General features: G+C 43.0%; 2 protein-coding genes across 6 annotated transcripts; one reads left to right on the top strand and one right to left on the bottom strand.

The window, feature by feature from the left end:
• Nucleotides 1-8,646: 8,646 nt before the first annotated feature.
• LOC118759805 (guanine nucleotide-binding protein G(I)/G(S)/G(O) subunit gamma-5-like) lies at nucleotides 8,647-8,992 on the bottom strand. The gene has a single exon (XM_058655526.1). The coding sequence runs from the start codon at nucleotides 8,943-8,945 to the stop codon at nucleotides 8,739-8,741; it is 207 nt and encodes a 68-aa protein (XP_058511509.1). The 5' UTR covers nucleotides 8,946-8,992; the 3' UTR covers nucleotides 8,647-8,738.
• A 13,337-nt stretch (nucleotides 8,993-22,329) lies between these two features.
• Nucleotides 22,330-58,636, top strand: PPM1A (protein phosphatase, Mg2+/Mn2+ dependent 1A). 5 transcript variants are annotated; one of them, XR_009244243.1, is made up of 7 exons: nucleotides 22,333-22,662; nucleotides 48,085-48,938; nucleotides 50,657-50,774; nucleotides 54,718-54,826; nucleotides 56,740-56,797; nucleotides 56,875-56,966; nucleotides 57,767-57,869. XR_009244243.1 is itself a non-coding variant. In XM_058655131.1 (6 exons), the coding sequence occupies exons 1-6, from the start codon at nucleotides 22,455-22,457 to the stop codon at nucleotides 57,957-57,959; spliced, it is 1,569 nt and encodes a 522-aa protein (XP_058511114.1). In that variant the 5' UTR covers nucleotides 22,330-22,454; the 3' UTR covers nucleotides 57,960-58,636. The 5 variants fall into 5 exon arrangements, 4 of the variants coding, with proteins under 4 accessions (XP_058511114.1, XP_004597694.3, XP_058511116.1 ...); XM_058655131.1 differs by lacking the exon at nucleotides 56,875-56,966 and having other exon boundaries at nucleotides 22,330-22,662; nucleotides 57,738-58,636; XM_004597637.3 differs by lacking the exon at nucleotides 56,875-56,966 and having other exon boundaries at nucleotides 57,767-57,935.
• The last annotated feature ends 12,549 nt before the right edge of the window (nucleotides 58,637-71,185 follow it).

Here is a 71,185-nt window from a genome sequence, read left to right as displayed (position 1 = left end):
AGGCCAGTGCTTCAACTCCCTAAATGAAGTTACTGGAAAAATCAGGAGGGCAAATTGAAGCATAAAGGGTTGTCACAGAGTTCACATTCTTCCGAATAACAGAGCTTACAAAATAGACAAACATAAATGGTCCTGACAGAAAGCCACTCCAAGGAAGAAGTCACCCAAAGACATCATCAGTCCATTCACGGGACGATCACAGATTACCAATAGGGCTGTGTAAAATGTCTGTCTTCTCCAGTAAACAAATGAATGCAAATTAAAGCAAGACAAAGATATAGTTTGCCAGTCAAACTGGCAGTGGGTGGACTTCCCCACGTTGCACGTCTTGGCAGAAGGCAGGGTTCAGCTCCGTCTAGTAGAGGCACAGACACCATTCCTATTCCCGGGCTCTGCACGCTGGAGTGACAGCCCAAGATCATGTGTCAGTGCCTGCTCGTGTGGAGAGGCTGGGAGAGAGCAGAGCTCCTCCTGGCAGCAGTCAGCTTCCAGGAGCTCTGAGAGCAAGGCTGCCACCACAGTGTCCGGTGTCCAGTGTCCCATATGCAGGCCCAGTGCCAGCAGGGTAGGCCAGTGTTGAGCCTCAGCAGTCGCAGCAGAGCAATTCTGGCTGACCAGGGTCTGCCTCAGTCCTTGGCTGAGCCTGGATAGCTGTGTTTCTGCCCCTTTTCTGAGCCTCAGGCTCTAGCTTGCTTTGCAGACAAACCTATGGGCTGCTTAGCACCTTGTGATAAATTCCTGCCTATTGTCTGATGCTTGACTGATGCAGCAACAGAGGGGGCGGTGCACAGAACTCTGCAACCTATTAATTTTGTTTCTGAGGACATATCATAATTAAATAGCTAGGAATGTGTATGTTTAAGTACAAAGATATTCTAAGCCCTGTTAGGAATAACAAAACGTGAATGTTCTTAGAAAATTGGTTAGATGGATTATGATGTAAGATCTTACATAGCGATTCATAATTATGTTAGCTAGATATTTAAACACACCTGAAAATACCTCCGATACTTACAGTATCATCTGGCCTGGTGGCTAAATGCCAGCTGAGATGCCCGCATCCTGCTCTAGAATGCCTCTAGACTCTCAGCTCTGCTGCTGATCCTTTTCCCACCGGTGCACTTTGGGCAGCAAGCAGGGAAGGTTCACAGGGAGTCGCTACTACCCTTGAGGGAGACATGGACTGAGTTCCTAGCTGGTGGAGAGTGAACCAGAGAATACGAGTGCTTGATTTCTATTCTTTTTCTCTTCCTCAAATAAATTTATTTTTAAAAAAATGTCTTCAGGGCTAGAGTTGTGGTACATCAGATGAAACTGCTGCTTGCATCTCTGCAATCAGAGTCCTGGTTCAAATCCTGGCTGCTCTGCTTCTGGTCCGGTCTCCTACTCATGTGCCCGGAAAGCTGGGGCCCTGTCAACTACATGGAAGACCAAGATTGAAGGCCTGGCTCCTGGCTTCAGCCTGGCCCAGCAGATGAAATATTTCTCTCTTTCATATTCTGCCTTTCAACTAAATAAACAAACAAATACATTTTTATAAAATGTCTCAAAAGCATAACCCAGTGTTAATGATTGCTTTCTTTTGGATGTGGGAGTATGGGGGCTAGTTACTTCATAGTTATTACATATCTTCCAAGCCTCCGCAACAAACAGGTATTTTTCTTACTTGTATCAAAAAAAGCTAACGAAAGATGTATTTTTTTAAAAAATTATCTGCAATTGTCAAGTGGATTAACTGGGTTTGCTAACATAACGGTAATTTGAAATTTGTTGGGAGGTGGAGTTAAAGATCTTGGCACCAAAAATGTCGAAATCCACGTGTGAGTTTTTCATCATAGACATTTTTCTGAGCTTCGAGTGGCAAAGTAAGAAAAATGTTTACCAAATTTCTGAGGAGGTCTAACCTTCACCACTACTCAAAGAACTGTCTCAATCAAATTGCGGCTTGACCCGAGGAGATCTGGTTGGCAGGTGTTGGGTCGGGTGATCAAGTCCTCGGTGGGTGCCTGTGCCCCTGATCAAAGTGCCCGCGTTGGAGTCCTGCCTCTGCACTCCAGCTTCCTGCTGAAATACACCTTGGATGGCAGCAGGTGAAGCTAAAGTGGTCGGATTCCTGACAGCCACGTGGGAGACCTGGGCTGAGTTCCAGCTCCCAGTTTGGGCTTGGTCCAACCCAGACCTTCGCAGGCATTTGTGGAAGAGGTCAGCAAATAGGAGCTCTCTTGTTCACCCTCTTCTCTCTCTCTCTCTATCTCTCTCTCTCAAAACAAAATCAAGCAGAAACAAGCAACGTAGATTAGAATTCATTTTGCCCTTTCACAGCAGGAAATTTAAACCTGGGGAAGGAGCGGAAGATGAGTCAGTAGTTAGATGGAGAGACCCACACACGGATCCTGGAGAGGCACAAATTCTTAAAATCCTGGGAGGATGCTAATACATCCTCCTGCTCCCCTGAGCACATTAATTGTCTTTGCCATATGATGCTGTTAATAACCTTTCTGGCAGTTTAAGCCATTTGTAGCTTATGAAGTACTTGTGCTTCCTGTATATTATTATGAGGCTCATTTTGCTGGAGAGAAAATTAAGCCCTAGAGAATTGAAATGATTCGTGGGACGTCTCACGTGTACTATATAGCTGCACTGGGCCTACAAACCAGTTTTTGTGCTCCTCTGACCATCCCTGGAGGTGGCAGAGCAAAGTCACTGAAAGCTCCGACCTTGGCAACAAAGCTCGCTTGGCACTCTGCCTGAATACTTACAGACAGTGCGTTTGGAGAAGCCAGACCAGGAGTTGATAACACAAGACTCTCAAACAATAAAATAATATGAACCAGTAATGTGCAGCACATACAGTAAGGGTGTCTGTGGGTTTCATTTCTGACCCATACATATGCAAATATAAGCATATATATGCTTAGGAGGGATCTTTTAGAAAGTTTGTGGAAGTGCATATTATGAAAAAAAAAACTGCATGGATTTCAAAACTTTTTACACCAAAGCAGTTTTTATTTTTCCACAGATTTTTTTGTCCAACTATTCTCATACATTTACATGTAAAGTGGAGCAATTTTCTCTCTTTTCCACTCTTCTACCACCACTTCCATGACAAGTGTGTGTTGTGCGTTGGTCTGCGTTAGGTCATTTCGTCTTCACTTTGATGCTCATGCTGGGAGGCGGCTGATGATGAATCAAGTAGTTGCAGCCCTGCACGCCATGGAGGAGACCCAGATCGAAATCCAGGCTCTTGACTTTGACCTGGCTTAGTCTACTGTAGGCATTTGAGGAGTGAGCCAGTAGATGGAAGATGTCTCTCTCTCTGTGTCACTGTCTCCCTATATTTCACATAAGTAAATAATAACACATCAATCAGTTCAAAAAGAAAAACTCTATGCTAAATTGTAAGAGCTATTGTGTGAGATCCTGTTTATCTTGTCCTTGCCTATCTCCTAACCTTAGTGCACAGTAAGAATTGAATAAATACTCGTGATCACTGACTAGACAAATGGGTAAGAATCAAATACATTCCAGAAAGACCTTAGAAATGTTATGGGGTCTGGAGAAGTGATTAAGTTGCCACTTATGAACACCCACATTCCATTTTGGAGTTCCTGGGTCTGAATCCTGCCTCCACTTTCAATCCACCTTCTTCTTAATGAGCATGCTGGGAAAGCAGCAGAGGCGAGCTAAGAGTTTGCTGTGCCCAGATATTGAGATCCCCATAAATCACCAAGAGTCTGAAGTCGATTCAAGTGCACGAGGGTGATTTATTCAAGCTCAGCACATCCGGGCGAGCCTGGGTTCTTGGTTGAGAGCAGACAGCTGGCCCGGACCAACACCCCTTACCAGAGTGTAGCCCCAAACAGCACAATCATAGGGTTTTTCTAGGGGCAGTCCACATTAGCTTGAAAAGGGGCAATTCACAATAGCTTGCAAGGTGAGGGGAAATACCACACATTCCCTACCTATCTCAGCTGGACAGCCTACGCCTCCAGCAACTAACCTAAGCACCTACTTAATTACTTGGAGCCACCTCTGAGATAACCAGACAGGTGAGCCTTGATTCACAAGAATTGGGACCCTTCTGTGCCAAAGGTCACGTAGGCTGTTTTGCCTGCAAGCTCACACAGTTTCTTAGTAGCAGTGAGCTGTGAACAAATGGTTGGGATTTTGATCCTGAGGTTCTTCAAGTTCTTGGGGCACAGCCACCCACATTGGTGACATAGATTGAATTTTAGGTTCCTGGCTAGAGTCTGGATGTTGTGGGCATTTCGGGGGAAATAAACAGAATATTTTTGCCTTTCAAACAAAACTTTTAAATTTTTATCTGCTTATGTATCTTGCACATAGAACCAGCTACATAATTTTCTAGGTCCAGGGCAAAATGAAAATGCTGAGCTTTTAAAATTGTTGAGGCACCTGCTGGGACAGCATGAGGCGAGGACTTTGAGGAGGACAACCCCACCACACTTGCAATCCATTCGTTGGGCCGGGAGCCGGTCCACAGGTAGACAAGGATGAGCACCACTGAGGGCTTTGAGGCTGGCAGAGCTGGTACCACAGGCTCTGCCAAGCCAGGATGCCACACCCAACAGAGCACAAGAGCCTTTACTGCGGGAGGGCCACTAATGGCTCTTGGCCACTAAAGCCTGTTTTTTTATGTCCTGTTGGCCCAGATCTCCAGTCTCAAGGGTTAGGGCCCAAGGGTGTGTGTGGTCTGGCCTTGGTGCATACATTCAATGATTGGGCCATCTCCACTGCTGGCTCCTATGCAAAGAAGCCAACAACTGCTCAGAGCGATGATGTCAGTGCAGGGGACACATGTTTGACACTGATGGGAAATCCTCCATTAGATGACAGAGAGATTTCTGAACCTGGGAAAGGCAAGCCCTACATTCCTAATCAGCAGGAAATAACTACTGTGATGTGATGAATCTGCAGCCTTCAGCAACCCCTAGGACTAAGGATCAGAAATCTCCAAGGGGGAAACCTCTGACTCAACCATATATCAATAAAATGAACCACTCCCAACCCCCAGGAACCTAGTGGTGGAATCATGTGGCCACGCATTTCATGACATGTAAGTGACATAGGACGGAGGGTGGAGACACTTCTCTCTCTCCTATCTTTTCCTTTTTGGCACCCCCTCCCCGTTCCTCAACATGGTCTACATGTGTCTGTGGACTCCTCCTCATCCTTGAAATAAACTTACTAAAAAAAAACTTTGTTGTTCTTTCTTTATTCATTTCCACTGCAGTATTTATTACTTCCTTCTTCCTATTTAAATATTTATAGCCATAAGTCTCCCTCTTTTTTTAGCTATCTTATAAATTTTAGTGGGTTGCGGTTTTTGTTTTCAGTGATATCAAAGTTTCCAGTTTCCCTTGGAGTTCATTATTTAAATCATTGGTTTAAATACACTGGCATGCATTGTTTAATTACCACATATTTGAAACAGTTTCGTATTTCCTTCTGTTGCTAAAGCTCACTGCACTGTGATTTAGAAAACCTCCTCTGGATGATCTTCTTTTGCCTAACGTATGGTCTATCCTGGAGAACACCCCATGTGCCCTGAGAAGGTGTTGGGCAGAGTGTTCTGTAGATGTATGTTGAATCCACTTGGTTTGCAGTGCTGTTGAAAGTTCTAACTACTATTTTTGAGTTTTCTGTTTCTCCTTTATATTTTGTCTGGTTTTGCTTCATGTCTTTTTGTTTTTTGTTGTGTTTTGGGCTTTTGTTGTTGTTGCTTCGTGTATTTTAGGGATTTGTTGCTAAGAACACGTAGGTTTATGATTACTGTATTTTCCTGCTGATGGACCCTTCTAGCATCATCCCTAGTACCGATTTTTACTGTAAAGTTTGTTTTGTCTTATTCAAGCATTGCTCCTCCAGATTTCAATTCCTTAAGGATTTCATCGTATACCTTTATTTTCAAGGTTTTTTTATGTCATTGAATCTCAGGTGTATCTCTTGTTGGCATAATATAATTGGATCGTATTGAAATTTTTACCCATTGTGCCAGTCTCTATCTTACTGAAATGTTTAATCTTTTTACATTTAATATATTTACTGGAAAGGCAGAATTTATGTCTACTATTTTTCAGCTTGTTTCATATATATCTTCTGTATTTTTTGTTATTATTTCTCAATTCTTCCATTACCGCCTTTAATGCTAAATAGATATTTTCTACTGTACCATCTTAATCCTATTATCATTTCACTTACTATGGATTATTTGTGGTGTTTTCTTAGAATTTAGCTAGGGGCTAAAATTAAAATATTAATTTATAGCAATCTAAGCCATATCAATACCAATTCCTTTTCAATTTCATATGAAAATTGTTTTTCTGTAATTTCATTCTCTCCTTTGCTTATTGTTTTATAAGTTATATCAAATATACTGTGTGCTTATGTTCACAAGGTTTATAGTTACTGCATTATGCTGTCATCTTTTGAATCAACTGGAAGACAAAAGTTATAAGCAAAAAATATATTAATGCATCTGCAGTTACCCTTATATTTTCTTTTTTAAGAGATTATTTATTTTGAAGGCAGAATTGCGGGGAAAGAGAAACAGAGATTCTCTATATGCTGGTTCATTCCCTAAGAGGCTGCATTGGTTGGGTCTGGGCTAGACTGAAGCCAGGAGCTAGGAGCTTCTTCTGAGTCACCCACACAGCTGTCAGGGCCCAAGGACTTGGGCCACCCTCCACTGCCATCCTAGGTGTATTGGCATGGAGCTGGACAGGGAGCAGAGCAGCTGGTACTTGAACCAGCACCCATATGGGATGTGAGCATTGCAGACAGCAATTTAACCCACTTTGCCACTGCATTGGTCTCATACATGTTCTTTAGTTGTAGGCCCCGGTCTCCTAAGGGTTAACTCCACAGTTTAGCTTGTTTCTAAAGGGTAACAGGATGGGCAATCTTGGCCTGATACATTTAGCCTCTGGCTTGACTGCAAGTTTCCTCTTCCTTCCTTCCCCTTTTTTAAGATGCCCCCAGGGGAGCTTAGGAGTTGCTTGAGCACTGGGAAAATACTGGGAGGAACTGGGCAGACTATAAAAGAGGCAGGCTAACCTCAAATAAATGGCATTCTCTTTACAAGAATGACCCACTGCATGTTGTCTTTTTTGTAACCCTAGTCCCTCCGCTCGGCTCGGGGTACGGGGTGACACGGGCGTTGCCGACATTTAGTGTTTTTTTTTTGTTTTGTTTAAGGCAAATGAGCTCCTCCAGTATTGCTCATAGGACAGGTTTGATAGCAACAAATTTTCAGGTATCTTTTGTTTTTAATCTGAAATTGTTTTAATATTCCTTCAATGTCAGGTATAGAATTGCTGGACATAGAACTTTTGATTGATAGTATTTCTTTCTGCACTTTGAATATGCTATCCCACTGCCTGCTGGCTTGCAGGTCTCTGGTGAGAAGTCAGCAGTTGATTTTGTTGACAATTCCCGCGCATGATGTGTAAGATTTCTTCTTTGTTTTTGGCTTTCAATAGTTTGTGTTGGATCTAGGTATTAATTTCTTCGATTTTCCCCCTAGTTATAAAGTGTTCGTATTATTGTTTATAATATTATATATTATTTAATACTAGCTTTTCAAATCAAATATGGAAGTTTATAAAAAAAGATTTATTTTATTGGAAAGGCAGATGTGCAGAGAGGAGGAGAGACAGAGAGGAAGATCTACCATCCACTGACTCACTCCCCAAGTGGCCGCAACTGCTGCAGTTGAGCCGATCCAAAGCCAGGAGGCTGGAGCTCTTCTGGGTCTCCCATGCGGGTGCAGGGTCCCAATGCATTGGGCCGTCCTCAACTGATTTCCCAGGTCAAAACCAGGGAGCTGGATGGGAAGTGGAGCTGCCGGGACCAGAACCGGTGGCCACATGGGATTCTGGTGAGTTCAAGCGAGGACCTTAACCATTACACTATTGCGCTGGGCCCATTATGGAAATTTTAGACTATAATTTTTCTATTTGCCCTTTACAAACATCTTGGTAGACTTGATGGTACTCTACAGGTCTTTGACACTCCATTGTTTTATGTGTGTGTGTGTGTGTGTGTGTTTCTTCTTCTTTCTGTTCCTTAGCCTGGGTAATATCAGTTGACCTATCTTCAACTTCATTGATTCTTTTTTTTTTCTTACTTTTATATTAAGTATTTTATTTGCTGCTGCCAGTGTATATAAAATAATTACCGTTGTGAAATAGAAATTTATGAAAACAGAGAGGTAGATGTTAAGGACTGATCAATGTAGAAGTTTGTGTATTATGGCACATGTGTTAAGGGAAGCTTTTTTTTTTGTTTTTAAGATTTGTATTTTTATTACAAAGTCAGATATACAGAGAGAGGAGGAGAGACAGAAAGGAGGATATTCTGTCCAATGATTCACTCCCCAAGTGAGCCACAACAGGCCGGTGCGCGCCAATCCGATGCCGGGAACCAGGAACCTCTTCCAGGTCTCCTACATGGGTGCAGGGTCGCAAAGCTTTGGGCCGTCCTCGACTGCTTTCCCAGGCCACAAGCAGGGAGCTGGATGGGAAGTGGAGCTGCCGGGATTAGAACCGGCGCCCATATGGGATCCCGGGGCATTCAAGGCGAGGACTTTAGCCACTAGGCCACGCTGCCGGGCCCCAAGGGAAGCTTTTTGTACAGACTTCAAATTTAGCCCTTTTGAATGAATATTCACCGGTTAATGAGAAGTGGTTCAGGAACCCTCTGATAGATTTGTTTGACTACAGAAAGGAGCAGACTTTCTGGGGTCTGAAGGGATTTGTACTTGAAGATGCTCCAGTCAGCAGGGGATCATGTTGAGCATTCTGGAGACAAAACTGTTTCAAGTCTGCAGCTGCCTGGTACACCTTCCCGCGGTTGAGGCCGGCCTCCAGCCAGAGCTGCTGAACCACTTTCTTCATAGCGGCGACGCTGGAGGAACCAGACATGGCACACGCGACGCGGGGGGCCGGTTTGTCGGTTGCGGGTCAGCAGGTCCAGACTCCAACTTCATTGATTCTTTCTTTTGCCTGCTCAGATCTGGAAGACTGATGAAACCCTTCTAGCTAATTTTACGCTCGTTATTGCAGACTTTTCAATTCCTGGATTTCAACTTAACACTTATTTGTAGATACTATTTTTTTTTTTTTTACTAATATTGGTTAGACAATCTCATGCTGTGATGTCAGGGAATATCTTCAATTATTTTTCATTAGCATACCCCAGGAAAAAGGCTGTTTATGCTGAGCAAGCTCTAAGCCAGGTAGCATAATGGCACTGTGGAGAATGAGGTCATCAGGGATTGCGCAGGCAGGTCAAATCGTGACAATTCTCTGAAAACAAGGTTGGGGAGGTCTCCAGCACCATTCTGCCCTTCCAGTGATGGCTGAGCTCCTGGTTCTCACTGGGATTTCAAGACACTGCTCTATAAGGTCACCAGAGCTAGGGAGGGGAATACAGAATAAGGACACGTTAACACATTACAAAGCTCACTGTTCTTACCAAGATCCAATCATTTTCTTGAAGAAATGTTCCTGGAATAAGCACAAGCATTCAATAAATTAGTAGAGTTCTGAAAAACATGATTCTGATCATTTTACCAATACCCCCATGCTTCTCTGGCGGATGGGGATTTTTAAGCACCCAGTCCATCATCTTCACGGTTGTCTTGTGACATCTAAAACTTAAAACTTTTTTTTTAAGATTTATTATTATTATTATTGGAAAGCCGGATATACAGAGAGGAGGAGAGACAGAGAGGAAGATCTTCCGTCCGATGATTCACTCCCCAAGTGAGCCGCTACGGGCCGGTGCGTGCCAATCCGAAGCCGGGAACCAGGCACCTCTTCCAGGTCTCCCATGCAGGTTCAGGGTCCCAAAGCTTTGGGTCGTCCTCGACTGCTTTCCCAGGCCACAAGCAGGGAGCTGGATGGGAAGTGGAGCTGCCGGGATTAGAACCGGCGCCCATATGGGATCCCGGGGCCTTCAAGGCGAGGACTTTAGTCGCTAGGCCACGCTGCCGGGCCCTAAAACTTAAAACTGATGCTAAGCCCAGAAGTTAAGACATCCTTGTGTCATGTCTGAGCGCCCGAGTTTGAGTCCAGGGTCTTGCTTCTGATTCCAGCTTCCTACTATTGCAAACCCAGGAAGCAGTGGTAATGGCTCCAGTGACTGAGTTCCCACACTTGGCTTTTGCCTGGCCCAGTCAAAACTAGTACAAGCATTTGGGGAATAAGCCAGAAGAAAGGAGCTTTTTTTTTGGTCTGCTTCTCAAGTAAATGAATAAATAAAACCCAATCTTGGAATTTCTATGGTATCACTTTATCATTTCTGTATTAGTCGGTTACACAACCACACCTGTTCTCAAGGGAAATGGACATAGATTCCAACTCTCTGTGGGGAAACGGTAAAAGAGCATCTGGGACCAGAAACATTGTTGAGGCCATTGTAGAAAATACAATCTGCCACAGTTTTCTTTCACTTTCCCACATGCAAAATGGCCTAACTTTATCCTGAGAACAATCCAGTTGAAATGGAGAATTTTGTCACTTAGATCGCACATCCAGGCACAGATGAGCTTTTTGGAGGTATATTTCCTTGAGTATAGCTGTCGAGTAGCTTTCGGGCTTTGCTCTAAATGAACATGGATGGAAAGATCAAGTTAACCTGCCCTTCACACTCAGAAGCAGTAAAACTCCTGCTGCAACACTAGCATCACATATAGAACTGGTTCACATCCTGGCTGTTCCACTGTCAGTCTAGTTCCCCACTAGTTACCTGGCAAAAGCAACAAAAGATGGCCCAAGTGTTGGGATCCCTGTCGCCCATGTGGAACGCCTGGCAGCAGCACCTGGCTTCTGCCTGGCCCAGCCCTGGCTACTGTGGGCAACTGAAGTGTGAACCAGCATCTGAAAGATTCTTTCTCTGCTTTTCAAATAAATAACTAAAAGATTTGAAAATGTTCTTTTAGGAGGGCCAGTGTTTCAGTGTAATGGGTGCACTGCCTGTAACCCCAGCATCCAATGTGGGTCCCAGTTTGCGTCCTGACTGCTCCGCTTTCAGATCTGTCTCCCTGCTAACGTGTCTGGGAAAGCAGCAAAAGATGGCTCAAATCCTAGGGTCCCTCTCATCCACATGGAAGATTCAGAAGAAGCTCCTCATTCCTGGCTTTGGCCTAGCCCAGACCCATGTGGGAGGTGAACCAGCAGATTAGACCATACTGTTTCTTTCTCTATATATATCTTTGCCATTCTGATAAATAAAATCTTTTTTAAAAAGCTTCTCTTTGCCATGATCAGTCTGCATTTTTAAAAAGAATTATTTATTTATTAATTTAGTTATTTGAAAGGCAGAGCTACAGAGAGAGAGAGAGAGAGAGAGAGAGAGAGAGAGAGAGAGCAGGATCTTCCATCTGCTGATTCACTGCCGAATGGCAGCAAAGCGCCAGGATCTGGTAAGGCCCAAGTCAGCACACTAGACTTCTATCCGGGTCTCCCATGCGGGTGTGGGGACACAAGGACTTGGGCCATCTTCTGCTGCTCTTCCGAGATGCATTAGCAAGGAGCTGCACCCACAGTGGAGCAGCTGGCACTCAGACGGAATGCAGATGCTCTGACAGTGGCTTAACCCACTGCAACACAGTGCCGACCTCCTGCCTCTCTCCTGAGTATGTGATTGGTTTCAACTGTCTCAGCAGCAGCCACGAGTCACCTCATTAGCATCAACTGGCAGAGATTATGATGAATACCAAAGATGCCTTCCACTCAGGAAATTCCCAAGTTTTAGAAGCTACCTTCCTGGAACTGAGGAGAAAGGTCACTTATTTCCTCAGAGCTTGGAAAAATGGCCAGCCAAATGCTTCATTACTCCACCAGTCAATCGGAACTCCCACCCACGCCGCCAGCTGCTCCACGTGATCTGGGCTTTGCCACAATATGGTGGGGTGGCTCCAAGGGCAGATGATCTAAAAGACAGTGAGCCCCATAGATACAGACTAAGCCAGGAGCGGGACTCCAAGAGAGGAAAAAACAGAGACTGTGATGGTTAAGTGTTTTAAGGACAAATTTTTTGGAGCGTTGGGGGTGGGGTATAAAACAGCAGCTAGCAATCAATCAGAGTGTGGAACGTATCAAACTCATCAAAAGGCTGGAACTACAGTCCTGTCTGGCTTGCTCAGGATAAAACCAAAAAAACCAGGAGAAGGCTGGCACAGGTAGCTTCTTTCTGTTTCCATGATCAGCTGAAAACTCTGACAGGTAGACTCACTACTTCCTTGTTACTCTTGTGATAAAACTGGACACCCAGAGCCATTGGGTTCGTTCTTTGTTTTTGCTAAAGCTCTTTTCCCTTAAAGTTTTTTTTTTTTTTGGGTTAAGATGTATTCATGGGGCTGATCTGTCAGCTCAACTGGCTAATCTTCCACTTCCAAACATGTGGGAGACCCAGGAGAAGCTCCTTACTCCTGGCTTCAGGCTGCCGTGGCCATCTGGGGAGTGAATCAGCAGATGGACAATATTTCTCTTTGTCCCTCCTTCTTTCTGTTAATCTGATCTGCCTCTCCAATAAAAATAAATTTTTAAAAATCTATTCACTTCCACCTGAGAGGCAGGTTTTACACACAGAGAGATCTTCCCATCAGCTGGTTTATTCCCTAAATGGTTACAATGACCAGAGCTGGACCAATCTAAAGCTGTGAGCCAGGAGTTTCTTCCAGGTCTCCCACAAGGGGGTAGCGGACCAAGGACCTGGGTCCTTTTTTGCTGCTTTTCGTGGCCATCAGCAGGAAGCTGGATCCAAAGTGGAGCAGCCATAAACAAGGTGATGTCATATGGGATGCCAACACTGCAGGCAGAGGCCCACCCTACTATGTACCAGCTCCCAAGTGTCCTCCTAAAGACATTCCATACCTCCTCATTCCACCCAGGACCCAGCCTGCCTATTATTAGTCCTTCTACATTCTGAATAGGAGAATTTCAAAATTTGGAAGAGGAGAAGCAAGCAGTATTATCATGAGACTTTAAAAAAAAAAAAGAAAATCTGACATATCCATCAAGACTAAAGTCTTCTATCAGTTTGAAAAGTAAACTTTGACAATTTGTTTTCATACTATTTTTCCTTCCTAATACCAAGCTGTTCCCAATCTAGTTAAGAAAGTCATCTCAAGAATTCTCTACAGTTTTCTCTGCACTATAAAATCCCTTTCTAATCAAAGTCAGGATTGCTCTAGTACGACATTTATGTACCAGTAAGCAGGCTTAGCAATTTGTTCCTCAAGTAACTAACCACTCTGGTTTGGGGTATGCCTACAGAAGGCACAAACTCTCATCATCCTTATTGTTCACAATCCTGGAGAAACAGGGTGACTTTTCTCTGTGACCAATTTTTGGGATTTACTCTCAGTGGCCCATGGGGGTCATGTACATAGCCGGGATTAGATGCTGGGGTCAGAGGAAGAGGGCTGCTCCTGCCTGAGGGAAGGACAAGAAAACAGGTGTCCAATACCTGATCCAGAGTCTTCCCCTTGCTGGAGGAGAATGTTGAAGTTGGAGCGAATCAGAAAGATCAGCAGATCCAATACCTTCATTGCACTAATGAGGACGTCTTCAAAAAGCTCATGAGAAACAAGTACTATGGGGAAAAAAGGCATGGATTTCAAATTTTTGCATCAAAATAGAATTTTTTTTAAAAGGCTTAGCTTTATTTTTATTGGAACGACAGAGTTACAGAGAAAGATTGTCCGTGTGCTGATTCACTCTCCTAATGGCCACAACAGCCAGAGCTGGATCAATTCGAAGCTGGAAACCAGGAACTCCTGGGTCTCCCACATGGGTATAGGGACCCAAGGACTTGAGGCATCCTCTGCTGCCTTCCCAGGCCATAAGCAGGAAGCTATACTGTAAAGGAGCACCTGGGACACAACCCAGCACTAATGTGGGACACCAGTGCCAGGGGCAGAGACTTAGCCTGGTGTGTCCCATTCCTACTCATAAATTCCTTGAAGTACTCAAGTATGTGGAAATTTGAAGTTCAAAAAGATGGAATGAATATCTTAAGTTAAATACAATGACCTACTTAGTGTCCAAGTCTGTAATCCAAATTAGAACCCTGTACTCTGACTCCCCAGGTCGGGCCCCTAATGTCTTAATAAAAACCAAGAAAACAGCAAAAAAAAAAAAAAAAATTGGAGTCAAACAGGTTTAAACTCAATTCCTTTTCTCATCTGGAAAGAAACAGATACCAACCCATGCCTCAAGGCCTACTGTCAGTATTCAATGGGATTTTATAGTGGACAAAGATATTAGCAAACAGGAAGTGGGCACGAAACGGCAGCTATGATTCACCTCTTTTGTCATGTTCCATGGGATCTGAAATGTTCTGCGTTTTCTTGTATTCCTAGTATTTGACCAACTTAACTCTTTTCAGAGGTAAAGCATTTTGGTTTACATCATTTAGAAGTCACTAAAGGCTACTGACCAGTCACTAAATGTTTTTGCCCTTGATAGTCTTAAAATTGAGATTCGATATCTAAGAAAGATCTTCTCTAAATGAACTAGAATTGCAAGAAGCATTTTCTGGGCTTCCCACCGCCCTTCTGTGACACTGCCTTTGGGAATTTAAATGTAGGACAGCAGAAACGGCGCACTGTTGTCTGTTGCACATGCTCCTCTTGTCCAGTTTTTGCTTTTGAATTCAGGCAAGCCTGCCATTTGATGATGATTTTCGTGATGACAATCTAAGGAGTCTGACTGCCTTCAGGCCAGTGTTTCTGAGCACACAGCCCAGATATGATACAGATGGCTCACTAGGCCGTATAAATCACTGTTGTTTTATATCAAGCCGGGACTTTTTCTTTTGGCAGCGCATGTTTCAAGGACTCACATTGTTCCCTTTAACCTTTCCCTGCTTTTGTTGTGACTGACAGCACAGAAGAGTTTGGTGCGTCCTGCCTACTTGGGAAAAGGTCAGTACAATGCTGTATTCCAAGAGATGTACATATGATTCTTTTAAAGTTCAGATGCATACATTTTATTAAACGTATATTTCAAGGCAACATATTGTTTCTAACAGATATTATAACATTGGTATATAACAATCTGACAGGACAATATATTATTTGCACTCCCCCTCCCATGTTTGATAATGTTTGACATGTAGTAGATTCTGAATAGTCAGTTTTATTGAAGTAGGGAGCAGTTTATTTTCTGTGAGATCATCTTCTTTTAATTTTAATGTATTTTTATTTACTCAAAATCCAGAGAGACAAAGACAGACGGAGATCTTCCACGTGCTGTTTCACTCCCCAAATGCTTGCAATGACCAGGTCTGGCCAGCCCAAAGCTAGGCAGTTCAGAATTCATTATGATTCTGACACATGGGTAGCAGGGAACCTAACTACATCACCAGCTGCTTCTCAGCATGCAAATTAACAGGAAACTACAATCAGAAACGGAAGCAGGACTTTCCAAACTGATGAGTTCTTCTAACTTGGTCTATTTAATGCACCGGCTAAACTTGGACGCTACGGGTAGAAATTGTTGCTTCGAGTCTTTGGTGTAAAATACTCAGATTCTATAGTTGTGCTAGACTAATCATAATCTTTTCATTACAAAATAGTTCTTGGGTGACTAGGCCTACTATTTATAAGATCAAACGTAAAATTAGTCACTGACCTTTTTTTTTTTTTTAAAGAATTATTCATTTTTATTACAGCCAGATATACACAGAGGAGGAGAGACAGAGAGGAAGATCTTCCGTCCGATGATTCACTCCCCAAGTGAGCCTCAACGGGCCGGTGCGCGCCAATCCGAAGCCGGGAACCTGGAACCTCTTCCGGGTCTCCCACGTGGGTGCAGGGTTCCAATGCATTGGGCCGTCCTAGACTGCTTTCCCAGGCCACAAGCAGGGAGCTGGATGGGAAGTGGAGCTGCTGGGATAAAAACCGGCGCCCATATGGGATCCCAGGGCTTTCAAGGCGAGGACTTTAGCCGCTAGGCCACGCTGCCGGGCCCAGTCACCGACCTTTTTCCAAAAGCCTGTTCTAGGTTTACCTGGAAGATGATTGAAGAGGACCATTAAATTAATAAAGAAAACCTGGTAACAGTGAAAAGCACGAACCTGTGTTTCTTACACAGGTTCATGAGCAAGACAGTCTAAACACAGCTGTAAAAGAAGTAGGAGTTAGTGTTACTGGAGTTTTCACTAAATCCCTCCTTTTTTTTTTTTTTTTTAAATACAGACTTGTTTGAAAAACTGACGGACAGATGGAGAGACAGAAAGAGACTTTCCGTCTTCTGAGTCACTCAAGTGGCTGCAAAGGCCACGTCTGGGCCTGGGAGAAGCCAGGAGCCGGGAGCTCTGTCCAGATGTCACCTACAGGTGCCAGGGGCCCAAGCTCTGGGACCCTCCTGCACAGCTTTTCCGGGCACCTTAGTAAGGAGCTGGATGGAAAGCGAAACAGCCAGGACTGGGACTGGCACTCTGACACGGGACCTGGCATCAGCGCGTTAGTCGGCAGTGATTTAATGTGCTGTGCGATGATGCCAACCCCTGTTCTAATTTCTTTCACCACATCTCACCAACACTTGCCAAACAACCTGCTTTCCAAGTATTAAAATATGTTACTACAAATGGTCTCAAGACTTTCATAGCAGGGTGTAAATAAATGCCTTCCTTGGAAATGACAATAAACACAAAAACATAAAAAACACAGAATGCAGCAAAAACAGTGTTGAAAGGGACACTTATAACATCAGGTGCTTGCAATCAATCAGAATGTCGCAAATGATCTAATGCAACTCAAGGACTTATTAAAAAAGAAAAAATGAGCAGGAATCAAGAGACAATAAAATTCATAGCAAAAATAAATGGAATTGAAATTATAAAACATTACAAATTGTGACAATATTGTTCACAAAGGACTACACACTGTAATAATAAAGGGGAAATCAGTGGGAAGTGGGGAGAGGGGAAATCCCATAGCCTATGGAACTGCATCATAAAATAATTAAAAAAAAGACTTCCTTAGTTAAGGACACCAAAGCATAACCTTGTTCAATAGCACAAGGTATAAATTCATGAGCAGAACACTGGTCTTCACCTGTTGTGTGTGTTGGGACAGCACTGACCAAAGAGGAAGAGGATAATAAAGTATGCCGAGAGAATAATTTTTAGGGCAACAGGAATTCATCCGAAATTGAACCCACTTCAGTTGGCTTCTATTTTACTTACCCATAACCCAGTTTTTTCCCACAATGTACTCCTTACTACATTTTACTGAATGTAGCAAGAAAGGTTATTTGATGAGTCATGGACAAAAAAAATTCAAAATGCAGTTCCTAGAAAATGGCACACTGAAGCTCAACAAGAGCTTGCTAAAAGGCTGCCTTCCCACCACGGGCGCACCGTCACTCTATCACTTAGAGCTGAAAGCCAGTCTTTCTTCTTCTGAACGGATATAGGAAACTGACGCGAAAGGGTTTTCTTCCATTTTTGCTTTCCTAAAATCTCTTTTGTATCACACAGCAAGAATAAAATATATTCAGATCCTGTTACCTCTTTACATAAAATGTGCTATGGTTTGGATGCTGAATGTCCTATGAAAGCCCTTGTATTAAAAGCCTAGTCCTGGGGCTAGCACTGCAGCACAGCCGGTTAAGCCTTTGTTTGTGACGTGGGTGATGCAGTTTAGGTTCCAAGCACTCTCCTGCAGATCCAGCTCCCTGGGAAACATCAGATAACGGCTCAAGTATGCGGAGATCCCAATGGAGATTCTGGCTCCCAGCTTTGCCCTGGGTCCTGGGATATGTGGCCATTTGAGGGTGAACCGTCCGATGGGAGAGGTCTCTATCTTTCTGTGTGTCTGTACTCACTTGCCGTTCAATTAGATAAATTTCAAAAGCAAGCAAGTCCTCGTACAAAAACCTGAGTGTTGGTGTCCTGTTCTCAGAGTGCCTCGTCTATCCTCATTCCCACAGGACATCCCGAAAGGAGGTCGTTTGTGGAGGATAAACGCAGCTGAAAATTCAGTGACCTGTTTGAGAGGCTAGGTGGCAAAGCCAACATCAATCTGGTGGAGTGCTGGTAAATGTTTAACAACCAGCTCTACAGACATGGCTGTCACACCTGTTAGTGTTTTCATTAAAAATAAGGGCACAATACCAAAGCTGGATACCAGAACTTGTCAGTGATGTGAGTGGCTTTGTTGCTGAGCTGGATGTATCGTTTCTAGAAAGAGAGAGATCTTCCATCCACTGGTCAGCACCCCGGATGGATGCAACGTTCTACCAGGTCTAGGTTGGGCCATGAACTCCATCCAGATCTCCCACATGGAAGGCAGGAGCCCAGGCATTTGGACTACTTCTGCTGCCTTTCAAGGTGTGCTCCCGGGGAGCTGGGTTGGAAGAGGTGCGGTGGGAACAGGGATTGGCACTCTAATTTGGGGTGCCAACACATCAAGCAGTGGCTATACCTACATGTCACAACACTGGACCCTGACCTGGATGTTATTGTGCCATTTACCATGTAGCAGTTTGCTTTTTCTGTACAATATGCATAAAACATATTCTCAAGTCTAGACAACCGGCAAGGCAGTAAAATAAGGCCCTGATCAGTGGTGCTTACTGATATTCATCATGTAAATACGACTTAAGCATGGCCAATTCCAAGTGAAGTCACAGGATGTGAGCATCTGAAGGAATGTGCGCTAACACATTGTGCGTAGAGAATTTCCATCATACAGACAAAATATGTGTAAACTATCCCAAAGGCATAAATAACATTAAAATGTGTGAGGGTACTTCCAAGAGTCATGGAGAGTATAAGGAGAAGATATGTTCCTTTGGATGCAAACATTTTGAAATTCATGCAGCCTGTTTACAATATGCACTTCCATTTGTAGCCTTGTATGCATGAATTTCAAAATACTTTATAACCAAAATAACCGTCTATTTCCATGAACTTTGCAAGTACCTTCAAACTATAATAATTGGAAAAGTGATGAGATTTTTGTCATACTTCCTTTGCTGAAAATTTAGTAAGAGGCCTAGCAGTTACGGAATCTGTGGTATGTGCCAAGGTTCGATTCCTGGCTTTGGCAGTCTTTCAGTTCCAGGGTCCCACATGTGTGGACCTGGGAATGGGCAGGGTTGCCGCAAGGAGTTGGGTTTCTGGGGAATGAGTTTCCAGCTCCGGGCTTTGGCCTGGCCCAGCCCTGGGCACTGCAGGAATGTGCAGCGTGAACTACTAGTTGGAGGACATTGTGGGTCTACCACTCTCATTCTCAAATTACTATTTTTAATTTGAATTTTTAATGATTATAAATTGAGGTTTTAATTTTAAATAATGGCTATATTTAACAAACAGTTGGCAAAAAAAATTGTAAAGACTTATTATTTTTATTGGAAAGGCAGATGTACAGAGAGGAGAGACAGTAAGAGCTTCCATCTTTCAGTTCATTCCCCAAGTGGCAGCGAAGGCCAGAGCTGAGCTGAGCTGAAGCCAGGAGCCAGGAGCTTCTTCCTGGCTCCCATGCAGTTACAGGATTCCAAGGCTTTGGGACACTCTCAACTTCCCATCCAGGCCACAAGCAGGAAGCCAGATGGGAAGTGGAGCAACCAGGACATGAACCAGTGCCCAAATGGGATCCCGTTGCTTCCAAGGCAGAGGATGAGCCAACTGAGCCACTGCACCAGGCCCTGCAAAATCTCTAATGATCTAGGGCCTGGTGCAGTGCCCTAGTAACTGAAGTCCTCACTTTGAGCACATTCCAGGATCCCATATGGGCGCTGGTTCTAATTCTGGGGCCCAAAGCCTTGGGACCCTGCACCCATGTGGGAGACCCAAAAGAGGCTCCAGGCTCCTGGCTTTGAATCGGAGCAGCTCCAGCGTTAGGGCTGTTTGGGAAGTGGATCATCAGATAGAAGATCTTCCTCTCTATCTCTCTTCCTCTCTGTGTATCTAACTTTGCAATAAACATAAATCCTTAAAAAGGTTTTCTAATGATTTAACTATTCAGTCTTCTAAGCCAGCGGCAAGTCTTATCTTTTTTTTTTAAAGATTTATTTATTTTTATTACAAAGTCAGATATACAGAGAGGAGGAGAGACAGAGAGGAAGATCTTCCGTCCGATGATTCACTCCCCAAGTGACTGCAATGGCCGGTGCTGTGCCAATCTGAAGCCGGGAACCAGGAACCTCTTCCAGGTCTCCCATGTGGGTGCAGGGTCCCAAAGCTTTGGGCCGTCCTCAACTGCTTTCCCAGGCCACAAGCAGGTAGCTGGATGGGAAGTGGAGCTGCTGGGATTTGAACCAGCGCCCATATGGGATCCCGGGGCGCATTCAAGGCGAGGACTTTAACCGCTAGGCCACGCCTCCAGGTCCAGCAATCCTTATCTATACTCCATCTGGCTCACACCCTATTCTACTCCTGACCCTCCCTGCTGTCTTCAGTACTGGCCTGAAAAGGCCAGTGAGGACCAGAAGCCACAGGAGGAAACCTAGGTGGCAACTGTTACTCTGAGGCCCTAGGTGGTTACTGTCTGTGTGGTACTTTTCTAACAATCCTTGCCCTACCTACAAGGACTGCTTGAGAGGGTTAAACCAACAGATCTGTAGAGCAGTGCTCTGTAAACTACAAAGGAAGGGATGGATCAAAGGCTTTATTGTGACAGCCACTTCATCACGGGCTTTCCTAGGCCATCACTGTTAGAGTGTAAGATGTGCTGTCACTTTCAAATGGCAGCTTTCTTTGAGATCCTCCACAATGACCCACAGACACCAAACACCATGTCTAAATGCTTTCAAGCAGTCACTTCCATTTTTGCTACTTTGTTCATTTGTTTAACAGATGTAGTTGAAAAGGGAGAGAGATCTTCTATCTGCTGGTTCATTCTCCACACGACTAGGTTGGGTTGAAACCAGGAGCCAGGAACTCATTCTGGGTGGCAGAGACCCCAAGGAGCACCTGCCGCACCCGCCGCATCTGCTGTCCAAGAGCTCAGTTGGATCAGCAGTGCAGGGGCCACCCAGACCCCAAAGAGCACTCCCCTACAGGATGCAGATGCCCCAAGTCGCAGCTTGGCCTATAGCAACAAATACCCACCCCACGCTAGTCTTAGTAAGGACAGCTTCCTCTATCGTGAGAAAACCTAATGTTTCAAAGCTTATAATTACTGTTTCCCTGTAAATTGTATATGTTGGTTGTCTAACAGGTTGTAGAATGCCCCTCATTTTCAACTTAGTTCTGATTTGTCAAAACTGCCTGCTTTTTGGGCTAGATCAATCGACTCACCAATTATTGCGTACAGGTTGTCCCTCTGAAGTGACTTCCTAATTGTTAGACCAAACGTCCCAATCACTGCCTCACCTTGAATGCCTATAAATATTCTGGCGGGTTTTACTGAGCTGCTCTGTGGCGTGCTTCTCTTCCACCAAGTTCTTCTCTGCATCATGCCCTGTGCCCACACTGATCCCTCCGCCCGGGAAGCTGCCCACCATTCTCTGCAGACTCCTCCACATCCTTCGGCTCAAATGCCACCTGCCTCAGCAGGTCTGCCCTGAGCACCTGTGTTGTCACCTCCTCTGTTTATTGCCTTCACAGCACTGATGACATTCTGGAAGGCCATGGTTCTTTGTTGACATCTTCGTCTATGTCATTTTAACATCAACTTCTGGGCCCGGCGGTGTGCCCTAGTGGCTAAAGTCCTCGCCTTGAATGCGCCGGGATCCCATATGGGCGCCGGTTCTAATCCCAGCAGCTCCACTTCCCATCCAGCTCCCTGCCTGTGGCCTGGGAAAGCAGTCAAGGATGGCCCAATGCATTGGGACCCTGCACCCACATGGGAGACCTGGAAGAGGTTCCTGGTTCCCGGCTTTGGATTGGCACAGCACCGGCCGTTGCGGCTCACTTGGGGAGTGAATCATCGGATGGAAGATCTTCCTCTCTGTCTCTCCTCCTCTCTGTATATCTGACTTTGTAATAAAAATAAATAAGTCTTTAAAAAAAAAAAAAATCAACTCCTTGCGGGGGATGGAGCAAGAGACCCTGTCTGTTGGTTCCACTGTCTATCTACCCTCAGCATCCAACACAATGCCTGGCGCACAGCTGTTTAACAGATGAGCTTCTCTGATACAACCCACAGTAGCGCTAAGGCTCTGCTCCCACCTTCAGCTGAAAATCTTCCTTAGAGATGACGGAATTCCTGGCAATTCCCCACATTTCCCCCAAGGCCCCAGAGGACTCAGCATACTGGCACAAGATGGCCGCCCTCTCCTGCCCCACCCTATAGGGCTGCCCCCCAGTGATGTCACAACAGGAATTCTCTTACGCCTCTCATTCTGGAATAGCCCTTGGGAGAGCGGAGTTTTTCATAGCAGGCTCTCCATAGGCGAAAGGGAGGCAGATTAGGGTGGGGGGTAGCCCCCCACCCAACCTAAGTTAGTTTAGGCATAGCATCTTCTCAAATGATCAGGTCGATGAGAAAATGGGTGGTAGAAGCTGCACTTTGGGCTAAGATAAAGAAAAGGAGGACAGGAAGAATGAGGAAAAGTCGAAAAAGGGAGAGCAAAAGAACACAGAATGGGAGCAGAAGGAAGAGGAAGGAGCGGAGAAAAAAGAGGAGAAGAGGCCAGCGGATGAAGAGGGTGCTGGCGAGAAGGGCCCGGGAACAAGGTAGGGGACCACGAGGAGGAGGATGGGTTGAAACTCTGGTGCTGTGCCTCGGTTCCTTGTGACATAATGGGATGGCTTGGGAATAGGGATTTTCAGCTGGCCCCTGGCAGGTGCTGCTGAAACTGCCGAGCTGCATTTTTGAGAGCAATGTGAGAAGTTTCTTCAGTTATAATGGTGGAGGAAAAGGGGGTGGGGCACTGCTAGCTAGATGAAGGTTCAGCTTCCCCTCTAGAGCTGCCGTCCTCACCCCAAGTCCCCAGTTACTAGGATTATTAGCAAACATTTCTAAACCAGAGTTAAGATTGTTAACATACCTATAAACATACAGTCATGGCAAAAACCTCCTGCGAAAATCCTGGATGCGAATTAGGGCTGCAGCAAAGTCCCTTGGGGTTCAAAAAAGAAAAACTCGTCTCTTTCCGGTGTTCACGCCACCCGATAACTCAGCTTTATTCCCCTTTAGAATGACACTTAGTCACAGCAAAGGGAGATACAATCTCAGGCATCTTCAGTCAGACAATATTAAGATCTTCTGGTTCCCAATTTTAAAGTTACAGCCCATGTATTTTCCAGTTCTTAGCAAAATATCCTGATGCTATGTATGGAAGTAACAGCAGAAAGGGTTAGCTTTAGCGGCAGTCTTACACCGCGCAGGGGTCTGTAAAAATATCTGTGCGTTCACATTGTCTATTTTTCTACCTCTGCCACAACTGACCCAGATTCTCTTACGAGTGTAGAGTACAGAGGGAAGGAAGGACTGGGGCAGACAGACAGGATCTTCAAGTTTTCCAGAGATTCACTCCCGCCTTACAAACAGAAACTTTCTTTTTTAGGAATTCTCCAGCAGCTGCCACAGGGGCTTCCCTACTTCACAATGTTAATGAATCTACTAGCACGCTGCTCCTGCTGCTACTTGTCCAATCAGGCAGTGTTGCAAGGGTCTTTGATCTACTTATTTTTGGCACTTGTATGGCGAATTAGGAAACGTGTCCTCAGATGACACTGGGACCAAATGCATAGTCGATTTTATTTTTACTTTACCTACCTGGAAATGATCCATCTTCATTGTTAAAAACTCTCGCTCTCCACAGACACTGGGTAGAGTGATCTGGGAGTTTTCTGAAGATCTGTCGTCAGTCATTGCTCCAAAAGTGAAGCAACCAGACATAGTGTCAGACAAAAAAAAAAAAAAAAAAATGTGAAGATGGCTTTATGCGGCTGCAAAAGCAGCTCAGCGATTTTAGCTTAGCTGGTTTTTTAAGGGTTAAGATAACACATTGGTTTCAGGAGACAAAGTGAGGGAAGAATGCTCCAGAACTGAAACGTCTCATCCCCAAATTCACCTTCTCTGGCTAAAACTCAATCTGGCTATTAGTGTTGGTGTAAAGTATCCGCCTTCTACAAACGGGTTTTTTTTTCTTTCCTAAATGCGTTTTTCAAAAACAGATGCTGCACTTGGGCCTGTTTTTGCGTCCGTGGGGCGAGGCAGAGCCCAGAACAGGTTAAGCCCGTGACAAGGGCGCGGCGCCCAGGCCCACGCACAGTGCCCCGGAGGCGGCTCTGCCGGCTTTGCCGCGGTCTAGCTAGCCAGACCTGCACGTGCAGTTTCCACGCACCTGCGCTCAGCTCCAGCTCTCCACGGGAGGCGGGGCAGCTGCTACCTGTCCGGTCACCCTGCCTCTGTGCTTCTGCCATTAACCTCCCTGGAGGTGGTCCCCCTCCTTCCCCGGGACGTAACTCATGCCAATCCACATACTGAGCAACACCCGCTGGGGCCTCCAGACAAGCGCCCTGGCACGGGTGTGCGACCCGGGACGGAGCCTGCTAAGGCCGCAGGGGACGATGGCGTCCATCCCAAGGGTAGCTGGGGGGAGCGCCACGGCCACTGCGCTGCGAGCCAGCCGCTCGCGTCCTGGTACAAGAGCCGGCCCGGAAGCGCACACCGCCCCGGGAGGCTCGGGCCGGCAGCCCTCCCTGCCCCGGGGATCCCTACTCGGCGGCCTCGCGGCCTTGGCCTTTGGCTTCGTAAAGCCGACGGCTTCCCCCGCCCTCCTCAGCCTCGGCGCCGCCGGCAGGACGCAGCGCGCGGCGGTGACGTCACCGCGTTCCCGCCCGCTCCCGCCGCAGTGACGGCCCTCCGACATCCGGGTCCCTGGCAGCAGCGGGGGCCGCGGGGCGGGGCTGGGCGGGGCTGGGCGGGGCCGGCCTGGGAGGCGGCGGGTGGGGAGGGGGCAGGGCGGCCGTCGAGAGCGCGCGTGCGCGGGGCCGCGCTAGAGGCGGCGGCGGCGGCGCTGGGGACGGGCGCGCGCGCGCGCGGGAGCTGGCGAGCAGTGGTGTCGGCGCCTGCCCCGGCCCCGCGGCTTCGGGGGGCTCCGGCGGCTCGCAGCTCGGGGGGTTGTGGGGGGGGCGGGTAAGGAGAACGGGTGGTCGGGGCGGGGGGGAGGGGGGACGCCAGGCAGGTGAGGGCGCGAAGGCGATGAGGCCTCGGCTCTTCCTCCTCCTCCTTCGGGACCCGCTCTCTGCCTCCCGCTCCGACGCCCGGATGATCTGAGCCGCGAGGGCGCCGAGAGCCGGGGGCCCGGACGCAGCCCGGCTCCTCCCCTGGTCGGCCGCTGCCCGCCGCCGCCGCGGGGAACCCCTGCTCGCCCCCTGCCCGCCGCCTCGGCCGACCGAGGGACCTGCCCGCCCGCGGCTGCTCCGGGTAAGCGCGGCGCTCGGGGCCGAGGGCGGGAGGGCGGGTGGCGCGGGGCCTGCGCGGCGGGCGGGCGGGCGGGCAGGCCTTGGGGCCTGTAAACAAGCCGGGCGTCTGCCCGGGCGCTCCCGGGAGGAGACGCGACAACTCCACCCCCTGCCCGGCCTCCTCCTCCTCCTCCTTGCCGAGCCGCGGCCCGCAGCGGGTTAACGCCCGGCGGGGGCGCGACCCTCGGGCCGCGCTGGGCGGGTCGTGGGCCGGCCTGGCCCGAGGGAGCGGTCGCGGGGAACTTTTCTCCCCCGGAGCCGGCCGGGAGCGGTGCTTGGCGGCTGCCCCGGGGCCGCCCCTGTTGCCCTCCCGGCAGCCAGGGAGGCCTCCTCGGAGCTGGGCTGCACCCGGCCGGACACGCCGGATTCTGGAGAAGGAGCTTGTTGAACTGGAGAGGGGGGCGCGGGGCGCCGATGCAACCGGGTCCATTCATTGATGAAGGCGTCGGGAAGTAACACCCCCAAATCCCCGGCTTCCCTGTCTTTTTAACCGTGGGAAATGTGGGTGAAAGTTCCTGGCGTTAGGGACCGGTGGAGATGCGGTGGTTCTCTTCTGCTAGATGTTTTTAAACTTGCAGCCTGTGGAGAGCCTACCGCAGTTTTAGATACGTTTTGGAAATTTCTTCACCTGAGGGTTTTTTTCGTTTGTCTTCTCAAGCACCGCGAAGGTCAAACCCGAGTTGACCAAGCCCAGGCATCCGAGTGCCGCCCCCACTACCCCTCCACCAAGCTTGATTTCCCGCTCATTGGAAAAATGAGCGCATAGGTTTTAAGGAGTGATTGGAAGACTATGGGAAGAGGAGTATAAGTTTGGCAGAATAAATGGGCTGCAAATTATTGAAGGAAGTCCGAACTTCAAAAGCATTCTCAGGAAAAAAAAAAAAGATAGTCTTCCCAAACTCAAACGCTGGGATTTTAGTTGCAAAGCACTTGGAAGAATCACGTAATTCATTTCTTTCGAGATTGATTTGTTGAAAAGCTGAGTGATAGAGGGAGATGTTTTTGTCAGCTGGTTCATTCCCCAAAGGCTGGGCCAGGCCAGAGCTGGGAGCCAGCAGCTCCATAGCGGCGTCGCGTGGGGAGGAGAGACCTAGGAACCCAGGCCGTCTCCCTGCCTTGGCAGGAAGCTATTTTGGGAGCGGAGCAGCCAGGGCTGGAGCTGGTGCTGGGATTCTGCTTGTTAACGGGCCGATGCAAGGCCATCCCTAGAATTCTGGCCCTCTCGGCCTCGCTCTGTTGCTAGCAGGCTGTGCAGCACAATTCCCTTCAGCTGAAACACTGCGCTTCCATACTCTCATCTTTTTTTTCAAAGATTGGGTTTTTGTCAATGGCTTTGCAGGAATTTCAGACTGAGCAGGTAGTGACCATAATTGATGTAATGTTTCCTTTGTGGGTATAGTTTGAATCACAAAGTACCGTTTTTGTCCCTGTAGTGTAACTGTTTTAGGTGTGACATACATGTAATTGATGAAGCAACCAGGGATGATGGTCCTTAATGTGGAAGTTAATAATAGCAGTGCCACCTTATTACAGCTGCAGTGAGGTGCCAGTGGAGTGCATGCTTAAGATGTTTTAATTTGATACCAAAACTGACCTCCGTGAAGTCACTGTAAGAGATATATTAAGATTGATAATGTCTGAAGGTAGCTACTCCACCGAATGTGAGAAAGCATAGGGTTGAGTGGCCGTCAGGAAGTGGCTGTGTGTATGGTTTCAATCCTTTTCTGTCTTTTCCACGCAGTTTCGTGTGTTTGTACTTGGTGGGAACGGGCTGGAGTGATGACTCGGCAGAGCAGTTGAAAGGATCACACCGAGAACTGTTTAGTCATGGCGGTGCTCCTGAGGCTCTGTCCGTGGACAAGTCCACTCGGCTTGCAGAGTCTGAACTTTCAAATCAGCCGTGTCAGAGGGCTAGATTCTTCTATCACGTGAACTCTTATATATGTATTCATTTACTTGTTTTTTTGGTCGTCAGCATTTTGTGCCTGTTTAACATACCTTCAGCAACTAAGTGCCTGATGTGTGCTAGGCACAGAAGACCCAGCAGTCTAAAGTTGCTTTGTGTTTAGTTCCTGTTGAGGTGGGGAAGGCTAGAGTGGTGTGGGGCGGGGGTTGGTTCAGGCTGCAGATTAGAAGAGGCCCGTGACCCTTAGCAGCTTGAGGTAAAGCGCACTAGAAACACAGGGGGAAGATTTTCCTGTCCATTCAGTGTGGGTCTTCATTATTTTATCTTGGTTAGCCTTCAGAATGATTGGTGCCTAGTGCCTCATTTGTTGTGTTTTTTTTTTTTTTTTTTTAAGATTTTATTCATTTTATTACAGCCAGATATACACAGAGGAGGAGAGACAGAGAGGAAGATCTTCCATCCGATGTTTCACTCCCCAAGTGAGCTGCAACGGGCCGATGCGCGCCCATCCGAAGCCGGGAACCTGGAACCTCTTCCGGGTCTCCCATGCGGGTGCAGGGTCCCAATGCATTGGGCCGTCCTCAGCTGCTTTCCCAGGCCACAAGCAGGGAGCTGGATGGGAAGTGGAGCTGCCGGGATTAGAACCTGCGCCCATATGGGATCCCGGGGCTTTCAAGGCGAGGACTTTAGCCGCTAGGCCACGCCGCCGGGCCCGTAGTGCCTCATTTGTAAAAGTCAATGGGTAGCAGCATTCTTTTGTTGATGGTAAATATTGCTGAGCAGTTCCTAGATAGCCACAGTGAGTGGTTCAGATTACACCTACACTGTTTATAATGGCTAAAGGGATGTTGGACTGGGTTGAGTCTAGTTATTAAAGACTGACCTATGTCCACAGGGAGCTGTTAGCTCTGAAGTGCTCACCCAAGGGATTCATTTTGGAAGGTGAGAGTCTGTGCTCATGTAGGAATAATGGTAAGGTGATATTTTGATGAACCTCTCCAATGATTTTCTACTTTTAACTGGGCACCTGACTCGGAATGGTAACTCTTGTATACTTTCTGTCTCTAAGAAAATCGGGAGGGGGCAGCTATGTGGGAAAGGTGGTAGAAGCAATGTGTGCTCCAGTGTATGTACGGCCCTTCTGTTAGGGAGGCGGTAATGTCAAAGTGCTGCTTTATTTTCTACCTTTTGTGTTATAGTATGTCCTGCTTTCTGTAACAACAACACACGATTGAATATGGCTGCTCTGCTTGTTATTGTGCTATTAACCTGGATAGGTCCATTTTCTGACCTGGAGTGATTTGTAGTGTTTATAGGAGGGAAACGCATTAACTTAGGTTGCAGTCATGAGGTTGATTTTCTTTATTCTTCCTTCATCCTATTGGGTGCTGTATTACACAGATAACAATTATATGCTTTGTTACCAATCTCCAGCATCCTCAGATATTCCTTGATGATTTTGATCTTTTTTTGCTGTTGCAGCTGGATACTACCTAAATAAACTTTTTATCTCGTTTTTTGTTTGCTGAGGCTGGTAGGAGTTAGAGCGAGGAGATGATTGAGATGGATGATTACTTGCGTAACTGTCTAAATTGTGAGACTTTGTAGTTTTTAAAGAACTAGAGTTGCAAATAAATGATATCAGTAGAGTACTTATACTGGTATACAGTATTGGAGGTAGTGTCAGGATTTTTTTTTTTTAAAGATGTTATTGTTATTGGAAAGCCGGATATACACAGAGGAGGAGAGACAGAGAGGAAGATCTTCCATCCGGTGTTTCACTCCCCAAGTGAGTTGCAACGGGCCGGTACGCACCGATCCGATGCCGGGGACCAGGAACCTCTTCCGGGTCTCCCACGCGGGTGCAGGGTCCCAAAGCTTTGGGCTGTCCTCAACTGCTTTCCCAGGCCTGTTTTGTTTTTAAGATTTATTTAAGGGAAAAGTTATAGAGAGGAAATGAGAGAGAGGACGAGGTACTGATCCAGCTTCGATCTGCTACTTTTCAGCTGGCTGCAACAGTGGGAGCTGCCTGGGCAGAAGCCGGGAGTCAGGAACTCCATCAGGCTCCCACGTGGGCGCAGAGGCCCATGGGGTTGGGCCTTAGGTTGTTTTCCCAGGCACATTAGCAGGAAGCTAGATCAGAAGTGGAGCAGCTGGGGCTTGAACTGGTGTCCATGTGAGATGCCTGCCGTTGTAGCTACAACACCATGTCCATGCTGGAATAAACGTAGCAAGGGAGAGAACTTGAGTTTTAGAATTCTTAGGTTGTTTGGAATCCACTGACCTAATTTATGTAGTATTCGTATTTAGAATCTGTATTAAAAATCAATTTTTGTGGTTGATACGATTCAAATTTAAATCCCATGAGACTGAACTACCTTTGGATCCAGAAGAAAGTAAATAATATATGCCATATCTATTGACCATTTATTTGTGTCTGGCTTTTAAATGTTTTGCTTTAGTCCTCTAAAAATACATGACCTTATCTCCATTTTTACAAGTAAGGAAATGCAGCTGACCGCTCCATACCTTGGGGTACCTCATCAAGAGAATCGTGTAATTGAAGCTATTTAAAGAAGAATGCTGTCAGTACTGCACACATAGGGACTTTCCTCATCTGTATGAACAGCACAGTTTATGCAATGACTTCATTAGGCATTTTAAGGAATGTAAAAATGAAAGTGTATGAGACGATGCAGCTAGGCTCTGGACAGGTGCATCACCGTTTTGCATAAAGAACTTCATCTGCAGACCTCTTTTTGAAAAACCATCAGGCAGTTATTACGTACTTATTTTTCATTTGCGAGAGAGCCTCCCATGCTCTGGGTCATCCCCCAAATACCCACATCAGGAGGCAGGAATTCAGTACAGGTCTTCCCTGTGGGCAGCAGAATTCCAACCCCGTGAGCCATCACCACTGCCTCCCAGGATCTGTGTTGCAGGAAGCTGGAGTAGCCAATGGGTTTTTCCCAGTAGATGAGCCTTCTTAGTCCAAGAACCAAAAATGAAATAACTGAATGTTAATACTTCTAATTATGCAGTTAAGTTTTATAGGGCAAGAATCCCTTCTAAGACATCCAGAAAATATTTAAGAAATTAAATCAATTTCTCATTTTCAAAATTTCAGAAGTTAACACAGCTAGAAATTTGATCGAGTTACCATTGCTCAAAAAGAATAATGGAATTAATTTTAAATTTCCTGTGCTTATTACCCTTAATGAAAAACTTGGAGAAATGTTGCTGAGTAAACATAGTCAGCACAGTCATGCTGACAGCTTCGTGAAGAACATGGTCAAAGCAGTTCTTGAGGGGGCCAGCATTGTGACGTAACAGCTTAAACTCTTGCATGGGACTTCGGCATCTCATTTTGGAGTCTTGTTTAGGCTACTCTACTTCCTTCCCAGTTACTGGCTGATGGCCTGGGAAAAGCAGCGGAGGTTGGCTAAGTACTTGGGCCTCTGAGAAGCACTCCGGAGACCTAGAGGAAGCTCTTGACTCCTGTCTTTGGCCTGCCACAGTGTAGGTCGTTGTGACCCTCTAGGGAATGAGCCAGTGGATGGAATATCTGTGTCTATGTAAGTCTTTCAAATCAGTACATCAGTGTTTCAAAACCAGCAGCAGGAGCAGTAGTCCTTGTGAGTCAGGTGCTTTGTGTCCTTGCTCTTCCACTTGCTTATAGGATGCCACTTCATTCTCCATGATTCAGTTTCCTTATCCACCAAATGGATTTACCTTTCTGATTAAGGTTTTCTGGAAGATTCAGTGCACTGATTATGTAAGTTGGTCAACGCTTTCTACTGTGAAGAAAGTGCCAGATAAATTGTGGCAGCATAAACTCTGGATAGAAAATCTCGAAGTATTTTGGGGAAGAGGCTTGATATGTATAGGAGGTTGGTTGGCTTTGGGTAGTGTCAGCAGGGAAGAAATTGAGTGGAGAATTTAGAACAGATTGTTAAGACTGTGGCCGTGTAGAGTATGCATGCGAGTTGTGTGAGTAGACAAAGTGTAATTTTGGCTGTGTTAACTTGCAAAAGAATCAGTGGGTTTGGGAGCAGGGGCTGTGGTATAGTGGACAAAGCCACTGTGTGTGGCAGTGGCACCCCGTATGGTGCCAGGTTGAATCCCAACTGCTCCACTTCCCATCCAGCTTCCTGCTAATGCACCTGGGGAAGAAGTGGAAGATGGGCCAAGTGCATGGGGCGCTGTACGTACATGGGGACCTAGAAGAAGTTTCTGGCTCCTGGCTTTGGATTGGCCTAGCTCCTGCCCTGAGGAGTGAATTGTTAGATGGAAGATCTTTCCCTTTCTATCTCTGTAACTTTACCTTTAAAATAAATAAATATTTTAAGAAAAAAAGAAAACAATGGGTATATGTGAAAGTAACAATTGGATGCGCATAGATGACTGTAGTTTATATAAAGACAGCAGTAATAAAAGCAAAGGTGAATGTTCAGACTAGGTTGGTGAGGAAGGAAGGATGAAGGTTGGTGTTTTGGAGTGACATTTCATGGTGAGAAAAAGAAAGTTGTTTTGATGAGACCAGTTCTTTCTGTTTTACTTTAAGGTTGAAAAGTTGTCTTGCAATGGTTTAGGTCTTTGCTAACTCATCCCCAATCCGGTACTTGTTACAGCGCTGTGTCCAGCTATGGTCCCCACTAGCGTCTCGCACTGCCTGTCCTCTCCCATACTGTAAATCCTCACAGAAATCTCCCCCTCTTCTGTGCTTCACTGATTCCTTTTGACCCCTAGAATAATGCTTCAAGTCCTGCTTTGTCTTGACATGCGTAATTGTCCTTCAGGACTGATTTTTATCAAACTGATGTGTTTGTTTCTCTAAAAAATACCCTTTGATTTTCTCTCCAGGGATCTTTGCTTATTCTAATTTGCAGACTGTAATTCTTTCCTCAGGCTTTTGTTTTTTCATTTATCAACACTCACTTTCTAATGTTTTCAAAGTCTTCCCAGATGACCATCAAGTATTTCTTTTTTTTTTTTTTTTTTTTTTTTTAAATATTCATTTATTCATTAATTACATTGCATTACATGACACAATTTCATAGGTACTGGGATTCCCCCCCTTCACCCCAAACCCTTCCCCCCTCATGAATTCCTTCACCTTGATGCATAACCACAGCTCAGGTTCCGTTGAGATTCCCTAATTAAAAGTTTACACCATACAGAGTCCAGCATCCCACTTGTCCAGTTCAAGTTCAACCGCCTCTTAGGGAGGCCCTCTCAGGTTTGTAGGCAGAGCCAGCAGAGCGTCACCTCGATCAATTAGAAGCACCAACATATCATCAGCAACAGTCCAGGTATGATGAGGCTGGTGCAGAGTCCACTGATTGACATAGTCCGTCTTAGGGTTTCCCCTTGTCCAGTTTTCCGCTGCAAGCATAAAGCTGAGGTGGTTGATTCATCTACTCCATTTTCCATCTTTTTTTGATTAATGCTTTGATTCCTCCATTTTGTTCAGGGGAATCCCCCTCCATGCTTCTTGCGTTTATTTGCAGAGTCAGTGTCCTGTCAGAGGATCTGTTCAGGTTCCTCGACCATCAAGTATTTCATCTCTCCTTTCTCTGTACTTTTCTAGCAACAGCTGCATGGTATTCATATGGCATTAAGCATGTAGATTTCTTCTAGGTATGTGTTGCATAATTGTAATTATGTCTGATTAATTCTGAAGGGAAAAATAACAATAACTTTGTGTTACAATGTGGGTAAGCCTAGCAGGGTGCTTATGGGTGAACAGACATTTAAATGGTTAGAAAGTATTAAGCAAAGTGTACTTAAGCGGGAGTAATTACTGCTAGAGGTGATTGTTGAAGTAGTTCTAAACTTTGCAGTAGTGAACATTTCTGACTTTGACTGGAGCTGAGTAACTATGGAGGTAACAGAAATCTCAAGTGTAGCAGTGTAGTTGGTGTGGAATTCTGGCTGGCTGTAGACCTAATAGTCCAGTTTTCTACATTGTAGCTTTGTGGGTTAATAAGAAATTAATAATCGTCATATTTCCAGGTTAGTTTGCTTTTGCAGGATGGAGTTCCCAGCTTCTGGCTTTGGTCTTTTGCCACCATTTGAAGAGTGAACCAGATCATCCATTTGGCTGGAAGATCTCTGTCACTTTTTCTTTTAAATAACGAAATGCATCTTTATACACATAAAAACTTTAAAGTTTACCAAAGTTAAACTATCTGTAGTTTGGGAAAATGCAGTACAGTTTCTTTTACATTTTTTTCATGGATAATTTCATATGGTCTGTGGCTGTTTAGGTCCCTTTATTTGAAAGTGATGTTGATGAGACCAGAATCATGAATCAGTTCTTTATTTGAGAGGTGGAGTCACAAAGAGAGGGCGGGGTTGGGGGGGGCTGCAACAACCAGGGCTGGGATGGGCTAAACTTGGGCGCTTCTTTCAGCTCTCCCATGGGCGTGCAGGGGCCCAAGCACTGGGACCAGCCTCCTTGCTTTCCCAGAAGCATTAACAGGGAGCTGGGTAGGAAGTGGAGCAAGCTGGGACTTGTACCGGCACCTCTGTGGGATGGTGCCGTCACAGGCTGTGGCTTTCCCTGCTAAGTGCCCAATGCTGACCTCTGTGGAGACTATTGTAAGAAATTTTCAGTTAGAGTTAAATCTTAGCGGTACCTTCAGGTTGTAATCTCTGTCTTACTAGTTGAAGTAGAGATGGGGATAATTTGCTCAGTTTAAGGCTAGTAACAGAAGCCAAATCCATATCCTTAATTTTGCAAAATAATTCTATATCTTGGTCATGGCAGTTTTATTGCTACCACTGAATATCAAATGATAGTTGCAGTATTTTTAAATCTTTGCATATGAAAGATATAACTTTTGATCCATTGTGCCCAAAGAGGGACTTTTATGACTGAGCTGGATCCTGAGACAGCAGTATGCACTAACTTGGAAAAGTACATTACCATGTCAGCTCCTTTTGGAACTTCTCACCGAAGCCTCTTGCAATTTTCAACACGCACAAAAGTCTTTGAAGGAGTGGCCGGTTCGCCTCGCACACATTGCGGTCTCGGTCTCGCTCTTTCCAGCTCTGCTCCTGTTGGCTGTTGCTGCAGACTTGGTGGTTCACATAGTGGAGCTGCCGCCCACTTGGGGGACCGGGGTTGTGTTCCTGGTCCAGGCTGTTTCCCAGCTCACCTCCAGACTCTTGGGGCATTTGAGGAGTAAACCAGCGGTTGAGAGCTTTCTGTGGCTGCCTCTCAAACACAAAAATATTTTTATTTTTATTTTTTTATAAATTTTATTAATTACATTTCATTATGTGACAGTTTCATAGGCTCTGGGGCTGCCCTAACCCCTCCCTGTACCCTCCCCCCCATGGTGGATTGCTCCACCTTGTAGCTGTATTACATTTTTTTTTTATTACATTGCATTATGTGTCATGGTTTTATAGGCCCTGTGACTCTCCCCCCCACCACCATAGTGTATTCCTCCACCTTGTTGCGTTACCACAGATCAAATTCAGTTGAGATTCTTTCATTGCTTGCATCTACCAGGCAAGAAGTGCTGCATCTTGTTGTCTAGAAAAGCTCATCAGTTTCTTGGGGAGACCATCTCTGGTCCAAAGGTAGAGCCGGCAAAGTGGTTTTGATAGTTCCACAGAACTGTATTGCTGCCAGTCTCACCACTCCAGGCACGATGCGGTCATTGGAGAATCCACTGATTGATATAGTCCATCATATAGTCTCCAGTTGGGCCATTTTTTCATTGTCAAGAGATAGCTGAGGTGGTCGATTGACTTGTTCTGTCATTTGATGTTTAGCATCCAGAGACCGAAAGCTCGATTGCGGGGATCCCAGAAGAAACTTTTTGAGATTCCTGTATGCACCAGCAAGCACAAGGCCCGGCCAAAAATATTTTTAAAACATGTAAAGACATGCTTATACTATAGTTAGTTCAGGAAGCTAAACACAGTTTTGTTTTATGGCCTGTTTTATTCGTATTCACTGTTTTGCAGCCTGCTGTCATAAATTATTTCGTTGGTTCTTTATTCAAATGCAGTTACTAGTGAGGTTAAGAAGATATTTTTCAAGTTAAGCTACCTAATTGGATTACAATGGAGCTTGTACTATAAATGGAAATTCCAGTGTTAATTGAAAATAAATTGCTTGAAAAATAGGGACCTATTTCATCTTTTCAAAATAGACTCTCAAAATGAATGTTAGATACTGTTCTGTAGTATATGAATGTTAGATACTGTTCTGTAGTATATGAATGTTAGATACTGTTCTGTAGTATATGAATGTTAGATACTGTTCTGTAGTATATTATGGTGTCTGCTTACCTTCTGTTGAACATGTGACAGAGAAAACTGAGCGTGAGCCGAAATTACAGCAGATTGAGCAGGCGTAGGTCACGTATAGTCCAGGTGCGGTTCAGGCGGGCTTTGTTTTCGTCTGTGAGGTGACTGCCATGGGTGACGATGTACATCAGCATTTTTCTGGGCCATACTATGTGTTGCTTCATTTTTTTTTTAAGCTAGAGAATATGTTATTCAACGACTCTTACCCTGTTTCAAAGTGTAAAACCATAATTGATTAAGAACTTTGGATGTCTTGGATTCTTAGCACTTTTACTGTGAAAGAAAATTGCATCCAATTTAGTGTCGCATCAGAGAGACAGCTGGCTCACCTGTTTTCAAAGTATAGAAATAAAAAGTATGAATGATACATGTGGCTGCTGCATATTATTTTTTTTCTGAGCATGATTAGAAAATTATCTTTTGAGTATTCCATCCTGCTTCAAGTGTTAAATGCATGACAGTGTCATCACATTCTGCAAAGCAGAATATTATTTTTACTGAGTATGTTTTGACTGGAGAGGCCCATGCTACCCAGTGGTATCTTTTTTCAGCGGCTGAGCCGTAACTTACCCGGGTCTGTCTTTAAGTGCTTCCTGATAGTGTAAGGAAGTGCTTCAACGCCTAGATAACATCTACAGTGATTTTTGTACTGGATTGCTCAGCTCTTTAAGGTTTTGTTTATTTTTGTTGTTTTTTAAGATTTATTTATTTTTATTGGAAAGTCAGATTTATAGAGAGAAGGAGAGAGGTCTTCCATTCTCTGGTTCACTCCACAAGTGGCTGCAGTGGCCAGAACTGAGTCAATTCGGAGTCAGGAGCCAGGAGCTTCTTCTGGGTCTCCCAAGTGGGTACAGGGTCCCAAGGCTATGAGCCGTCCTGGACTGCTTTCCCAGGCCACAAACAGGGAGCTGGATGGGAAGTGGAGCTGCCGGGATATGAACCAATGCCCATGTGGGATCCAGGAACATGCAAGGTGAGGACTTTAGCACTAGACTAACTCGCCGGGCTCAAGTTATACATTTTTAATAAGATATATTATTTTTTGTTTGAAAGGCAGATTTACAGAGATAGGAGGGACAGAATCTTACCCACTGGTTCACAACCCAGTTGACTGCTGTTGCCAGATCTGGGCCCGTCTGAAGTCAGGAACCTAGAGTTTGTTCCTGTCTCCTAGTGGGTGCAGGTGCCCATGTTTTGCTGCTTTCTCAGGCACAGTAACGGAGTTAGAGAGGTGGGACCCATGCGGGATGCTGGCACAGCAGGTGGAGGCTTAATTGACATCAGTCTGTGTGTGTGTGTGTGTGCGGTTTTTGTTGTTTCAACTTCTTTTTTATTGAAAGGTAGAAGTAGCAGCAGTGGGAGGAGCAGTTATTCAATTTGCTGGTTTACTTCTGAGATGCCTGCAGCAGCTGTGGCTGGAACTGGAGCCAGGAGCTTCATCTAGGTTTCCCGCGTGGTAACAGGAACTCAAGGTGTACAAAGTGGGAAGCTGAGATGGGATTCAGCTCGGGGCGATCTGATAACGGGAAGCAGGTGTCCCTGGTGGTGGCACAGTGCTGCCCCAGTAAATTTTGTCATTCCAATTTTAGTGTGTGTCCTGCCAAAGTCAGCGTGTCTTTTATACAGTAAAATTACAAGGTGAAATTTAAGATTTTTTTTTCCTAAGAGACCTTGAAAATGAATTTTCTAGCCTCTTGACAGCTTTTGTTTCCAAGTTACCTTGTACTTTTCATGTTAAAAAGACTAGTTGAAAAAGTTAATCCGTCTATGAATATACAGTAAGTGAGAAAATGAACAAATAAATAGCTTAAAATTGGAAAATGTGTGACTGTCAGTAATAAAAATGTCTTCTTTTTTTCCCTCCAAATATATTTTCTATGACATTTTTAATGATTCAGTTGTTGAAAAAAACTTGTTAAAATCAATTCCTGAAAACTTCAAGGAGGCTGCAAGTTTGTTTTTGCTCAACATTAATCAGAAAGTCATTATGATATTTCAATAGAAATAAAACCCAAACCAAGCTATTCCATTAAGAGGATGAAGATGTAAGGCTCTAGTGTGTTAGTGGTCAGCTTCTGGGACAGTGAATGCCTTTGTGCTTTTTAGGAAAGAATCATTAATTCTGATAGCAAGGGGTCTGTCAAGGTGGTAGCTTGCTGTTGTCTTGTCCCACATCAAGCAACAGTCTCTGCTAAATATTATGAGTAAGAAAATATATGCTGTTTCTCTCATGGATCTTAACACCTAAAGTGAGAGGTATCCCGGGGTAGGTGCTAAGATGGGGAATCTGAGGGTGCTTACGCTTTCTGACACAAGGAAGTGCACGGAGTGGAAAAGTTAATTTTTGGGCCCTGTCATTTTGAGATAAGGCTCTTAGGTATAGGAGGCAGGTACAAATACATTTTTTTTTTAAACTATATATTCAAAGAGTTTTCACATAGAGGACTTCTCTACTTTTCCCAACACTGTTCATCTAAAATCACGGCATTCCCTAACACAACTTATGAACTCGGTGATTCAGTGAATCTGTGTTAGATTGTGTCAGCGAGTCTGTCAAAGGCCTTTATTTCCCCCTAGCAAGAGCATTTCCTATACGTAAAATACATAGTATATCCCTGTATGTGAAGAAACCTTTTATAATCCTGAATGTCAAATAAGCATGTTTACTGATACACAGAGTTATCAGTAAACACTTATTTCTCTGAGGGATTTTATTTGTTTAAAACAAAAGAAAAATTCTGGATTGACTTAGGAAATCAGTGACCATTTTATGTGTGCGTGTATGTGGGGGTTGTCAGTCCGACTCCAACTTCTCATGTATGCATGGATTGAAAAATAACAACTCCACTTCCCATCCAGCTCCCTGACAGTGGCCTGAGAGAGCAGTGGGGAAGCTTGCTCTGGGACCCTGCAGCTGTGTGGGAGACCTGGAGGACATTCCTGGCTCCTGGCTTTGGATCCGCTCAGCTCTAGCTGTTACAGCCACGTGGGGAGTGAACCAGGGGAGAGAGGATGTTTCTGTCTGTCTCTCCTTCTCTCTGTAAATCTTTCAACAACAACAAAAAAAATAAGTCTTGTTAAAAAAAAATAATAACTAGGAATTGAATCTATGTCAGAATCTTGAAACAACATATGCAAGGCTGATAAATTTGAATTAGTTAATGATGAAGCACATTGATGTTGCCAGTGCTAGGATATAGGCTATACAAATCTTTCTCACATTCCACTTGTAGGATAGTTGGGGAAAATAGGCCAGGGAGTAATTTTCGTAGTCACTGGAGCACCCCAATTAAATTTAACCTAGACATTTTCCAGGCAATTCTATACTTACAAAATTTAACAAGTTATACAGTAGGTACCTTTGTAAGATTATGTTATGGAATGTGTCATTTCGATTTCAGCACAGGTCTAGGTGTTGATCAGTGCAAAGGTTGTTGAAGAGCTAAGCATGAGCTCAGAGTTGCACTGTGGCTCAGCATTCCTCGGTAGTCCTGGTGACTCCTGCCGGTCCGACTTCCTGCTGCTGAGCATCCTGGGAAGACACGTGCACTCCAGCCATGCAGGGGCCTTCTCCAGCTCCGTCTTTGCCTTTCAAATAAAATAAAGAAGAATTAAAAAAAAATCATGTCAGATGAAGGAAACATGCCTCACGGTTCCCCACATGTCACAAGCAGTTTGTGAGGTTGAAAATTTCAAAGTCTGGTGTGAGCTGTACATTTTTATTTAACTGGGTAAAGACTAATTATCTTAAAATAATGTGCGGGCAAAAAACTGTGAGCTTTATCTGAATTGTTTTGGTTGGTGCAATTATTGATTTTAGTTGGTTTTTTGAAAATTTTAAAAACTTTTCTAGCAAATTTAGTTCATTCTCAGTTAATTGCATTAGAATTGTAAGTGAAACTTGGAGGAGGTTAAGAAGTTAGTGTTTAGTTGAAAAATGAAATAAATATTTAGGCTATAAGGTGAAACATTTGGCAAGTAAGAAATTTTCAGGTAACTTTAAAAAAGTTTAAGTGCTTTTCATATTAATTTGATCCATTTTTTTAGCCTTTTAATGTAAAATAAGAAAACGCAAGTTTTAAAGTTACTTTATAATTCATCCATTATAAAATTCAGCTATTGAAAGTTTGCATCTGAGTGGTTTTTGATGTCCTTTCATAGTATTATGACATCAATACAGTTTAATTTCAGGACATTTTTATCTTTCCCCGGAATAAACTTTGTCACGTTAGCAGTTACTCTTCGTTGTCGTCTCTCCAGCCCCATCAGCTCTGTGTAATTTACCTTCTGTTTGTAGATTTGGATAATTTAGATATTTCTTATAAACTGAGCATAGTTAAATTTCTGGTCAGTAATTTTTTTTAAGTACATCTTGCATGTCTCATCTAGCTTTGGAAAAGTTAGTTGCCTTCTACAGTTTAAATGTTTATTTCCCTTTTATGTGACTGGAAAAAAATATTTAGTAGTTGGGGGATTTAAGTAAGTTTAAGAATCAGGCTCTTGACAGTGGTAGAACTCAAGGGAATGAGTGGCATTATTGCTCACTTGCAGTAATGCTTCTCTGATTCCCCAGCAGCCCGCAGCTTCTCCCTGAGGTATCCCTGGAGTCGCCATTTCTCTTCTGCTTCTTACATTCATGCTCTATCTGTTCACTCAAGGGTTTCCCTTTGTATTGGTCTTGCCTTAATTTTACTTTCTTGTTTTACTAAATCCAAGGATGAAGAAGAGTTTTAAAAGCAAGGAGTGAGGGGCTGGCATTTGGTGCCGCAGATGCCATTGGGATGATGCCTGTGTCTCAGAGTGCCAGGGTACAAGTCCCAGCTTGGCCACAGGTCCAGCTTTCCTGATCGCATGCACCCTGAGAAGCAGCAAAGAGTGGCTGCCAGGCATGGGTTCTTGTAGCTGCTTGGGACGCCAAGCTTGTGACCCCAGCTCCTGGCTCCAACCCAGCCCAATCCCAGCAGTGACGGATATTGGAAGAGTGAACTATTACATCTTTCTTTCTCTTTCAGTTAAGTGAAAATTAATTTTTAAAAGGAAGAACAGAAAATAGAGGAGCTTGCTGAGGCTGGGCAGGAGCACACTGGTAAGAGCTGGAATAGAGAGAGTTTTGAAATTTCAGTGACACTGAGTTTGTAAGTGGTCAGTCAAGCTGGGGATGCTTGGGAAAGCGTAGATTCGAGTGGGACGAAACAAAAGCCAGAGGTGTGCAATGCAAGAGAAGACTGGTGGCTTTTTCTTAACTTTTCAGTTCTGAATTGTGAGCTTTAGTTACACATCATTGTAGCACCAAAGATAAGTAAGTCCCTTTTCTGAGGAGATCTAGTACCCTTAGGATATTTTCCTGCTAGAACATTGTATCCAGTTTTTGAACTGAACCATTATCATGTATTCTGAGTTATTGCAAGATTTTCAGGTTGAAAGCAGTCGAGTGGTAGGATTAGTTTTCAGAGACCTGGAAGAGGTTCCTGGTTCCCGGCTTCGGATCGGCGCAGCACCGGCTGTTGCGGCTCACTTGGGGAGTGAATCATCAGACAGAAGATCTTCCTCTCTGTCTCTCCTCCTCTGTGTATATGTGACTTTGTAATAAAAATAAATAAATCTCTTTAAAAAAAGAATACATACATTTATTCTTTCTTTGAAATTTAGTTTCTCTTTGATAATTTTCTTGCGGAGTGCCGAGCTGCCGCTCTTCCTGGCTTGTTTGTGTTCTCCAGTAGCCGGACCTGCCTTGTCCCTACAGTCTTCATTCCTTGCAGTTGATTGCCAGAGGCTCTTCACTTCTATTAATTCTCATGACACTTAAAATAGTTCATAATTCTTTATGTCAGTTTATTATCTTTTGAAATGTATACATCTGTATTTTGAAAAGCCTATTTCCGAAAAGAGGGAGAGGAGGGTAATGGTATCTTCCGTCTGCTGGTTCACCCCCAAATGGCTGCAGCTGCTGGAGCTGAGCCGATCTGAAGCTAGGAGCCAAGAGTCTCCTTCAGTTCTCCCATGAGACTGCAGGGGCCCAAGGACCTGGCCATCCTCCGTGCTCTCACAGTTGGCAGCAGGGAGCTTGATCAAAAGTGGAGCAGCCAGGACATGAGCTGGTGCCCATCTGGGATGCCAGCACAGCAGGTGGAGGGCGAAGCATTCTGTATGCCACTGCTCAGCCCCGAAGTTCTTAGCTCTGTTAATACTTTTAATTCTTAGTGTACCATCTTAACCACTTTAAAATTTTTCCCTGATTATTTGGAAGATTGAGAGAATAATATGTTGCTTCACTCCAGAAATGCCTGTGACTCTAGGCTGCGTCTCAGTGTGGGTTTCTCAGTTGAGTGGCATGGGTCCAACCACCTGAGCTATCACTGCTGCCTCCAAGGTGTACGTGAGAGGGTGCTGGACACGGGGGGCCTGGACTCAGCCCAGGCACTTGGTGACAGCTGGGCCCGCATCGGTAACACTTTATTATGGTGTGTTTTTCATTTTTTAATTTAAAACCAAATTACCTTTAATTTTCATATATATATGTGTGTATACATATATATATAAGCTATTACTTCATTTTCTTGTTTTCTCAAAAATGAGGCTGTGACGTATCCTTGAATACTATTTTCTAGGATTATTTAATTATTCACTTGAAAAGCAGAATTACAGAACAAGAAGCAGAAAAATAAAAAGATCATCCACTGGTTGGTTCATTTTATAAATGGCCACAGTATTGGTGCTGGGCTAGGTGGAAGCGAGAAGACTGGAGCTTAACTTGAGCCTCCCGTGTGCATGGAGGAGCCCAGGGCTTGGGGCCCCCTGCTGCTGCCACCCACGGTCAGAAGTGGAGTAGCCTCAGAAGTGGAGTAGCCGGGACTCAGACTTGGCTCTGAGACTCATCACAGGTGACAGCTGGAAGCTTTGCCACAGTGCTGGTCCTCCTGTGTACTTTTTAGAAATTTATTTCTTCAGAATTTTCATGTGTAGGTTCTAGAAATTGTGTTTCTGGCAGTTTTGTTCTGTTATTTGCCTGAAAATAGTGACTTAAGTATTTCTTGGCTGTCCTTTCTGGATACCAAATACCATTTCTGTCTTGCTCTTGGAATCTAAAAAATGACAAGTTGAATTTGGTAGAGTTATTTAATTCAAATGTTCCATTTTGTAGAGATTGTTTACTTGTTTGAAAGGCTGAATGATACAGGTACTCCATCCAGATTTCCCAAGTGAGTGAAAAGGGGCCCACGTACTTGGATCATCTTCTGTGGCCTTCCCGGACTCCGTAGCCAGGAGCTGGGTCAGAGGCAGAGCAGCTGGGACTGGACCTGGCCTCCAATGTGGGATGCTGACCCCTGCTGCTCCATAGCACCAACCCTGGTCTGCATTTCTGAGCGATGACACAGGGTTGGTCCTGTTAGTTTGTTTTAGGTAGGATACTTTGTCCCTGATTTTTCTGTTGCTGCTTGTTGAAATTGCAGAAGACTTCCGTTTTCATCAGTTTGGGAGTTTTCCAACAGGGTCCCTACTGTTGAATATTACGTTAATTCCTGTGGCTGCTGTAACCAACCAGTCGCCACTCATCTGGTGGTGGGAAACGGTGCAGACTTACTACACTTTTCTATAGTTCTGGAAACTATAAGCTCCAGATTAGTGTTCCTAGGTCACAGCGTGTTCATTCCAGAGATATGGAAGGAGTCTGCTTGGCCTTCCCTGCTTTCTGGGCCGTTGCAGCCACATTACTCCCATCTTGAAGGCCAGCACTTGGAGGTCTTGCTCTGGCTTCATTTGCTCTACCACATCCCTACCACATCCGCCTCTCTCCCTTGTGATCTTGTGATCGCAGTTTTAGGCCTCTGGCTAATCCAGGATTACCCTGTCATCTGAAAAGTCTTAATCATTTTTGCTCAGGGCTTCCCCCTCTCCCTCAAGGTAGCATTTACAGGATAGGGATGTGATAACTTTGGGCGCCATTAGTCAAGTATTTTGTTTTGCTTTGTTTAGGTGAGGTCACTGTAGTAAAAAAATCCAGTTCCAAGGTCTGACACCATAGTGTAGTAGGTTCATCTTCCACTTGCGTTGCCAGCATCATGTACAGGTAACATTTCGAGTCCCAGCTGCTCGACTTCCAGCTCCCTGCCAGCAGTGAAGGATAGTCAAGTCCTTGTACCTCTGCAATCACGTGAGAGACCTGGAAGAGGCTTCTGACTCTTGGCTTCATACTGGTCCAGCTCCAACCATTGTGGCTTTGCAAGGAATGGACCAGTGGATGGAAGATTTCTGTGTTTTCTCTCTCTGTAAATCTACCTTTCAAAGAAAAAGAAAGAAACCCTTTTAAAAACAAGCTGTTTCGAGTAAATCCGTCTCGTCTTGTGGTGTTAGCTCGATGCTGGGAAGGTGTGGGGAGTTCTGGGAAGCCGTACTCGGTCTTGTGGTGTTAGCTCGATGCTGGGAAGGTGTGGGGAGTTGTGGGAAGCCGTACTCGGGGAGAGACTAACAGTGCATGCGGTGTGGAGCGCAGGCCGCCGGCTGCGGACCATCCTGCAGCTGCTTTTTTTCTCCTTACAGATTGATCTTCCTGATACTTCTACAGCCCATCATCACGGAATGGGGAGTAAGAGTTTTTAAAAGTGGGAATCCATCAGCATAAATTTAGACTAAAAATTAAGCTAAAAGTGATGTTTATCTTGATATTCCTGGAGTTTTAGTTCTTATACATTTCTCAGAACAGGGTTGATTTGCAAGTAGTGAAGTTTGTTCTGTTATCAATGAGGAAAGTTAAATATTAAGCTAAAAACACATAATACATTGATGTACAACTTTTATGATAAAAAGGTAATTTACTTTGGAGCAGCACATCCCGTATATGCTGTGCTGTTGATGCATCAAATTCTAAGGACATGAAAGGAATGTCTTGCTAGTAATGAAGTAAATAGTTGGACAGTGTTAATCTAAGTTCTTTTTGTTTTATATTTTGGATTTTGCTCTCCTAGATATGTTATTTTGAGAAACTCAAGTTACTTGCAATATTTTCTGTAATGTAAAGAGTTCAACTATGGCAGAGTCATACAGAGAACAACTTGATTTTAAAGCAAAATGAACAGGGCCTGGCTCCTTGCATCCTCCAGGATCCCATATGGATGCCGGTTTGTGTCTCGGCTGCCCCGCTTCCCATCCAGCTCCCTGCTTGTGGCCTGGAAGGCAGCAGAGGACAGCCCAAAGCCTTGGGACCCTGCACCAGCATGGAAGACCTGGAGGAAGCTCTTGGCTCCTGGCTTTGGATTGGCTCAGCTCTGGTCATTGTGGCCACTTGGGAGTGTGCCAGTGGACAGAGGATCTCTTTCTCCAATCGAATAATCTCTTAAAAACAAATACACAGTGAATAGATGTTCACTTGACTGAAAATTATTTTTTAATAGAGTGTGCGTATATATTTTGTACATATTTTGTGTCTATTGTGTGTCTTAAAATGTCTTCTGCCTCCTTTGGCACCCAGCATTCTGGGTTCATGAAATTTATACATAGAACTCTATTCTCTGTTGCCTTTTAGGGTTCGGTTTTGCACCTGTTATGATTAATAACAGTTTGATACTTTCTTTTGATGCTTATTCATGATTTGTTCAGAATTTTATTTATATTATAGTATTTTTTTCTTTATATTTCTTTAGTTGTAGGTGACTTCCAATGGGTACTTTAAAAACATTTTGAATGTACAGTTATTTGGAAAGCATAGCAACAGAAAGCAAGGGAGAGACAGAACGTGTGTACAAGAGCTCCTACCTCTGGTTCGTTTCCCATCTGCCCAAGACAGCCAGCCAAGGCTGGGCCTGGCCACAGGCAGAGGACACAGCCCAGTCTGGGTTTCCCGTGTGGCTGGTAGAGATGTCAGTATCTGCCATTACTGCTGCCTCTCAGGGTGCATTAGCAGAAAGCTGCCTCAGAATTGGAGTAGCCAAGACCCACACTATCTCTCAGATACAGGAAATGGGTATCCCAAGGACTGGCTTAGCTGGCTGTGCACAGTGCCTACTGGTAAGAGTAGGTTTTTAGTAGTTAATTCAATGAGCTTTCTAAGTTTCAAAAAGGAACTTGGGGCCTTTGAAACCTTGGGGAGAATTTTTTGTTTTCTGCTTTAGAAAGTTTGATCTTAATATGGGCTGGCACAGTGGTTCACTTGGCTAGTCCTCTGCCTGCAAGTGCTGGCATCTTACATGGGCATTTGTTCATGGCCCAGCTGCCCCACTTCTGATCCAGCTTGCTGCTTGTGGCCTGGGAAAGCAACGGAGGGTGGCCCAAAGCCTTGGGATCCTGTATCTGTATGAGAGACCCAGAAGAGGCTCCTGGCTTTGGACAGACTCAGTTCCGGCCACTGTGGCCATTTGGGAAGTGAGCCAACAGATAGATCTTTCTGTATCTCTCCTATCTGTAAATCTGCTTTTCCAATAAAAATAAATAAATCTTTTAAAAAAAGGTCTCACATTTATAAGTATGTGTGTTTACTCTCTGCTTTCTTATCAGTATTTGTGTTTGTTCATTTATTCAGCAAATATTTGATGGTCAACTGTATGCTCTAGTTGGTAGGAGAAATTTCCTAGTGAATTGAAGGAACCGCTGCTGAAAAGCTGATGTTTAAGTTGAAATCTGAACAATGGGTAGGAATTAATTAGATTTAAGAGATGAGGGCATAGCATTTTAGATGGTGGAAGTAGCATTTATTTATATATTTGAACGAGGGAAGCATGGTCAGTACTAGGTAGTGTAAAAGACTGGTTGGGGTAGGGAATGTGGATGGAGGACAGGAAAAAGTGAGAGGAAGCTGGAGAAGGAGCATCATGTGAGCCATATTAAGCAATTGTTCTAATCCCTCTGTCCGACCCTGAACGATAGAAGGCCACTGAAACACTTAGTACAGGAATGATAGGATATTGTTATTGTGAAATTGTTGTATGATTTGGAAAGTCAGTTGGAGGGATGCCAGCATGTATGTGAAGGGACAAAAGAGGAGTTTGTGTTCTGTGAGCATGATGGTGCCTTGGATATGAGGGCATGGTAGCAAAATCTAAGTGACGGCTTAAGAATATTGAGGAAGTATAATCCATGGCACTTGGTATCCTTGGCCTGGGTATTGGTGTCAGTAACTAGTCAAAGCAGGTTTAAGGAGGCATCATACACCCTTATCAAAAAGAGGCTTAGGGAATGAGGCTAAGCCTAGAAAGGGAACCAAGTGAGGGGTGGGTGGGAAGGCAGGAGTGGAAGGTATGCTGAATAGCCAGTGGGGAGGGCATTTGAACAGTGAGTGTGGTGGTGAACTCTGTGACTAGTCAGTTGGATCAGGGCTGAAAATGTCGGTTGCATGAAGTGACTGGGAGGAACTTGATGGTTCGCTGAAAAGGGAAGAAAGACAGGTGGATTGTTAAATGGGAATGAGTTACATGAAGGTTTTTTAATGGTGAGATGTGTGACACTCAAGTGTCTTTAAGATTTGCACTCCAAAAGAAAGGAGAAAAGAGAAACACAGTGTAAGATTCCTGCAAACACATGTAAATCATTCAAAGTTCCTTTGAAGTGTGGTCTACAAAACTGTAGTAAAGGGATTTCTCATTGGTGTCAATGACAGAATCCTCTACAACAGAAAAGAGGATATGTATGATGAGTTCTGAAAGAATTCGTTGAAGTAATTTATTCATTGAAATGCTTGTTTTTCTGTACTAGCCAATCTATTTGTCACTCTCTCAGCTTTTCATTTTTAGCTTGAGATTTAATTTTTTTTTTTTTGCAAATTTTTATGTTTCATTTTACCTTAATACTTCAAATTGGACTTACCAGAGATTATCACTAGTTCACTATGGTTTATTTCAGTCATCGACCAAAAAAGAAGTACTAGAATGTATTTCTTTTCGTTCCTTTGCTTCTGCTCTCCCTAAGCTCACCTGCACACAGCACTCCCTCCCACCCTCCATCATCCGTCATTGATGTAGAGTTACGGCAGGGCCGTAGCAGGAGAATTGGAATGTAAATTCTTGCAAACTAGGGTTTGCCTTGTAAGTAAGATGTTTGAATCAGGATTTTTTTTTAATGTCCTGTGAGTGTGTTTGATAGATACACTTTTTAGTTCCAGGAGTCCCTAGGAAATTGTGCCAGGTATCCTGAAACATGTCCTGGCTCCTGCAAGTTGACCATGGTCACAGCCAGCTCTGCTTTCTACATCACACTTAGGGGAGAGTGTTTTGTCAGCTCCCCACCGTCCCCAGGCCTCAGGGGGCTCTTGTCCATTTTGAGCTGTGCGTGATCATCCTTTCTTCCCAAATTATTCTTTTTAATCTTCAGATTTCAAGTCAGCAGCACAAGTGTCTGTTTATCACAAGAGTTGTAAACTTTTGTTTAAAATTTCTGGTGTATCTGCTTCACTCTAAAGATTGTTGGGCATATATTTTGTTTGTAAGACAATGATTGCCTTTCCTCTTTATTTTCCTTTGCAGAACTAGAGGATCAAGACATAATGGGAGCATTTTTAGACAAGCCAAAGATGGAAAAGCATAATGCCCAGGGGCAGGGCAACGGGCTGCGGTATGGGCTGAGCAGCATGCAGGGCTGGCGCGTGGAAATGGAGGATGCGCACACGGCTGTGATCGGTTTGCCAAGCGGACTTGAAACGTGGTCCTTCTTTGCTGTATATGATGGGCATGCTGGTTCTCAGGTTGCCAAATACTGCTGTGAGCATTTGTTAGATCACATCACCAATAACCAGGATTTTAAAGGGTCTGCAGGAGCACCTTCGGTGGAGAATGTAAAGAATGGGATCAGAACAGGTTTCCTGGAGATCGATGAACACATGAGAGTCATGTCAGAGAAGAAGCATGGTGCAGATAGAAGTGGGTCAACAGCTGTGGGTGTCTTAATTTCTCCCCAACATACTTACTTCATTAACTGTGGAGACTCAAGAGGTCTACTGTGTAGGAACAGGAAAGTTCACTTCTTCACACAGGATCACAAGCCAAGTAATCCACTGGAAAAAGAACGAATTCAGAATGCAGGCGGCTCCGTGATGATTCAGCGTGTGAATGGCTCTCTGGCTGTATCGAGGGCCCTTGGGGATTTTGATTACAAATGTGTCCATGGGAAAGGTCCCACAGAGCAGCTGGTCTCCCCAGAGCCCGAAGTCCACGATATTGAGAGGTCTGAAGAAGACGATCAGTTCATCATCCTTGCGTGTGATGGCATATGGGATGTTATGGGGAACGAAGAGCTCTGTGAGTTTGTGAGATCCAGGCTTGAAGTTACTGATGACCTGGAGAAGGTGTGCAATGAAGTGGTCGACACCTGTTTGTATAAGGTAGCTAGACTTTTTTTTAAAAGCACCAAACGACTCTAGTGACATTAATTTAATCACCCTCAAAAATAAATCTTGGCACAGTTGCACACTACTGTTCACTTACTGTGAAAATATAGGAATGATTTTTAGAAATAAATTGACCATTTTCATCTGACTCTTAAGTCTTTTAGTAACCATGACTACTTAAAACTTTAATAGTGGGAAGTTTATCAAAGGCAGAAAGAGTAAAGTGCTTGCTTTAAAAGAAGGAGATGGGGAGGGTTAACACTCGTATGAAAAAATGTTTTAGAATTTTGACATTTGTACCATCTGGTATCTCAGTATATATGTGGAAGTACTTTCTGACTTTAGTTTAATGAATCAAGCACCACCAAAGGTACTTACTGAATATTTGGTGTGATGTAATAAAAAAAATAGCCTTGAACATGGAGTCAGAAGAACTTGGGGTGAGACTGTGTGACTCAGGCAAGCTGTTTAAATCCTTGGGAAAATCAGTTTGGTTCTCAAAAGGGTAAGACATGTTTCTAGCCCGTGTTGTCAGCGACTGTTGAAAGGATAGTATCAGATGGGACCGCACGGGCAGATGAAGCAGCTGAGCCGCTTTATTTTACAGGAGCGGAAGCTCTGTGGTTCAAAAACTCAGACAGACTCTACAGGGTTGGACAAATGGTTCCCACCGTTAGCTTTAACATGGAGATAATAACTGTTAAGGATTCGTACATTAATGAACTGGCGTGTATATAAATTCATATATGTGTGTATACACACATTTTACATTTTTATGTATGTACATTGTCTAATTTAGTATATGCTGCTTTCTTTCCTAGATAAGATATAAGTGAACAGGGTTATACGATTTGGTAGCAGGATTCAGACTAGAAAATCTAGGCTTCTTGCTTAGGGTTTAGTGTTCTTTATACCACACACCGTTCTGTTTCAGTGGTAATTATTGATCTTTTTTTTTTTAAGCTCATTGATTTTGTAAAGTTTCTCTTGAAGATCTGTATTTGATTTAACATGAAGAAATTAAGAGCATTCTGTACAGTTTCATATGAACACTAGAAACTCAAAACCTTAATTGATACTTGATTTATGTAATATTCAACATGTATGTTAAAATCAGTAGATTGACAACAATTCATACTGTCAGTTTTTGAATTTTTAGAGAACTAAGCAAACTTACGGTGTAGTTTTTACTTTTAACTCCACATTTTATTTTACTTTTAACTTCATATGAAACAAATGTGTTGCCCCAAAATTTATTGTAAATTTTTAAAATGTAAATTTGTCAAAAAAATCGTATAACTACAAATCCTGCTATAGCAAGTACCACTAGAATTTTCTGTCACGTTGTTTGGGATAAATGTGTGTGTACATACGTATTTGTGCTAGATATTGGTTCAAATTAGGACAACTGCCATTGATTGTGTAGAAACAGTTTTGTTTTGTAGAATTATAAAACATGATTATGATAGTGAGTTTTGACCCATAATGTTCCTCCTGTCCTTTGGAGAATTGATTATATGGTATGATCTGTATACTCTGTGGGGGTTGGGCTTGCGCACATAGTATATACATGCAGACAAGAGCAGGCACATACCTGTGTGTTTTCTTCACTAAAATATAACACTAAAACAAGTCTAACTTTAATTGGCATATCTAACTTTAAGAGGGAAAAAATAAAATCAAAATATTCTCTTGAACTTTTTTCTTCCCAGGGAAGTCGAGACAACATGAGTGTGATTTTGATCTGTTTTCCAAATGCACCCAAAGTGTCAGCAGAAGCGGTGAAGAAGGAGGCAGAGTTGGACAAGTACCTGGAATGCAGAGTAGAAGGTGGATCATTTAACAAAAAATAAGTAGCTTTATTAAAGAAAAATCTTCAACACAAACCATTAACATCTTAGCTTTTAGTGTTGTGTGTACAGAAGTGGGAAGGCGCATTTGTGTAGTAGCTGTTAGATCCGTGCACTGTCCTATCACAGCCAGATTAGGGATCACAACTAACATGGCCCCGTGCGTTCTGTTCAGGAGAGCTTATTTGGAAAGGCTGAAATGTTTGTGGACTCTAATGCTTGATGAATGCACTCGCATGAGTGATTTTATGCCGGGAAACTTGGTTTGTGGTTTATTTAATTACTAAGAGATTATTTTGATGGTGATCATTTGAATACCATCTTGATAACTTGAAGGTCATAGCCTTATTATTAATAACTTTTATGTGCTACAGCTTTGAAAAATTTGGTTTAAACTCTCTAGATTTCTTGCTCAAGGCAGTAACTGTTTCATACTTTGATAGACTTAATAGAAGATATGATAATTCCCCTCTTGGTAGAAATATACCTGCTGAGTATGATCAAGAAAAGAGAAGGAAATTCGAGGAGTATATTTCTCATAATGCTGCAGATTATTTTAAAAGCAGTTGTCCATCCCAAGTGTAATGCCTTTAACTTTTTGAGAAAGCTTAAATGATTTTTGATGCGGCTGCTACTTGGTATAAACATTAAGACTCCTCAGAGAATTTCAGCTTACTGTATATATACAATAAGTATATAGATTATATAGTTCTATAGCCAAAAAACTTCACTAGTGTGAAAATGCATTTTAGGCTGTTGCTGTTATTTGCATGTTAAAGATCTGGTAGCATGCAAACACCGACCAACCACACTTCCCACTGTACCTGCATTGTTAAAATCAGTATGCACTTTGAGTTTCTTCTCTCCCTTTTTATTGTTTGACACCAGTCATAGTCAGTCTGATTGGTTTTTATTTTCAGTACTGTCTGAAGCTGCTATTTTATTTTTATTGCCCCTGCCCCACTTGATAGTGATATGTCTAGTATGTGTCTGTAATATTTAGCACTTCATTCTTTGGATGTACTGTTCAGTGAGTTTGTTTTTCAATATTATCAAGGGTCTTGGAATTTTCATAATTTAATCATTTCAGTAAAAAAAATTAAAGTTTTAAAAACTAGATTGCTACAAAAAGTAGTTTGAATTGCTTATCAGAAAAAATTATGAAACCCTACAAGGAATGTATAGAGATGTAGGTGATAATGTGTTGACACTTGAACTTGGAGTACCTGTTTTCATATTGTTTTAAAGAGATAAGACTTCGTCAGTTTTACTTTGAAATGGAATCAGATTTTAGAAGTGAGTTGCTACTTTTCTCATCAAAGTAAGATTCTGATGGAATTACGAAACATTTCCCATAACTTTGTTATGCTTTTATCAAGTAAGAGTTGCTGCCTGGAGTTAATACTCAATATTTTTGATATGTTGAAGTGTTATTATACTTGTATTATTCAATTAGAGGTTATTGTATCATACGTAAAATAAGGTCTTTCTTACTTAGGTTTGATGAGACCGCACTAGAGAATAATATCACATTAATTAAAACCACATTTAAAAATGTAGGAAGAATATAACTGTTTGTATTATAGAAGTTGCTGTATGTCATAGGTAAAAAAAAAGAAAAATACTGTATTCAGCTTCCAAAACAGGCACCAAAATCTTCTTTTCCCCTCCTTTGTGTAAATATATGCCTTCGCTGAGTGCTGTGACCCGTTAACCTCATTTCATTTGCTTTGAGCGTTTTTGGCTTCTCTGTCCATACCATATCAAAGGACAAAAGGCTTTGCAGCTCTTTCTCCATTTGTGCCCTTTCAAATACTTGGCTGTCTGTGGGTGTGAGAGATTCACCCCATAATTTAAACCATACAGCTGTTAGGTTTGTATTCCTCTAAACTAGTTTAAGATTATTCTTGTGCAAATTTTCTTAAATCTCTGCTGCTGACTCTGAGCGTTGGAGTTGCCGATTCTGACATAACTGATGAGATCCCTCGCGCTGGAGGGGAGGGCAGGGGCAGAGTGTGTTGGTACATATGTATGTGAAACAGGAATATTCTCTACGTATCTATTCTTTATAAAAGCTTTCAGTCTTTCTACAATTCCAATTGAAATGTATAGTCCAAGCGCAATTAAAGGAATATTTCTTAGAAGTAATTTCTTTTTAAAGCATAAGAAAGCAAGACCAGCATAGTATTAATGTTCAGGTAGTTTAAGTGGATTAGCCCATATGAAGTAGGAGATAATGTTTTTAAAGCTTTACATTATTTTTTTAAATTGTTTTCTTGTAATTTTATCACAGTTAAAATATATCCTAATTTATATTTTAACAAAGAAGATGTAAGATACATCAAATCTAGATGATTCAAGGTAATTTTTTTTTAGATTTGAAACCATCACCGATTGAAATCACCACCAGTGTTCATGTCTATTGTATGTAGTTTCCTATTCAAGTAACTGTGTTGGCTTAGTAAGAGACTGTATGTTAAGTGTATTGCAGTTTTAAGTTGTGAAATTGTGCAGTTTAGGTAAACATCAAATCCCTTTATTTTTGTACAGGAGATTTCCAACACTAGAACCATGTAGAATAAATATGCTACACAATAAAGGAACTTGGCAAACCAAATCTGAGATCCTTGCTTTTTGTTCAGATTTAAGACTGTTTTTAAAAAAAAAAAGGCAAGAATTACTAGTACATGGTGAAATTGGCCTTTGTTCTTAAAGAGAATTTAAGCCTTTATTGGTAGGAATATTATGGGTAGCGGTGTCTGTCTCTTAATAATGTGTTTTTTCATATGATGAATTAACATTTTGAGGGTTGATCCAAGGATGAACGACCTTCATGCATTGTCATATTCAAAGGTGTTTACAAATTAAGAACTAGAATGAAAATTTCTTGCCCCAACAGTGACAAAATGCCATTTCTTAGTGAAACAAAAGTTGAACATGTAACATAACAAATAACTTTGACTTGAGTTTGCTAAAACCATGTGAAGAATTTTTGTACTTGGAACTGAATAGCTTTAGAGTTCTTTGTAAAGTTCTTTGGTTATAATATTTGATATTCTGTGATAGGAATAAAAAATCGTGGCAACACTAGAGTATTGCTACACCCACTTGATAGCTGTTTTTTTTTTCAATGTTAATTCTAGATGCAGTTGTATGAGTATCAGATCTTCTTTTTAAAAATTCTGTTAAATATTTAGACTTTTTATTTTAAGGCTTGTCTCAAGTAATCAAAGGAATTGTTATTATTTCTCTACATATTGTCTAAAGATCCTTTAGAGAAAAATTAAGCTTTGAGTGGTATTCTGATGTATAAACTAATTTGTGCATGTTATTTAAGTATCATTTTGCAAATATAAATGTGAAACAATTTGTGTTAGTATATAATCAGCAAATTTCCTTATTCAGAAGTTATTTTTTTCAAATATTGAAGTTATTTCCTTTTTTTGTTGGTTTTTTTTTTTTGTTTTTTTTTTTTTTTTTGCCCCTTGCTGTCTGTATTTTTTTTTTTTCTGGTTAATCTATGCGATGTATTTTACAGGGAAAATTTCAGAAAACTTGTTTCCAGTCTAGAGAATGAATGTGCCTCCTCAGCAGTAACTAGTTGACATCTTAAAGAATGTTCTCGTGTTTGCATATGTGCCCTGATGATGTAATGCATCAATTTCAACATGAGAGATTTTTCTTTTTGCATTTTAATCTTAATTTCATTCTTTGAAATTTATCTTTTGTGTCTCTTTCTGCTGCCCTTTGTCATAAATTTTCAAAGCTCAACTTGGTTTTTTTTTCTTTTCTTTTAAACGATGCCAGTTTAGAAATTCTCAGATATGGTAAATGTCATCTTTAAAAACCTAAGTTATCTTTGTTTCAGTTTTTAAAAATTAAATTTGGATAACACTTACAAAAACAGTACTTCTGATTCCCAGAAATCATAAAGAAGCAGGGGGAAGGCGTCCCTGACTTAGTCCACGTGATGCGCACGTTAGCCAGCGAGAGCATCCCCAGCCTCCCTCCCGGGGGCGACCTGGCTAGCAAGTAAGTGATACTGCACCCTCTCCCTGCTTTCTGTCAGTGTGTGCAAGTGTTAGGTGTCCATTGGTCAAATGTGCTTCTCCCTAATTTCTAAAGCAGTGCAGTTCTCTGTAGTGCAGTATCTAAGCTATGATTTCCTTATTTTTTAGTTTTGGGATATGATTCTCATTTAGATAGCATAATACCTGTCGCCAGTGAACTGCATTAAGGGCTGTTTTGGGGAAGCTTGGGTGACATTGATTTCCTCATGCAGCGTGAGGGAGATAATTGAGTGAAAGAACTTTTAAACGTGCAGCGCTACCAAATTCTAAGTGAGTATTAGTATTTAGTTTGGCGATTTTGTCAGTCTGGACAAAATGACACGGCAGAGATCGTCTTGATGCATCTGAGCGTATTTCTGTGTCTCTGATGTTGCTAGTGTTTCTGGTTATTGGTTGCTATTGTCATTCAGAGACAGGAATGAATGAATACATTTCTAGTCCATTCCTCTTCTACGTTAGTTCATGGAGCAGCCAATTTGTGTTAAGTGTTAAATTGACATTCTTACACGTAGTACCCTGGAAAATTCAAGCAACTGTAATATTTTTACTTCAGGTATCCTTGTAGTTGACTTACAAGGTGTGTTCCTAATTTCCTTCATTCTCTACTGTCTTGTGAACAGGTCGTAATCATACAACATTCTGGGTAAAGCTGGCTAATAAATTGCTTCAAAGCAGTTGTGGAACTATTAAAATGAAACCACAAGTTTTTAAATAAAATAATATTCAAAACCAGGGATTTATCTTGGAAATTTGATATTTCTGGCAAGCTTTTTTTTTTTTTTAAGGCAGATTTACAAAAAGGAATAACAGAGATATCTTCCATCCACTGATTCACTCCCCAAGTGGCTGCAACAGCCAGAGCTGAGCTGATGCAAAGCCGGGAGCACGTTCCAGGTCTCCCACGCGGGTGCAGGGTCCCAAGGCTTTGGGCCGTCCTCTCCTTCCTTCCCAGGCCACAAGCAGGGGCTGGATGGGAAGTGGAGCTGCCACAACAGGAGCCAGCACCCATTGGAATGCAGGCACTTAAAGCAGGAAAATTGGCCAGCTGAATCAAAATGCTGGCCTTAAACAATGCCCTCTGTTAAAGGGGCATTTTGAAAAGTAAAAACTTAAATATTTGTTGTTTTATGTTTTACTACATTAGATGTTAGTTATTTCTTTTTCAAGACTAAGATGCCTTCTAACAGTATGTGTTTAATAATACTTTTTAGGAAGGTATCCTTGTTAATCTGGCTGCCTGGGACCAGCTCAGTAGCCTAGTGGCCAAAGTCCTTGCCTTGGATGCACCGGGATCCCATATGCGCTCCAGTTCTAATCCCGGCAGCCCCGCTTCCCATCCAGCTCCCTGCTTGTGGCCTGGGAAAGCAGTTGAGGATGGTCCAAGGCCTTGGAACCCTGCACCCATGTGGAAGACCTGGAAAAAGCTCCTGGCTCCTGGCATTCGGATTGGTTCAGCTTCAGCTATTGCGACCACTTGGGGAGTGAACCATTGGACGGAAGATCTTCCTCTCTGTCTTCTCTGTGTATCTGCCTTTCCAAGAAAAAAAAAATCTTAAAAAAAAAAGACACTGCCAGTGCTGACTCAACCCCTTCAGCCCAGTTCAGATCTGAGTAGACCACATTGACTGGTTTCTTTATAAAACATGTTTTTTTGGTATTATGTTAACTGTGTTGATGGAATATTAGATTGCAGTGTGACCTCTACCTCCACAGTGGCACCCAAATGTCCTAACATGAGGCTCACCTTACTGAAAGTGAGAAATTGAACTGAAATAATTTCTAAAATTGCCTTCAAAAATCTACTGAACACCTTACTGTAAGCAAACATGATCATACTTTCCAAAGAATTAATTTTCCACATTTTTTTAAATTTAGGCGGAATGTAATTGAAGCCGTTTACAATAGACTGAATCCTTACAAAAACGATGACACTGTAAGTAACCTGTTCGTTTCCTCTGATTTCCCTTCCCCTCCACTCTAAATGCGTGTCCTTCCTACCTGTTTCTGCAGAGCTGTCCACTGTACCCTTTCCCTCACACACACCCCTGACTGCTCTCATCTCTGCCTGCACCACAGTGGTAGTGATTGAGGACAGAATCCCGGTGAGTGGACCTCTCTCAAAGCAGAAGAAAGTCCCTTTGAGTTATTCTGGTTTTTTTTTTAAAGCCTCCTCAAGCATTCTACTTCAGAAGGTTTGCCTCCACTCGATGAACTTTTTTGTTTTCATGGGAATATACTGTCTTTACTGAGAAACTGGATTTATTCTAGGTTTTGTAAGCCACTACAACAGATGACAAATATCCATCTTCACCAAATGATTTTTATGGTTGGAAATATTTTTGTCAAGAATTCTGAGTTATATGTATATTTCTTTTAAATGTTAGAATGAGGAACACTTTATATTAAATTAGAATGCTCTGTTCTCCAAGTAAGTTTTCTTTTGCTGATCATTTGTTGTTGGGTGATGTTTATAGAGAAATGGTCATTTCAAATCATTTGGGCACAGTTCTCAAATATTTTATGTATTGCATTTTGAAACTACCACAACGTCTTACTTAAGGCTTAATCTCTGCAAATACATTAAAAGTTTATAAGAGTTGTATTCTAAAAACAGACTGAATTTATCGAAACTAGTATTCTTTGTGTATTCTGATTCAATGATTTATTTGGTCAATCTCACTATAAACTCATTCCAGTTATTTTCCAAAAACCAAACAAAGGGTTAACAATTCTTGGTCAGTTATTGATAACACATACGTGCATATTTGCATCCTGCAAAAAACATTTGGATTTTAAATACCAACTTTATAAAACCTTTAACTCTGCATATCCAGCAGGTAGTGCATTTTTAGCACCTCTAAGCTTTAATTTAGTGTCTTGTTTGTTTGTTTTCCTTATCAAGGAGTCTGCATCAACCGATGATATGTGGTAAAACTGCTCATCTAGCCATGGAGTTTACCTGCACCTCCCAAGGAGAGTACGGCTTGAACCTTTTAACATCCATCAAGAAGGGATATGACGTGGTGAGAGAGATTACATCAGAGAACTTCAGCAGTACAACAGCTAGCCCAGAACTGATTTTTGTGTGTGTGTGAATTTGAGACTTATGTAAAAGTGATTTCAAACCATAATTCATGTTGTAAATCAGACTCCAGCAATTTTTGTTGTATGATTTTGTTTTTTTTTTTTGTAAAGTATAATTGTCTATGTACAAAATGCTCATATTTAATTATGAACTGCTTTAAATCACTATCAAAGTTATAAGAAACGTTTGGCTTGTTGTGTGAAGCAACAGATATATAACCCTTTCAGGTCATGTTCCGTTTGGACTTGGGGTGGGGACAGGGAGAGCAGCAGCCACATCAGCCTCGGTGCTCAAATGTGCACCTGATTATGGAGAATAATGACAGAGCTAAGCATCCAAGGAGTTACTGATAACCACCTTCATGTTCCTGGCAGCAGGATTGGCGCTCCTGGTGAAGCCGTTGCCCTCATCTAGCTGTCTTTCTGAATGTGCTCTCCTTTCCGCTGTGAGTACTGCAGGCAAAACAGTATATTCCTAAGGACATCAGTCTGGAGGCTGAGATGCCTTGGTTCTTGGCACCTCTTTTCCAAGTCCTTACATTTAATTACTAATTGATGAGCAGCAGCTTCCTACATACTGTAGGAGACTGCCATATTTTTGCTATCATGATTGGCTGGGCCTGCTGCTGTCCTAGTAAGATACTCTGAATTCCATTTTATCAATAAAGCTTGATTTAACAAACAAGAAGTTTAATCATGTATGTGTAATTCCTCTTTTACCCCTGCCTATGAAAATACCCAGTGCCATTGTAAATGAACTTTTCTTGTAGGAAAAGAAATTAGTCTCCTCCAATTGGACAGTGCTGTTATTCAAGGCATAGATGGAACTGTTTTTCTTCTAATTAGAGAGACTAGAAGATTTAAGTTGCTATTGTTTCTTTATCTGTTTTTTAACTAGGTTTCTTTTGGTCCGCTTATTTTTCAGTAAGATATGCATCAGCTTAAATTTGCCTACTGTCTAATTAAAACAATTGTCAAGGTTCAACATGGTAACCCTGTGTGGTAGGGGTGTGTGTGTGTGTGTGTGTGTGTGTGTGTGTGTTTGTCTGTGATTTTTAACTGGCCCACGTCATTAGAATCTAAGTGGTTGCTATATGTTTGTGATTTGAAATATAGCATGTTGATAAAATTTAGTTGTTGGCCTTTAAAAATAACTTTCAAAACTTAAGTAAGGAATTGTAGATATAAAATAGCCAAATTTAGTTTTAGTTTTAATCATTCTGGTTGAGCATATGTGAAAGTGAGTTTAAAAATCTGTCCCATTGAAAAGACTGCTATTCTGTGCGCTTCTGTGTTTTTGTCTCTTTAGGGTGAGTATTGTGTTTACCACCATGTAATTTACTCATTCAGTAGGCAGATTCCCCTCTAGAACACTAATAAAATGTAAGAGTAAAATATAACTTTGGATACAAAATCAAAAAATCTTTGTGTATAAAAGCTAGCATAATCCATTTTGTTCCATTTGTTTTTTTCCCCTAACTTGGAGATATACATATTTGTATATAGAGCCTTAAAACTAATGTAAAGTTAGGGAAGTAGCGGGAAAAGCAATGTGAAATGTCTGACGTAAGTAGTTTCATACCTGCAAAATCTTCTCATTATCCCTCTTATCTGCGGGGCGATTACATGTAAGTTAATTGTGTTTAATTTATGTCTTAGTCAAGCATGAATGAAGAAAAACTGAGTTACAAAACTAATTCCATACATGAAATAAATGCTTAACGCCAAACACTGTAGTAGAACGCAAAGTATGATGATGTTTCCGTTCTGGCTTGGTAAGCACCTAGGTGGACGTTTACTGAACCCCAGTGCTTCTATTGTGGATGGATGACCAGACAGACCAGTACAGTAAGAAGGCAGTCCCTTCATTTTTAAAGTAACCCAAGGTTTTAGTCCCAGAAATTTTACCATCTTAAACTGGCTGGGGGCTCTTGAAATGAAAAGTGGTCACAAGTGGAACCTGTGATAGAAAGCTGTGTTTCAGACCATAGTAGTATATTTAGAGGTTTTTCCTTATTTCAGAGTCCTTAAACAACAAAGATACTGAAGTATTCCTCTGTTAAAATTACTAGTATTAAAATTAAGCTTGGAAATGAGAGCAGACCATTCAAGTGTGATGCAGGAAGACTCTTGCACGCGAGTCAGCACTGCCATATTAGGTAAGAATGTTTTCTTCTTAAAAATACAGGAAGGAGGTAACTACATTCTAGCAACAGCCCACGTGTGTTCCTGGTTCCTGCAGGTGGTGGTCATGGTGGGAGACCAGCCACACTTCTATAAAAGGCATTTTGCACTTCTGTTGTAGATTGCATTTTTTTACCGCTTAAATTCTTGATCCCACTTTGTTTACGCTGACTAGCGTCTCAGGAAAATGCCTAATTTTTTTGAATGAGTTCTATGTTCTTTTCTTCAGAGAAAAAGGTCTTGTATGATGATAATATTCAAATATATTGTCATTTAAATAGCTTATTAGGGTGGTCCCAATTTGCTTCTTTTAATAGGAAATTTAATTTTATACAGTAGGTACTTGTTACCCTAACAGTTTCACTGATCTGCTGTTAGTTTAAAAGGGTAAGCTCTCCTGATTTCCAACAGCAGAGCAGTTCTCAGTGTTAACCTGAGCAAAGGTGGGACTGTCCTTATTCAGCTTTTGCATTGTCTCAAGCTCACGTTTAGTAACAGTCATTAACTTGTAGACTGCTGCGCTATTGCTACAGCTACTGAAGTTTTTATATTAACGTTAAGAAATGTTAGGAATCCAAAGATTAAGGAATACATTAATTGTGTAATTCACACACTCTGAATTACAGCAGTACTTTCAGTGATCATTCATTTGATCATAGATTAATCCAGCTAATGACTGTTTTTCCATAAAATTTCTTAGGTTCTTTTTTTTTTTTATTGTTACCTGCAAAGCACTGTTCTAGGCTAACTACCTTGGGACTATAAGGAGACGAATAGAGCTTTGCCTTCAAGGAATTTGCATTTGGTAAAAATTTGCAGTTTTAATCAATGTTACTATTGTAACTGGATCACTGATTTAAGAAAAAAAAAATTTCCCACCTACTGTTTACTGGGAACTTTCCAGAACAGGGCATTTCACTGCCAAAAGAGCTCGTTTGTTCTTCCTCTGTTCACCTGAAAATGCTTTTCTTCTGTCTTCTCTCTCTCCCCAAATTTGAAAATCACATTCAAAAGAGAATTTTGCTTGGCATAAGAATAAAATTGAATTGATGATGCAAGGCTTAAGTTCCTTCTGTGTGCTTGATTATCTATCATGAAGAGTCTTTCCTTTTTCTGCTGATAGCAGCAAGTCAGTGAAATAATGTATTTATTAGAATGCGCCAACCCTCAATAAGTGGTACTGGAGTTTAAAGTGTTAAAAATATTTATACGTCTGTGTGTCTGTATGTGTGTAGCTAAATTGAAGTTCAGTAAAACTTCCTTATAACACTGCCAGTGTTAATATTCAGTTTTAGTCGAATGATGACTGAGTTTTAATAGCTAAAGATATGCTCATCTTTACTGGACAAATTCAAATGGAAATTGTGCTTGTGATTCCTGAAAGAACTGATGAAATTGAGTACTGCCATGTTTGGTTTTGTATTTTGAACTTCAGGATACATACTTCAGTTGAAACTTTGCTCATTTTACAGTATTGTGTTAGGATTTGGTTATCACAAAAGATAGACAAGTATTTCAGCACATGAGCGTTTCTCATCTGAGGCTTTCCTTTGAAAACAGCCTCGAGTTTCACATATTTTTGCTTACCAATACTGCTATGAACAGTTTTTGAGTGAGGTAGTCTTCTAGTTTTTTCGACACTAGGAAATCTTTAAAGTTTTAGGTGCCTAGTTTTACTTTTATTTCCTTCAATCATGTGCTATGTGTTTTGGTGTATTTTAAAATTATATTACTTCAGAATATGCTTGAAATATGAAATACATTTGCTAATTACATAATATTGTACTGTTTTGATGAAAATAGTGTCTTCACTGAAGTTTTAGTTGTTACAGGTAACAGTGCTTTTCAGAAATAGCAAGATAGGCCCCACTTCCTGTCAAATGGCTGTTTTTCATTTTTGTTCACCTGTACACAGATTGTCTTTCACTGGTTAAATATATTAAGTTAGTGGCCTCTATGCTATTATCCTCCTATGTGACTTGCAGGTAGGAGTGCTAATTAGAAAAACTCAACTCATACTTAATGACATGGGGGAAGGGTCGTTTCAGTGATGTAATCATGTCATTCTTTTTTCTTTGTATGAAATGTCCCTATTTCTACCACTTTCTTTTTGATTTTTTTTCTCTTGATCAAGAAGCCTTAGGGAGTAGCCTATCAATGTGCATGAATGGTAGGTTCAAATAAAAAGTAAAATCCTGGGGCGGAGGATGGCAGAATGCCCGTGAGAAGGCTGTTGAGGATAAAAGCCGTACAAAGCTTGCATGGAGTTGGCCAGAGATTTTCGTGAACTGATCTGTAACATGAAGTGGCAAGAGTCAGCCTTCACCACTCATACAGTTTGATTTTTCCAGGAAGATAATGATCAAAGTTATTAATTATTCAACTTAAGCAAATGAAAAAAATCCAGCCTTTCAGTTTTCTACTTTGTGTTTGAAGTCAGCAAGTTGCCTGGAAAGCTGTTGGTTAGCTACTGAGTTAGAAATACCCTGATGAGGAACAGTGAATGCACAAGTTTCATGTTAGCAGCGGATAACCTTTTCGGGTCACAGGTCGTTTGAGGCTGATGAAGCCTGGGGCCTCTCCAGCCCAGACACATCATGCCCGAAAGTTTACAGTACAGCCGTGTCTCCCGGCTCCTCCAGTTGGAGCCTGCACCGCGGCGGAGCAGGCTGTCCTTCCGCCACAGAACCTGTGAAATAGTTTAAGGGCATAAAAATAACTCCAGTCTATTTTAAGGAATTGTCTCATTTAAAAAATAATAATAAAGGGAGGGGGAATCCTGGTTAGATCCTGGTATGAAATTATCCTTGTATTTGTTTATTTTTAAAGATTGTACTGAGTTGTGCTAGGGGAAAATAACGCTGCAGGTAAAAAAGCAGCGTTTGAACTAATTTGGGGTGATAATTGTTTTCTGTGAGATTTACCACCTTGGAAACTCAGATACTTGGTGAAATGAAATTTGAATGTGTCTTGGGTGTTTCTAGCCTTCAAGGTATAGACACATACTAGCTAACAATATAGTAAACTGTCAGGTCCCAGGATTTAATAGTTAAACTTCCTCGCGCTAGAAGTCATTAAAAGTTAAAATTCATTTCAGACTGCAAGGAATTGGGTGTGAATACAGACTGTTAAAATAGTCTCTAACATGACAGCCACCAGCATATAGGGTTAATGAGAAAGAAAACAGTTGCAAGCTTCTATTTGCTACCCAAACCTAGTGTTCAGTTAAGGTGTGTTGATTTCCATTGTGGGACTGTTGAAAGGCAGGAATGAGCCTCCTGAGGTTAGCTCTGGCGTGGCTCACCGGGCTGTCTGTAGCACACCACCTTGTTTCAGTGTAATGACCCCGGCAGTTTCACCTTTGACCTTTCCCTTCACATGAGCCTGTTCAAAAGCGTATTGTGTATAGGTTCATCCTTTCTAAGTATGTGAGTCTAAGACTAGTACAGCTGCAGATTTTTTTTCTTCGACAGTATGTAACAAAATTCTTCACAGTGATTCATCCACTTCGCAGTGTATGCAATTTAAATGGAAAGAAATTCTATAAATGTATGTTTTGTGTTATGTACCCCTTTCTGGTCCATAGAAAGTCTGTGAATTCAGTTCTCACTTTAACAATGTACTTTGATTTCCAGGTTCCTTGACAAAACTGCATTCAGCCTGTAAATGGTTACAGATTGTATGTGAGATGAAAGGTAGAAGTAATTTCTAGTTTTTAAAAACTGGTGCCACTAAATAAATAAGCAATTGTATAATGTGTGTGTATATTTATGATTGCTTGACATTTCAAAGCATTTTTCTCCAAAAAGTGAAATTTTGAAGTTAGGTAAAGGAAAACCTAAGGTTTTTTCCCTGTGTTTAAAAAATAAACCTGATGTTCATAATAGTGCATTAGACTAATCACTAGTTCTAGAAAGACTATTCAGAGCCAGATCCTTTGTATTGATGGCTAATTGGTACTTTAAAACATGGCAGAGATAAAGAAGCTGAGAAGATTTCTGTTTGGCTGGAGTATTCCCAGGCATAGATGTTGTACTTCCTACGCTCTTGAAGAGTTAAGATTGGGTGTTATCCTGGACAGGTGGTCTGAGTCAGGCCTGCGGTGCGTGCTTCGCTTGGCCCGTGGCTGTGCGGTCCAGGTCCCCGAGCTCTGCATGTACCTGCTGCTCTGGTTCACGTTGTGTGCTCTGTCACATCTGTCAGTGTTCACGCTGGCCAGAGGGTAACTGTGGGCTTCAGTGAATTGTCTCAGCTTCCACAGTTAAAGATTTGAGAATTGGTTGTCCAAGTAAAATTGTGCAAGCTCCAAGAACTTGTATAGTTTATTGTCAGATGTGTAATAACAACGAGGCATCCTGACTGAAGAGTCTTAGGACTAAGCAGGGTGTTGTGAAGAGATAGGGGGAGCTGGCAGGAGGACACTGATAACATTTTTTTTTATAGATTTATTTATTAGAAAGGCAGATTTATAGAGAGGAGAGACAGACAGATCTTCCATTTGCTGGTTCACTCCCCAAGTGGTAAAATGGACAGAGCCAAGCTGATCTGAAGCCTGGAGCCTCTTCCAGGTCTCCACTGCAAGTGCAGGGTTCCAAGGCTCTGAGTCATCCTCCACTGCAGACCACAAGGAGGGAGCTGGAAGAGAAGTGGAGCAGCTGGGACACGAACCAGCGCCCATGTGGCATCCTGGTGCTTGACGCCAGAGGAGGAGCCAGATGAGCCATTATGCCAGGCCTGATTGATTAGTTTTTAAAATGAGTTGTTTTGAGATGGCCAAATTATGAATACATTGCCCTGCTATCTCTCTCTGTCTTTATATATATATATGTATATATAAAGTGTGTGTATATATAGTATATATATAAACTTACAAAATTGTAACTAATATATTACAAAATTGTCATTATAGAGTTTGTTATATAGAGAGAAATGGTGATAAAGAGATCTTGCAGCTGCTAGTTCTGTCCCAAAATGACAGCAACAGTCAGGTCTGGCTCAGTCTGAGTCCAGGACATCTATGCTGGTCTCCACATGAATGGGCGGGCCCCAAGTACCACTTCCTTCCCAGGCACATTAACAAGGAAACTGGATTAGGAGCAGAACAGCTGGGCATGAACCAGTGCTTGGATATGGGATGCCAGCCTTGCAGATGGCGGCTTGACTTGCTGTTCCACAGTGCCAGCCTTCATTAATTATGTTTTAAACATCTCTAAGAACTGATACATTTAAAGCTAAGGGGTTGTATATGTGAACAAATCTCCAAATAGCAAAAGTTGAGAATAGTTAATGCTAAATTTATATAGGAGTTCTGGTGTTAGGTCAACATGCTGTTTAAACAGCTCTGTGAGAAATGGTATTTTTATGGTGATTAGAAAAGGCTGGTAAATTTAAATGTTTAGGGCAAGATTATGACAGATTGATGATTATTTTAAGGATTTATTTAATTTCCTATGATACTTTGTTTTTTTGTTTTGAATGTTTGTTAAATTTTTATTGGAAATCAGATTTGCAGAGAGGAAAGACAGAGAAAGCACCTGCATCGCTAGTTCACTCCCCAAGTGGCCACAACAGCTGCGGCTGAGCCAGACTGAAGCCAGAAGCCAGGAGTTTGTTCCAAATCTCCCACGCAGGTGCAGGGTCCCAAGGCTTTGGGCCATCCTTGACTGCTTTCTCAGGCCACAAGCAGGGAAGTGGAGCAGCAGGGACAGGAATCAGCACCCATGAGGGATCTTGGTGCATGCAAGGCAAGGACTTTAGCCCACCGCGTTGGGCCCCTTAAAGATTATTTTGAGTGCCTGGCACAGTAGCCCTTATGGCTAAAGTCTTCGCCTTGCATGCACCAGGATCCCACATGGGCGCTGGTTCATGTCCCAGCTGCTCCACTTCTCTTCCAGCTCCCTCCTTGTAGCCTGGGAAAGCCCTGGGACCCTGTACCCGTGTGGGAGATTCAGAAGAGGCTCCTGGCTCCTGACTTCAGAACAACTCACTTGTGGCCAATTTGGCCACTTTGGTAGTTAACCAACATATGGACGATCTTTCTGTCTTTTCTTGTCTCTAAATATGACTTTCCAATAAGAAAAAAAAAAAAAGTAAATCTTTTAAAAATTATTTTGAGTTGTAACATTGAGTGACAAATTTCTTATTACTATTGTACTTGGGTATTGAACTATGTGGAGCCAACTTAAATCTGTGATGAAAATGCCACTAAGAAATTCTCTGAAAGTATCCTTGAAAGTGCAGTTTTTGTTAAGAGAACTGAGGTCTTGAACTTTGTGTTCTACGTGTTAGTGTGGCCTTAGGGCACTCTTTCTAAAAGTTCTTTTTGTGTTTTAGTGTTAAAATTGTCTGGCATTTAAAAATCTAGTAGAAGAGTTTGTGATTGTCGTAAGTCAAAGGAATTGTATGTACATCTCACACATTTTGAAACCATGCAGGGAGCGTTTATTTTTCTAATTTTTACTATAACAATCTTGAATGTTCTTTCGATTATATTTAATAAAGAAGATCTTTTGTAAAGATTCATTTATCTTTTTAAGAGCAGAGGTATGAACAAGCAATTGAGCTTTCAACTGCTCAATGTTAAAAACGATATTCTAGCTAAAACGTTTCCAGAACATGCCTGATAAAATAACTGACATTTACAGATATGGTAGAGGTACATAGGAAGTGATTTTTTAAAGTTATCATTTGACAAATGTTCTTGTAGTTGATGTAAATTTGGCTTTTACAACTATCTTTGTTTATTTTGACATACACCTGTACAGTGATCCTTAGCAAAATAAAAGTGATATTGATAGAGGCAGTTGAACTTTTGTACCCAGATAGAAGAAAGGAAGCTTGCTTGGCATTCTTTCTTATGTATGTTTTATTGTTTTTCTTTGGTTTTGTTTTAAATAGAACGGCTATTCAAAAATTCATGAAAAGTGCACATAATGAAATGGTGGATTTCAAATTTTTTGTCTACCAAACAAAGTTTATCTTGTATTTGTATGTTACTTGGCAGAGAGCTCCCATCTGCTGGTTCGCTCCCCAGATGCCCATGACAGCTTGCGACGGTCTGCAAGCCAGGAGCTAGAAACTTCATTTAGGGTTCCAGTGCAGGTGCCAGGAACTGATTACCTGAGTTGCCGCCACTGCCTCCCAGGCCCTGCATCAGGAAGTTGGAGTGAAGTGCTGGTTGGGAGTGTTGAACCCAAGCACTCGGATGTGGCATCTGACCCAGAGACTTAACCTGGAGGCCGAATGCTTGCTCCTCAACTTTTCTTGAAAAGCTGTTAGGTCTTGTTTGAGTGCCCGCGTTCAGATTCGCAGACTCCCCTCGGACTGGAGTCGTTGAAGCCTGCGTCATTGTCTGGCACGAGGGCTTGTTTGCTGTGTGTTCTCTGCTGATAGTCCGCAGTAAAGGCTGAGCTGCAACGACAGTAGCTGAAGACCTTTTCATGTTTGTGTAACCTTGTTCAAGCCCACCTTGCCGTCATGCTGGCAGTGTTTCCTGCTTCACAGATGAACTGATTTGACATCTGACGGGACCTCAGCCTTGGTAAAAACCTTCATCCCAAGAGGAAATGAAGGAGACATGGAAGATGGTGTGAGTCTCTAGATCTGCTTGAACGATATTGTCATTTTAGTTTCTTGGGCTGATTTTTTTTCCCCCAAAAACTCGTTTGTTTGGTTATTAAAAGCAAATCTGAATATGTGAAAATGATTTCACTTTGTAGAATTAGAGTTTACAATTTGCTTAAAGCTTGAAGGCATTAGATGAAGTTGGCATCTTTCTATTTGGCAGGGATAGAAGAAAAGGAATATGAAGGGGAAGGTGAGAAGAGGAATGCCAAGGGAAAGGAGAAACCCGAGGGACTGTGTTACTCTCCAAGTTGAGAGAACTTGTATCCATCTAGACTCCGTAAAGCAGCCTGCTCTCCTGTAGCACTGGCTGATGGCCTGCCGCCCACCACCTGTCCTCCCTGGCCTGGCTGCAGTCTCCAGCCTCCACGATTGCCCTTGTGTTCCCAGTTCCCTGGCTGCACAGAGGCTCCCAACCTGTGCCAAAGAGGCCAAGTAGCCTAGGAAACAGTGGAGGTGGAAGGCTCGTGCTGGAAGTTGCCCCTTTCACCAGCCAGTGTGCCTCAGCCTTGCTCCTCGAATGATTTCATTCTGTGGCTCCTGTTTCAGGGAGAGAAAACCCAGGTCCTTACTGTGGCCTGCAGGGAACCCATGTGGTCTAGGCCCTGTGCCCTCCTCAGCCACACTAGCTTCCTGGCTGCTCCTGGGACACGCGTGCCACCCTTCGGCGTTAGGGCCTTAACAGGCACTCTGAAGCTATTCCCTCTCCAGGATTGTTGCCACTGACCAAACCAAGTTCTATGCAAGTTCACCTTATGGAAACCAAGAGTGTCTGTGAGCATCTCCAGTCCCTCCCACAGGACTCAGTGTACATTTGATGACTGTGTACGACTTTGTGAGGCGGGCATTGGGTGTGCTGCAGGAGCTGAGGGATAGAAGCAGAGGGACCAGGTCTGTGTGACAGGGTCTAACCAGTGCTTGGAGAGTGAAGAGGTCAGTGTCCTTACCTGTGTGGAGAAGCAGGACCCTCGACCTAGGAGAGGTTGGATTTGCACAGGCAGAGCTAAGGGGGCATTTCCCAAGTGGAGTGAGCCAAAGGGTGGAGAGGTGTGGGGCTAAGGAGGCAACGGAGGTCAGTGAGCATCCCTGACTCAGGAACTTCCCACACACAAGAAGCTGAGAGAGGTTCATTCTCTTCTTTCCTTGTTTTTTTTTTAAACATTTATTTATTTTTATTACAAAGTCAGATATATAGAGAAGAGAGACAGAGAGGAAGATCACTCCCCAAGTGACTGCAGCGGCCGGTGCTGCGCCGATCCAAAGCCGGGAACCTGGACCCTCTTCCGGGTCTCCCACACGGGTGCAGGGTCCCAAATCTTCGGGCCGTCCTCGACTGCTTTCCCAGGCCACAAGCAGGGAGCTGGATGGGAAGTGGAGCTTCCGGGATTAGAACCGGTGCCCATATGGGATCCCTGTGCGTTCATGGCGAGGACTTTAGCCGCTAGGCCACGCCTCCGGGCCCTCTTTCCTTGGTTTTTAAAGAGCAATAGCTTTTGTTTATTGTTTGACTTTCTAAATGCCCACAAGGGCTGGGAAGTGGAAACTCAGTCCACATCTCTCTGGGGGTGATGGGAATTCAGTTCCTTGAACCATCACTGCCCCATCCCTGGGTCTTCATGAGCATGTACTGTGAGTTACGGGATTGAATTTAGCCACTGCAATGTGAAATGCAAGCAACTTAACTGCTGGGATACATGCCCACTCCATGCTTTGCTCCCTGAGAAAAGCTTTCTGTGGATTTATAGACACCCGGAGTCAACAGACATTGTTAATCTCTTATCGGCGTTGCTTGCAAATCCCAGGCATTTAAAGTTACATGGAAAAGTTATTCTCCCCTGCTACACCGTCTACCATGGTACTGCTTCCAGCTTAGCAGCAGCTGCTGAGTAAATTGGACTGGTTGCCCAGAGAGGAATAAGAGACCAGTCACATGCTCCACTTGAGCCGCGTGTTCTGGAGCTCCTGGGAAAGAGAGGCTTGCAGCAGCTCCGACAGAGCTGTGGGCGCACAGAGCAGTGTGGTCATGAACAGCTGAGCAGCGTGCCGTGGGCCTGGCTGGCGTGCCAAGAGATGTGGTGTAATTTGCATCATGCGCTTTGAGTCAAGTGCATGGAAACAGAGGCTGAGCCCATGTGAAATGCTCTTGAGGTTTCCTGTTTGCTTCAGTGCCTCTACCATTGGCCACTACCCCCACCCTTCAAGCCCGAGCTGGAGGACAGTAACATTCAGGAGGCAGAGTCAGAGATGAGCACTCCAGTATTTGATAGAATGTCACTCTCCCATTCTTCAAGGGTTTTTGTTTGTTTTAAACAATAACATTTTATACTTAGAGAAAAACCAAAAAACCTCAAGTCTCCAGATTGCTAGCAGTTGGTTTCTGAGATGACTAGAATAATTTTGGATGTAAGTACAGCAAGCCCCTTGGCTTGTGCACCCCTTCCTTCTTGGAGACCCTGATAGCAAGGATGGATTCAAGTGAGTGGAATTTGTTAGCATTTCTATGATCTTGAAAGAAACAGCAGTATCCAGTAGAGGGTCAGCCTCTCCAGCTGGCTTGCCCTATTGAGCTGGGGAAAATTACTAGCCAGTATTGACCGAATACACCGCTGCCGTCCCCAGCCTGACTGTAGTCCACACAAGCCGTTGAGCTTTTTGTCTCTTGAGCCTTGGCTCCTGGTTCCGGGCACCTTTGGCTTGGTACTTGGGCCTGCCTACTGTCTACATGCAGGTTCCTCATTTCTCAGGTGCTCTGGGACCACCCAAGGAAATGCCACATTTGCCAAAGGACCTGTCTTTTTCATTCAAGCTACACTAAGCCTCAAGATTTGGTGATCTTTGCAATTATTTTTGGTGATGAGTGGAAAGAGCCCAGATTCTAAAAACCTGAACAAATTCTATTTCCAAACATTTTCGATCCATATTAACCAAGCAAATTCGCTGCCCGTACCAGCTTTGTTAGTTCTCTTGATGTATTTTTTTATTGTGGTAAAATTTGAATAACAGAGGTTTTCTGGTGGTTCTGTATAGTTAAGTGGCATTAACTGCTTTCACAACATTGTGCTCCCAGACAGACTGCCCATTAGGCAATAAGCCACAGCCTCTTCTCGCAGAACTTTGTAAGTGGAGTGTTAACTGTTTATCTCCTTATCTGGCTTATTTTGCTTAATCACTTAGCATAATGTTTTCAGGTTTCATCCATAGTGTGGATTTTTTTTTTTATTCTGTTTGTATGTATACGTGTGTGTATGTATGTATTTACTCTTCCTTTGATAAAACAAGTGGCTTTCCTCCATAGTTTGATTGCTACAGATAATGTTGGCACGGAACGTTGGTATAGAAATTGAAGTCTTCTTTTGGGTAGATATCTGGAAGTAGAATTGCTGAGCCATGCAATAATCCTATGTGTAACTTTCAAGGCACTGCCAGACTT

This window comes from Ochotona princeps, chromosome 26, assembly GCF_030435755.1.
Source record: "Ochotona princeps isolate mOchPri1 chromosome 26, mOchPri1.hap1, whole genome shotgun sequence".
Classification (NCBI taxonomy): Eukaryota; Metazoa; Chordata; class Mammalia; order Lagomorpha; family Ochotonidae; genus Ochotona; species Ochotona princeps.
The sequence above is the reverse complement of the archived record's forward strand: the minus strand, read 5'-3'. Positions and strand labels throughout refer to the sequence as shown.

Excerpts from the sequence above, each read along its gene's own strand:
- LOC118759805 (XM_058655526.1), bottom strand. The coding sequence starts at position 8,945 with ATGTCTGGTTCCTCCAGCGTCGCCGCTATGAAGAAAGTGGTTCAGCAG.
- PPM1A (XM_058655131.1), top strand. The coding sequence starts at position 22,455 with ATGATCAGGTCGATGAGAAAATGGGTGGTAGAAGCTGCACTTTGGGCT. Across the intron at positions 22,663-48,084 it reads GAGAAGGGCCCGGGAACAAG|AACTAGAGGATCAAGACATA; the intron begins GTAGGGGACCAC and ends TTTCCTTTGCAG. Across the intron at positions 48,939-50,656 it reads TCGACACCTGTTTGTATAAG|GGAAGTCGAGACAACATGAG; the intron begins GTAGCTAGACTT and ends TTTTCTTCCCAG.